Below are 72,089 nucleotides of genomic sequence, written 5' to 3'. Positions count from 1 at the left end.
AGGCTGAACCTACTAGTTAATCAGTTGCAGGTGGTATCGGGGGATGGACATTCTCATGAAAAATTAAAAAATCTGCAATTTTGCTGTGTTTTCCTGGAAAAGCTTTTTTTTAAATGTGCATATCTGCTAAAAGTACCCCCCCCCCCCCCCCACACACACACACACACACACTTTTAGGAGTGTACCACAAACAGTAGATGGCTTCTAACATAAAACTCAAATTTTGTCTTCATAGTGTTTTTTTAAATCCTTGTCAAAAACTCTTTTAACCCTATTATTATAAGATCATGCGTTCCAAAAATGCAATATGACTAATTAAATGTAACAACTATGTAGCACCACACACAACCACACTGCTTGTACTGTAGTCAAGTAACCACGTCCTCTTTCTCTTTTTCTGTGTCAGTTTTTTGTCACTGTCTGTCTGTCTGTCTGTCTCTCTCTCTCTCTCTCTCTCTCTCTCTCTCTCTCTCTCTCTCTCTCTCTCTCTCTCTCTCTCTCTCTTTCTTTCCCTCTCTGACTAACTCTCTTGAGGTTTGGCAGCTGAGCCCCAGAGTTAAGTGGCTTTTCTAGTTTATCCTGATAGGTCAGTGGGAGAAATGAAACTTCATCTCTGAGCCATGATCGCAACCCCCCGAACACGACAACCGGCTTAAAGTTGGATCACAAATTTGCTTTCTGTCAGTAGCTACATTTTTGTACACAACCAATTCTTGACGCTGCGTAAACAAACAAAGCAATCCTGTGTGTGTGTGTGTGTGCGTGTGCATGCGTATGAAAGCAGGCGCAGCTTAGCAGCATTGTCGGCGGTTTCAGTGGCGGGTGAATTACAGCCTGCTGTAGAGCTGTGGTTTAGTCTGCTCTCTCTCTCACACAGTAAAGCGCTCCACTCGTCTCTCATCAAGGGCTCTCGTTTCATAGGCCCCGATGCGCAACAGTGCTGTAGGCCTTGAACCCACACGCAAATGCACATACACAGGCACTTGGGTGGGCCACGAGTGCCAGTCCTGCTTGCCACAGGTGCTCCTCTGTTCTGTGTGTGTGGCTAATGAAGCTCATAAAGATGGTGGATCATTACTGAAGTGTCTTCATTGCAACCCTGTAGATTTGCTTATGCAGATTTGCAGGTTTCTGCCAGCTCCTCTGACACATGTCTGAGTGGTAGCGAGTATAAAATTAGCACTACAAAGATGGAGATTGGAATCTGTGGGCACACTTGCACTTACAATCTGTTTAAGTTTGTTTACAGGCACTTTAAAAGTTTCAGACTAAAACAGTAATTCATCTTTTTGAAATGTCATGTCAGGGTTTTAGTTCAACTAAAATCCGTGTTTTGTGAAGTCGGACTAACAGACCTAGATAATGCGATTGTAGCTGGGCTTTGTCCTACATGCTAATCGAATTGGCCTCACTGTTGGTTGCTTGCTCCGAAAGACATGGTCATGTTTATTTAATCCTTCATAGATTGGATTACGCGTCATGTCATGTACTTGGACAGACAGATGAAGACTTTAGAAGCATTTATCCTATAGATTTCAGCTATGTTGATCTGAGACTTTTGCAGTACACACACATTGTGATTGTGTGTGATTTACACTACACTAAGCTTGGCTAAAGCCTGTAAAAAACACTGAGTTAGGGACTATTAAAATAACAATAAATTAAATTACTGTAGTATAGATAAATAACTTTGAAAGTAAATCTGCACTAATGCTTGTTAACAGACGCTGTGGGATGTGTGTGTGTGGGTGTGTAAAAATGTGTTTCCAAGAGTCAATACTCTAACTTATGTCTGGTTCTCAGCTTGCTTAGCGTGCTAACGAGTGTAACAAATTATAGCTTACACTGCTTTTCTATGTGTTTATGTTTCTCTCTTTCTCTTCCTCTTTCTTTATCCAGAATTAGTGCGAGTTTCCATCCGCTGTCATCACGACTCAGACACTTGTTAATGAGGCTTCAGAATCGACCCGAACTGGTAGATTTTATCATGTACCGCACCCAAATACCCAATTTATGTCGAAAAGACTGAAAGCATTTTAAACTATCCCTCAATGTCTTTTAAATTTGGTAACCTCTAATGTAATACGTCAGTGTGACTGTATATGTACTGTATATACACTACTGTTCAAAAGTTTAGGAATATTTCTTTAATGTCTCTTATGCTCACCAAGGCTGCATTTATTTGAACAAATATATTTTAAAATTAAATTTATTCCTGTGATGGCGAAGCCTAATTTTTTCGGCAATTACTCGAGTCTTCAGTGTTGCATGATCCCTCAGAAATCATTCTAATATGCTGATTTGGTGCTCAAGAAACAGTTCTGCTGCTTAATAGTTTTCTGGAAACCATGACACATTTCTTTAGGATACTTTGATGAATAGATTTTTTTGTAACAATGTTAAAGTCTTTATTGCCACTTTTGATCAGTGTAATGCATCCTTGCTCAATGAAAGTATACATTTTTTTTGGACTGTAGTGTATATATGTATATGTTCACTCTGATGCTGATTCTTCTCTTTCTTAACTGCATTTTGATCATGTGATAATTGCAGGGTTTCAGAGCGCTGGGTGCAAGGATGTGTGACCTGTTTACATTCCTGTGTGAAGTACAGATGTGCTCAAACAGATAGACGTTCTAGAATGTGGTCAGTCTGCGGTGTTCCAAGACACAGTTCGGTCTGATCTGTGACGCACTTCCTTTGCTCTGCCATCTACTGCCACTGAAAAGCCTTGGCCTCAGCAGCCACATCCTGCCTGAGATGAGTGTCTTCGCTGTGGTTTTGATGGTGAGTGGAACATGTGGCTATTGAAGCATCCTTATATGAGAAAAACAAAAGCAAGAAGAATAGCAGATAGAACTGCTTTAAATATTAGATCCTATCATAACGTATTAACTTAGAAAACACAGTGTAGTTATTGGTCTGCTTTGACGGGATGAAAAAAAAAAGAGGTAATTGCAACTTTACATCTTACAATTGTGAATTTTGTTTCTTGTATGTCGTAACGCAACTTTAAATTGAGCAATTTTACCTTTATATCTCACACTGTGACACTATATCTAACAATATAACTTTATTTTTTAATTTTTTTACTCTGATGTGTAAATAATTGGCATAATTCCTTTGTGCAGTATGAATAAAAAAGAAAAAAAAGAAAGAAAAAAATCTCAGGGCATGTTACAAGAAGCATCTCATTGTAGTTATTATGTTCGATAAATGCAGTGCATACTTATTCTGCTCATTGCGTGTTCAGGTAGTCTGCTTCATACACGCCTCTTGGGCAAATGAAGCTGTTCTCTGCCAGAGCCCAATTAGTGAGGGTCATTGAGCGACTTTGACGTGGGTATGTGTGGTTACCCCATCAGTGGGCCAGATAGCTCATTAGTGCTAGCGCGCTGTGGACTCGGTGTCCTTTGCTGAGCATGCAATCTGTCTGTAGTAATCCACAGGAAGCTGGCATGGGAAGGGGGCGAAAAAGTCTGTACTAAAAAAGGTTGTCTAAAAAGCAGGCTTGAGGTGTAAGCGGCATGTTGCCAGAGCAATATAGATTTATTGGACTGTCCTAACAACAAGGTGGAGAGGCGGCGAGAGAGAGCAGCAAGGACAAGCATTTCTGCACCCTCACAGTCGATTGTTCAGTAGAGCCGAAAATGTGTTTTCAGATCTTGGCTGGACTTGCTGTCCTACGGGAGACAGAATAAGAGAGCACAAGAAAGAAATTCAATGTGTCTGTATGATGGTCGATGTTAGTGTACAGGATATGTGTGTGTGTGTTCATATGTTAAAAGCCATGTTCTCAGGACTTGTGGGAATGATCTGAAGACCAAAGACCACTCTTATCTGAGTTTGTGTGTATGTGCTTTTCGGATTGAGCACTCAGACTGACAGGGTTCATTTTGGGCTGAACTATTTTATTATAACGATGGAAGTTGCGTGTCCAAAACACCATAGTATTGTACAATACAATAAAATAACAATTCAACTTACAGCACCTACATAAATTTAATAAAGAACATAAAGCAAAACCACACACAAAGCGTGTTATTATACCATCATTTTGTTTCCCGGTGTACCTTGTTCATTAAATCATTAAGTGTCTGTGAGTGTTTCTCAATCAAAAGGCTGCATCCTAAAGCTGCATATTTCAGCTGCCATGTCATCAAGCGCCATTAAAGGCCATCTCAATTTGAAGAACCTCTGGAAGTCAGCCTTCATTTTGTGTCATCCTTTCAGCGTATTTTGAAGGATGCATCAAGTGTATCCTTTGCATCCTCCGGTCACCCACAACATTTCAGTCCACAAAAAAAAGTGGTGGAAAATGAGTAAGCACTGAGCTTGTCCGGGTGCATAATGAAATGCAAGACGGAAAATATTTTTTAGAAATGTACATTTTTATTGTGTTGGAAATGAATGACATAAAACTAAACTTCCCATGATGGCGGTTGTCGTTCAATGTATTGCATTCATAGAAAGTCAGAAAATACAACGATTTTTAATATAGGGTATTTTTTAAAATATATTTAGTATTAGTATTTATATGTTAGTATTTTCACTCCATGTCAGAAACCTTTATGATGTAGCCAGTGGACTTAGTAGATGATCTCATTCTAGCATTCTGTTTTGAAAAGGAGTCTAGCCCAGAAGCCTCAGAAGGACTGGACTAGGAAGGACAGAGTCTCACTAAAATGCAACCTTATGATTGGGAAACGTATAGTGTGTATATATCATGGGGTCAAGTTTTGGCTGTTAGCATGGGCCAGTTTGCCCATTTAGTTTTTTGTAAGTAACGAATCACTTTTCAGTTGTATTATGGGTTTGATGTTTTGCTTAAAAATATCCTTATGACTGTGTTATTATAACTGTATTTTATACAAGTATGTGATCATACAGTCTCTGCTTCTGCAATGATTGTTGTTGATGGTTTCCCCATAGTAAATGCTCATATTATATTCAATATGTTTACATTGGCCTGTATATCTTAACAGTTTACAGGAAGCAGATGGTATCTCAACTGTCTTTAGTCATTTGTTCAGCCATCATGTGAGCGCAGCACTCTCTCGGTCTCATGTGGCACAGTCGTCAGGGCACTAGACACCTACCTGCATGTTACCAGGACAACACCAGCTCTGAGACTATTAGGACTGCAGTCTTGACAACGGTGTGAGTAGCTCTTTGAGGAAAGATTTCATCATGTACAACAGAAAATCTACTGATTATTTTTCCCACACTCTTTCCGGAGTCTTTCAATCTACTTTAAACAGCACAATAAAATAACACGACCCGGACCTCCTAAAATTAATTCCTGGGATGCAACGTTTTAAAATCCCAAACATGTTATTGGATTGCTTAGTTTTGTGTCTGTATATAGAGAAATAAATTTCCCTCAAAGAAAACTGTGGATATAAATTATCTTGCTAGGCGTAGGTAATGTATTAATATTGGTCATATTAATATGGATTGTTTTAGATTTTTTTTTTTTTATTGATATTTTATTTGTAATATTTTGGGGGACATCATAATGTTTTGAAACAAAAAAAAGTTTAATGACCATCTGCAACGAGTTCTTGCTGAGGCGTCACTCTCTGCATACAGGTATGACGAAACAGAGAACAATAATACATTTTTAATGTGTGGCTCAAAATGCTGACAAAGATACGAGACTCCCTCTGCTGAAAATCTGTGTCTTGAATAAATAATCATCATAGACAGCTGTATTTTTTGTCAATTTCCAAAATTCTTTCCCTGTGAAGTGTCTGTTCATTTGGAGTGGTGTTTATTGCGCCAGAGATTTGTCGCTTTGCACACAGCTGTTTGGTTCGATATCTATTTGCAGTCTGTTCCTAAGGGGTCACGATTTGGCTGGTTAGCATGGCCCCATTAACCCTTGCTTATGGTAGTTGACTACACCAGCTGGTAGAGATGGTCACTGGTTCAAAAAAAAAAAAAAAAACATTTTGTTCGTTGATTGCATTTAAAAAACAGAATATTGTTTTTGCAAAAAACATATGCATCACTTATGTTTCATTATAGCATTGATTTACCAGTGACTTTCTTCTGTGAAAACAAAAAAACTAAAAGTAATTTCCTGTTTGTTGCCTTGGGTTGTTTGCATGACCTGTGCCATCAACCAAAAAGTGTTGTCATAGTGTCTATGTCACTATGTAAATGAACACCAGAAAAATACACATTCACCACCATGGTACCAAAAATCCTGTCTGGATACAAAGGTAAATGATCACTCATTAGACAGGAAGAACAGATGGTTCAAGACAGGAGTGAAAGGGGCAGAGTAACACCACATGTTAGTCATTTAGTCCATACAGTTCTTCCTGGGAAGTTTTGCCCTAATTCACTCAGAGGTCCGGATTCACACCATCAGGAAAGAAACTCACACGGCGACGTGCAAGCCTCATGACATTATGGTGTGTGACTCACAGAGCCGCTTGGCAAAAATATCCTAAATAAATAAAAAACGCATCCAACTGTTTCCTGATTCACCACATGAGAGAAATGTGAACTGAACACATAGGTGTAATAGATGCAATCTTTTTAAAGGGTAGCAATTAAACAAGACTGACCTTGAAGACTGCTGTGAAATACATTCTCTGTGATTGTTTTGAGTTTGAAGTGGATAAATACGAAGTAAGTTCACTGGCACCAAATTGTGCAGTAATTAAGTCATTAGCACCAGTTAAATATGCTATTTGTTTTTAGCTTGCCATCAGCCATACTCATAATAATTGCTTGAGAGCCGCAGCCTTGTTGGAGATACATTAACATGGAGCAGTCTGATAATTAGAGAATTAAAAGAAAGTCCATTTTTAATCTTCTTTGGAAAAGAAGACTAATGGATTTCTTACACACACACACACACACGGTTAGCGCATTAATCTCTGTTGATTTGTCTAATCGCTTTCTCTCTCTTGTGTGTCAGATCATAGAAAGATGATTACAAGGTTTTGGGTTCAGAGACATTTTCAGTCCGGAAGAAACAGCTGAGTGTTACGATCGATGAATCCTGTATCAGGCCCCGGCAGACTTCATGATCCGTGAGGAGGTTAATCAGTGTTAATCAGAGTAACTGACTGCTCTGAGCTAGCGCACACCTCTTGTGTGTGTGTGTGTTGAGCTTTTATGATTGTTAAATCAACATAACACGTTTGTGAGGTGTGTGTTCCTGTTTATTAGGATGCGTAAGAGAGGTTGTGGATGTTAATGTATGCATGATAACAGGGAGCCTGAGGTGCGTTTGATGTGTATCGCAACCCCTGCTCAGTGCCTTTTGATAACTCCATGTTTGAAGCGGTTTTTTTGTGCCTTCATCTCCCTCTTTCTCTCCATCTCACCATCTAGTCTAGTGAGTTCTGACAGGAAATAGAGCTCAACAGCAATCCATTGCTGGTGAAGGGGATATTTTTAGAGAGACTGTGTCATTCAGCGAGCATGGCAGTACTTGTGTGAAGTCAATTTCGCCTGGAGGGAGATTTAAGTTGCAGTGAGTACCAGAGGGAAAGCATTTTTTTTCCCACTTTTTTTTTCTGGGAAAGTCATGAAATTAGCATCTAGGAGGAGTGAGTCAGAAGAGGCCTGAGCTGTGACAGATAGCCTTTGTGTTCAACAGGAAAACACAGTGGTGTGTATTGTCAAGGCAAGCCCGCCTGCTCCCATCTCCTCTCCGCTCCTTCCAGAAAGTGTGTGAATTACATAGAGTGAACAGAACATTGAGACTCTGTGTTTGTATCAAAGGAAACAGGCATGATTTACAAGTCTAAATCCTAGAATCAATCATATTGCTGCATTGAAGATTTCATTTGATTTAGAATAAGAGATTTCTTTTGTTTCGCACACTGCAGTATTCAGCTTTTCTAGCCTCAAGCATTTGGTCCAAGGTCTTGGGAGGTGACAGTGGACACTGAACCCATTTAGCACTGAACTGATAAGTCACATCCGCACTGCTGACACTCTTGGCCTCTTAACAAGTGCTCTTAACTTCCTTTCTCACCCTTTGCTCTTCTCATTGTCCATAGCAAAGTTACAAAGAAACTCGAGTGTTTGTTTTGCTTTCTCCACATGAAACACCAGACTTTCAACATTTCTGGTTAGTGACATGCGCATGGGAGGATGATAAAGGAAGGAAGGTAGGAAAATAAAACATGCTCCTATCATTTTTGTTTTATTTACAATGACAAAAACATAAATATCTTATTTTGTGTCCTACCGAAGACCAGGCCGAGTTAATGATGACCGGATTTTCATTTTTATCCTTTTAAATGTTTTTGTACACATAAGTAAGATTAAATGGAGACGAGAAAGCTGTTACCGTATAAAACACCTCAGCTGTTACCGTATGCTGTTGATCACGTTTTGTCAGAAACTCATCTGCTCTGGATGGTTTCTGAAGAGGCCCCTGAGTGGGTCTGTCATTCACATGGAGCCTCTTGAACCTGCCCGCCCTCAGCCTCCCTACATCCCAATTAATGGGAAAAAAGGCTGAGAGGGGGTGCTTGACTCTGACAGATGCTCTTTAATTGTTATCCTCCATCCCTGCGGATACTCTAGTTTTCACATTTGCAGACACAGGCTGTCTGATTGCTCTGCGCCTCAGCATAAGCTGAACACCCTCTGCCTTGAAGGAACATGTGCTAAGAACACAAGTGCTTGTTCAACTTTAATATTCAAATAGAATTTTATCTTGTCTTATTTTGTGAGGATCAGGGTGCTGTCTGTCTGTCTATTGTTCTATCATTCTTTCGCTATATCGTTGGTTCTGTTGTTTTATCTCTCTGTCATTATCTTCAAAAAAAATTTGTCCAACCCTAACTTTTTTTCATGTTTCAAATGTCTTTAAAAAAAAGAAAAAAGTTTCACCTTTTTTTTACCTTGAATTTGACCTTCCTTACATTTTGATTCAAATTATAATTCTTATAAAAAAAGAATGTTTGCCACTTCAATTAAACTGGAATTTAAAAAGCATTCTCAAATCGATTTTAAATGGCACATAGCCCTGGTGGGAATATTGCAGTACATCCGTATTGTAACTGACATAACTCAAATCTATACAAACATTTTCCTCACACGTCAGTCCGCGTCAATACTTACATCAGCAGTGATGTGTGAATGTAATGGTCTCATTTTATTCCTCTGATCTTGTTCTTTGTTCTTTTGTCCTCAGATATTTGTGGCTAACTTTAGCAAATACCTGTTGTGTGATGACACCGGCTACGCCTATAATGTGATATTAATCACCCTTCTTTATATTGAAAGCAAGAGTGCAGCTCTAATCCATCAACTGCGGTTTACGCACAATGCCTGTGATGTTTACCTTTACTTGTTTTGACTGTTTGCTGGATCTGGTTGCCTGAACTCACCTTTGAAACCATTTCCTATTCTCTCTGCTTGTGATGGCACCCAGTCACTCCACCTCATTCTGTTGAGTTATTTGTGTGTGTGTGTGTGTGTGTGTAGTCAGGTTTGTGTATGTGTGCGTTTGAGAGAGAGCAGGAGAGAGAGATTTCACACCCTGTAGGTTGTAGGCTGTCAGTGACGCACAATCCAGACTGTCCGCCCAGGCCTCTGTCACAGTGCCATTAACACTAGTGCATGCTGGGATTTCCACTCTTCTCTGAGAGTGCATTAATGGAGCCTTTAAAAAGGAAGGTTAAAAGCAGCACATCCTGCTCAGATCAATTCTTTATTGTGGTAGTGAACCGTGGCTGCTGTGACTCTTTCCCCTTGTTAACATAATGCTTTAAAAAGCAACCGAAAGGATTTTACTGTATAAATAATGCAAATGGAAGGTAATCACTAAAAGCAACAGGTTATGGCACGCTCATCACTTTTCAGTGCTAGCGGCAAACTGTACACAGACTTAAAAGCTTTCTGCAGTGAGAGAAGGAAAGAAAGAGGAAAATGCAGAACTTTACGTGAGTTGAATAAAGCAGTAGCATTGACATAAAAGTACAGAGACAGGGTTTTGTAGCATATTCCCAGAAACACCATCACCTCACAGAAGAGGACAAACCTCTTAAGACTTGAGCATTAGATACAACACGGCTGCTTTATTCCAGCAGTGTTCATTAGGTCAAGATGGCAGGTTGAACTTTCTAAAAGCACTCAAGCAGAGTTTATGGTCATTTATGAAGCAGGTAATACAGGGCTGAAAAAAGATAGGCATGTTTTAAGGAACTGAAGATTTTGAAGATACTGCAAGAAATAAAAGAACATTGAGATGTATTAGTTTGTCAAGAATCCATTTTGTTTCAATCTCATTACCTTGTTCTAAACTTAACATAATTGTCTTTCTCACTGGTAAGAGGTCATGTTAATTCTCTGTAGCATAATTAGAATAGGATACGATAGAACTTCATTGATCCCTGAGGAAAATGTCTTGCTATAATAACAGATTCCCAGCACACAGCAGCAGGCCACAAGACGTCAGACCAGTCTAACATGATGAAACCGTGTATATCAAAGTGAAATGTAATGTAAAATCAAATGTAAATGCTTTCAATGTTTTGTAAACATTGATGAATGAACATTATGTTTTTGTGTATAGTCATTTTTTGATTAATGGAAGTGCTAGGAACAAATAACTGAATTTTGTGTTATTTTGTATTACGTATTAATAATGAGAAAAATATTCATACAATATATATATTTTTTTTTTGTGAATTAACAAATTTTACTTAATATATACACTGTAAAAAATGTCTAACCCTCCCAAATCAAAAATTTCAAGTGACCGATAACATCAAAATTTTTCAATTGGCCCAAGTGAAATTCTGTAAATTATAAAATTACATTTACAGATTTTCATTTGGGCCAATTGAAATTTACAGAATTTCACTTGGGCCAATTGAAAAATTTAGATGTTATCGGTCACTTGAAATTTTTGATTTGGGAGGGTTAGAAATTTTTTACAGTGTAATGATCTGTATAAACTATAATTGAAATAATAATTTGGTAAATTAAAATTTTGGTTTCAGCATGCAAACAAAGATATTTGATATATTGCTTCCAATGCAACAAAGTTGATTTAATCGGTATTTTAGAGTAGGTACAATAACTTAATGAGGAAGTAAAGACTTGTCACAAGTCCTCCGGCATCCAGAGTCCTCTGGCATCCCTCCACCAATAGTTTTATTATGTATTCAAAATCATATCAGCATCAAAATGATATAGCATTAATTATGGATTAAGAAGCTGCAGGCGAGTTTTGTGCTTAAGTCCTCCATCAAGGACAGCAAGACAAATATTTATTTTTTTCATCTCCCTCAAAGATTATATGAAAATATGAACTCATAAAATAAGGTCATCGATGTTAAAATAGTTTTTTTGTTTGTTAGATATTTAGTAAATCATGATTTGAATACATTTTTTATTTTACTCTGAAAACATATTAGAGGTCTAGCGTAGTATAATCCAAGGCCAAAAAGCACCCCCACCCCCTTTGAATGTAGTTAACAAAATAGTACCATCAACAAGAGTTATCGATCTATTTTTCACATATTCACCCATCCTCTGAGTCTTGAGGTTATGAATATCATTATGAAAAATGCCTGCAGAAATATGTGCCTGATGGTGGGTTGTGGGCCGTGACAGTGAGCTCTCTCCTTCTGCATAAGTGTCAAACTCACTCAATAATACTATCAAAGAGTACTTAACCTTATCTGAGTTTCACAGTGTGATTGGCTACACACTGATGGAGTTTGTCCAAGAGTTTGGGAAATGTGTTACTATCTGAGAGGTAGATAAAGAAAGAGAGAACTTTAGTGCTATGGCAGAATAGTCAGCAGTCTCTAGTGAGTTAGGTGGACCTTGGGAAGCTCCCTAACCCTTTCTCTAAGTGGACTACAGGGAGACGCTGATAACAAGGTAGCGGCACTCTGTGAAGTCAACAGAACGAGAGAGCAAGGGATTGTTGAAAGCATGATAGAGTTCCACAGGAGTTCCAGGTCAAGGATGTGATGATATCTTCTTCCATTTGTGTAGATTTGTAAGGAAGAGAGAGAGAGAGATGTTATACAGTACATGATAAGTCTGCACAAGACAGAACTGTTTGTATGATATATTTGATAGTGTGTGTGTGTCTGTCTGTCTATGTATACACATAGGTCTCTGCTTTTGTGTTTATTCAGTTCTGCACAGCTCTAAACTTACAGTGCTATATGTGCACCTTTTGCCATGTGAATTGGGGGTTTATCTTTGATCAAAATAATGACATGAGATAATGAGCAATAAGAAGGGAGAAGACAGCTGGATGTTAGAAAATTCTGAAAAAAAAGAAGTAGTCTGTGAAAGCTTCACAAATTAAAGCTTCACCTTTTAAGTGAAAAATCTGAAGCCTTTTCATTGGAATGACAGCTGGAAAAAGCAGATAAAAGTCCTTTCAACAAAATAATTATTGCTAAAATAATTTTCGAATAACCTGTGACTTAAACGTAAATTCCCATACAGATCTCTGGCCGTTGGGCAGAACAACTAAAAAAAGTGCTTGTTTCGTAAAAAAACATTTGTTCTTAATTGTCATTAAGAGTAAGTTATGTTTGACCAATGTGTAAATAAACTAATAAACAAATAAATAAATATATATATCATTTTATTTGTCCTTTGCAAATGAAGTGGTACCACACCTTGTCACTGACCCTATAATCGAAAATGTGACAATCCAGCTATTTAAATATATTTTTAATCAAAATATATAAAACTTAAAAAAAAAAAGCATCATTAATGAGAAAAGCAGGTTCCATTTAAGACTTATTTGCAGTAATGTTGTTGTGCGGGGTGGAGGGGGATAGCATGGGCATATTGGGTGTGCTAACTTGATCACAGCTGTGTCATGCTAATGAGACCCTCAGGGCTGGGCTGGACTACTGCTCTTTGTTGCGTGTCTCCCATAAGACTTGATCTGAGGTGATAACCTTTGTTTTACACTGGGCCTCCTACAGTATACTGCATTTGGACAGGTGTGTGTGTGTCAAAGGATACGGGAATAGTTACATGAAATCTTCCCAAAGAGAACAATATCCCACCCCCAGGGAAATTTTGAGTGTTTGTGATTTGTCAAATTGTTCACAAAATGTCTGAAAGGAGCTGAGAACAAAGGATAAATGTTTCCAACAAACAAAAAGCCTCACATTTACCATCATCAGCTTATAGATCAAGTTGTTGTTTTTTTATTAGGAAACACATAAATATATATAGTTTCTCATTAAACAGTTACTAGTTTTTAATGAGAGGTGCCATGTGCGAGAGTGTTCAGTAGACCCACTCCACAGCTAGTGAGCATGAACAAGTATATCTGTGGGCTTTTATGTGTGTGTAGGTGTAAAGCCAGCTATATTTCCTCTCATCCTCTGTTCTCTGTCAGATGATAGCTTGGTTGGCACTACAGATACTGGCGGTGTTGAGGAGGTGCTTGACTTTTCGTCCCCCCAAGCTTTCACACTCCGCCTGCAGCACCTGGCCACTTTGTTGACCTGCTTTTAAAGCCCTATCCACTTGTCTCAATCACCAAAAATAACTGCACCCCTCTGAAGAACTCTTTGCTTCTTTCTGTGTTTCTCTCGCTTGTTCTCTCAAAGTGTGAAAGCACTTATGTAATGCGTTTACTATTTTACTATAAAAATAATAATACATATTAATAAATGATCAAAGTCAAGATAATTTAATCTGAGTCTCATCGAGCAGCGATATAATAGTCCTCTGGTCATTTTTTGTCACTGATTCATTCATTCATTCATTCATTCAACTGATTCATTCAAACACACTGATTTATTCAGGAATGAAATTAGACATTGAATCAATCACTCAACTGAATCGTTCAAGAACACTGATTAATTCAATAATGCCACTTCTGCTGTGGCTTCTTTTGGAACATTGGAGGAGCAAAAACAATGTAACTGGCAATTGTGTCTAAAATGTAAGGGCCTAATTACACCTGGTCACTTCATGCATGTTCTCTGATGGGATAGCTATCCGATCCTGAAAAAAACAGGTGTAAATGCCCTCTGAAACGCTTTCGAGACGGATTTAAATCCGATCACTCGAATGACTTCAGGAGGTGGTCTGAGACGCATTCCAGATGAAACTGGAAAAGTCTAAATGCATCTGGTTGTTGAAATCACATATGTAAATTTTACTCTATAATAAACATGTGAGAGCGTGTTATGGACTATATGACATGTTATAGCCAGATATGACAGCGCCACTGCAACACACATGGCCACAGATGAGTAGCTGAAAGAAATGCTCATTTGTGATCTTCACACACATATCTTCATTTGGGGGATTCCTGCTTCTGTTTTTATTCCTTTACACATTATCCGCACACACATTTAGCCCAGCACACAGCATTGTTTTGGATGTGGTAAGTTCTATCATGAAATATTCGTATCAAGCCGACCAATCGGGTTGTGAACACATCCCTAGCTTTTTGTTTATTGACCTGTTGTATAAAAGCAATAGTCCTTCTCCCAATGAAACGTCAGGCTCTTATGGATCATAAAATGTTCTCCATTACACCATTTTTATGTAGAGTCTAACATACACAAAGAGGCCCCATAAATGTTTTAAGCCTTATAAAATAATCCAGATTCTCTTTAAATGTGTACTTAACCTGTCTCTGAACCTAAGAGTGGACACAGCTATTGATTCCTTAGACAACATGGAGAAAAACTCAGCTAAGTATTGCTGCCAAGTTTTTTCAAGAGAGCTCTCATGCCCCTGTGGCTTACCCCCGGAGCTTTTCAAATAGCTGTGATAGGCAGCTGTGTCCCAAACAGGCTTATGAACATATAACACCATCTCCTAACACACACACACACACACACACACACTCAGCTGCGCTCAAAACAGGCTTATACACACTCACACACTGTGACAGCCAGCTGAGTTCTCAACAGGCTTATGTGCCACAGGTTCCTGTGTGGAATCTCTTTCTTCTTTATGGTGAGATTATAGTGAATCCATCAGTACAGATGCAGATTGGATTGGGAGGCGAATCCCTAAAGAGAAGCTTTTCTTTACCCATCATCTCTGGCGGCTCCCAAATCAAAGTGTTGGATTAACGGTCACAGATCCACAAGCATTAAGTCCTTTTATATGGATATATATCATTCATTACCTGCACATTAGCATCTAATATATGCTATTTCTTTGAGCAGTGTGTGAGTCAGCACGGTTATGCCAAGGCTCCTGATTGGAAGATATTACTTTTACTGGAACAGAAGCAGAATTTCTAAGTGCTTATTGTCTCTCTCTCTCTCTCTCACTCACACTCACACACTCACACTCACACACTCACACACTCGCACACACACACACACACACACACACACACACACACGCACACTCCACATACAACAGGCTAGGGCCAACTGCCAAAACCTCCATCTTTCTTACTCTTGTTTTCATTTGGCGACAGTGCTCATGTCTGCATTTGTCTCTTTTGATAAGGCCTTTCATCCTGTTTGCATTGATTACAGCCTGACAAGTCACTCTGATACACCATGGCCCATTCAGCCGAGCACTGCACACTGAAGCTATTGTAAGCAGGAATGTCTCTTTTCAGGCCCCAATCCCACGTATGAAAGCACGTCAATAATCCAGAGACAGAGGCGCCCCACAATGCATGCACACCATCAGAGTCGAAACCTAGTTTTCTGCTCCACTACCAGGGAAATCAAGCAAAGAAGAGAGAGGTAGGTAGAGGAGGGTTGTGTGGATGAAAAAACAGGAAGGCAGAGAATGAGAAAGAAGCATTTCTCACATACTGAGGATAATCCTGCCAGCTATCATTTGGAGATACATTAGCATGAAAATACTAAGCGTGTTTGTCAGAACAAAGGTGCGAATGAACAGACACTTGGGTATGAATCAGTTGTGCGTCTCCATATTGCGGCTAAATAAGTTCGATCCTTTGGCAATGGTTATATAGCAACACATAAATACACAGTGAAATTAAACTGTTGCAGGTATACGACAAATACTTGGTTTTATAGCCAAGGCAGTAATTTGAAAAGAGGGGTGGGGTGCAGTCTGTCATCTTCAGCTGTTACTATGCTCATCAAAATAGACTTGACAGGACTTTGTTAGCCCTTGTCTGTGGGTTGAAAACTCATTGACTCTCACTTTTGTTGTATTATATAGACCTTTTTTAGGGGTCACTGAGCAAGCGGGAAATCTCCATTATCTCTGTGCACACCAATGGTACACAAGTGGCTTAAAGATAGCTTACTCGTCTTCATAGAAGGATGTCTGCCATTAACCCAGTTTAGCATTTTGAACATTTCTGTAATTCCAGGAAAAAAAAAAAAAAAAAAAGCAATCTTACATTTGTGCACTGACACAAATGTTGGTGTACAGTTCTCTTAAGTGTTAAAACAAGTAATGCATAAATTATGGCTCTCTTTGTGACTCCATGCTCCATCCCTGATTCCACTCCTGACATTTGTTCCAGCCAATAACCCTCCCAAATAGGATGGAGAAAAGTTTAGAGTTTAATCGAACAATGGTTGGCTTTTTCACGGATCTTTTGTATTGAAATGACCTTGAAGTCCCTGAGTGCAAACATCTTAAATGTGTCCAATTAGACAGAAGCTTCAGTTTAACAATGCATTCCATGATCAGATATCTCAGATTTGTGTTTTACACAGCAAATGTCTAATATTGTTATAATTTTTTTTAAATGACTAAAAATAAATAAATAACAATGGAGGATTATTAAACATATCAGATTATATCCCTATTTGGTGAAAACAAATAAAGCCAGAAACAGTTGGCTACGATGAACCAGCCTTTAAGTGGAATAAATGTTTTGTTTTGTGGTAATGCGCCTTGCATACATAGGGAAAAAAATCAAACTGATATTTAGCCCCTACTAGCTTTTCCCTCTTTTGTTTTACGCAGGGCTCTTTTTACCACATGGTAGTGACAGATTGTTTGAGCTGGAAGGAAAAGCCATTCGAAGCTAATTAAGCAGCCATTCCAAGCACTATTCGCAGGCGGGAGGCTGAGAGGCACAGGCATTTGTCAGCGCTCTACCCCTCGTGGGCTTGATTGACAACTTAGGTCTCGAACTGACAACCCGTGTCGCTCTAAGCCAATCAGATGCAGGCCAGCGCTCTGATTGGTCGGCGGGCGCAGAACAACGAGCCGCGCCCCACGTGGGTCTGAGCAACACATGATAGGTTGGGGTTTTTTTTCGGTCGCAGACGTGGGCATCATGGAGGGTGTTGCTGAGCAGACAGCGTGAATCAAGTAATGAGGGCTGATTTCACAGATTATGCTGTTAATTTGAGTTACATTCAGAATCGGTAGCATAACTATACATTGGCAATGAGGGTGCCCTCTCGCATCACTGTTATAGGCGTCCTTGGAAGGGATAAAACTGGACATTTGAAGGATGTTTAGGCTCATACCAGTCGCTCATTTTTTTAAAAATCAGTGACGAGTTCGCAGTTTATTGAAAATATGACATTAAACCATAATTCATGAAACGTCAAAGTAATTATAACCAGAATTAATGAAACTTACAACTGCTTTTCGTTGAAACAGCAGTAGCCAGCAGCAGTCATGGTCATAAGTCAGCGAATAAAAGCGCAACAGACAATTTCGCTTGTAAAATGTATTTCTTAGGCTACAATCTATCTCTTGAGATTTCAGTTTGTGGCTAGACTTCGAACAATCGTCGCTCATGTAAGTTGTTTGTCTACGGGGAAAGCAACCTATTTTAGAGCCAAAATGGCGAACATGAGGTCAGATTTTGATTGGCCAATCAGTACGCGCAGAACAGGCGTGACCCACGTGGGATCCCAGGTTTGATTGGTCGGTCATGGTGAAGTCCTTTTCGAGATTTGATTGGTCGCGTTCGGTTGTTCTCGCGGTAGTTGAGCCCGCGTGTCAGTGGGCAGTCTGTGTGTGGTACTGCGAGTGTTGGAGAAACTAGGCAAAGCGATTGAGAGCGGCTGGCTCGTACGAGGCAAACTTTTCACAACCAGACCTTTTTAAACAAACAAGCAAATAGGGATTGGGGGAATTTTCCAACAACCACAATTCTGCGAATTGTGTTCAAGCGAGACACGAGTCTCAACAGAGGAAACCATTCTCGAAGCGGTTGTAGGCGCTGCTTTTCTAGGGTTGGGATTGATTCCCAACCAGCGCCTAATACTGATCGTATAAGGTCACGAGTGGAGGACTTCGACGTTTCCGCGGAGAAAGGAATTAATGCTGTATTTACATTCGCGGAAAAGGATTTTATGGAGACTAAAGGTAACGCGGAAGATAACTTTCAAAAGAATCCACTTGTAATCTAGACTGTTTATTTAGCAAATGAGCGCTCTTCGTGCTTTATTTTCTCTGTTCCTGTTTTCCAATTTGCAGAGCTGCTATTTCGTATTCACTTCGAGGCTCGATTGTGATAAACGGAATAAATGTTTTTTTTTTGTTTTTTTATCTGTTTATCGAGGAATTGCTAGGTTGCTGTATGTCTTATCTCGCGTTTTTGACATTGTTCTGTAATCTTGTCGGGTTACATTCAAGCAAACAGCAGTCAGGTAATCTTGTTATTGCGAGAAGACTTGTAAGCAGCTTGTTAGTCGCAGCTCGCAGCGCAAATGACAAGCAGCGAATGTGTGTTTGACTCACTCTACACAACTATTCTGTGTTTACAGCACACGCGCAGCTGAATGCTTGACTCTTATTGGAGATAATGAGCCAACGCGATGTGTTTTTGTTTTGCTCATCGGCTCTGTGAAGGATAAAGGGGTTAAACCGGGGGAAAGGAGTGCGAGAAGCGCGTGGATCGGGTGGACCGACTGGGCTTTGTGTGTCCGCGAGTGCAGGGAGGGGTGACGGACGGGCTCTCGCTCATCTACTCGGATTACTGAAGAACGACACATCCCCTGGATCTTCACTTCAGAAAGGATACATTCAAGATGTATCCGCAGGGCCGGCATCCGGTGAGTAACATAAATTATAGTGATGCATTGTGTCCAGCGCCGCGCGAGCGCGTTACCTTTTCGACCGTTGAGCTCGTGATCCTCGCGCACTATTGTGTCGCGTGACGTTTCTCTCGCTCGGCGTGTCCTTTATTTCTGCTAAAACTTAACAATAATGTGCTCTTCTGGGTGTCCGTTAACTTGCTTCTGAACAGTGGTACGTTTTCATCTCACTTTAAAGTAGAAAAAAAAAAAAAACAATGAATGGAAAAAACTGGAAGGAGGGGAATCAGTTGCTAGTTTTTCTCCGGGGCTGTTTAGACGCAGTGACCCGTCTGTGTCGCGCCGACCGCTGCCGAGTGTTGGAGGCTGTTCCCACTAGAGTGTCCAAACCACCGACAGGCCGAGCTCGAGGGAGCGCCTGGGCACTTCTGACAAACCGCAATTCAGCTCCGATGAAATATAATTTCCTTGAAAATCGGGAAGCATGAAATGTGTTATTGACACCCGTGGTTATACCCATGACTTGTTCAAAAACACAGTGAAAGTAAAACCTGAGACCTATATGGACTGCTGTAAAAAAAATGGAGAAGGTCGATGTTTGTTTTGGTAATAGTGGTAGGAAGTCAAAGCTGCAGTGACACATTAAAAAACAGTTGGTATAATAGCATATTGCATCAGTGACTATATGAATAATGTGAGTTTTATGGTTTACAGCAGTTTACATAAATGAAGGCTATTATTTTTCAGGCACCTCACCAGCCTGGTCAGCCAGGCTTCAAATTCACTGTAGCAGAATCTTGTGACAGGATCAAAGATGAATTTCAGTTCCTTCAAGCTCAGTACCACAGGTAAATATTGCTGTTAATCACCTATTTGATGATACATTTCACACCTGTTACCTGTAGACTCAGAGACGGTTCTGATTCTGCTTTAAGTCTGTGTAAATCAAATGCAGCATCAGTGCCACCTTAAGCCTGGCAGTTTGTCATAACAGAGTTAATAAGTAACTATAACCATATTAAACTATGTATGATGTAATTTACCATTATATACAGTAGGCTAACTGTAATAGTGGTTTAATGTTTTATTTGTGATTTCATTTAAACGACTGTAAAAACAGCATTAGTATTTGTGTCAATAAATCCCATGTGTAACTCATTCCTTTTCTTTCTCTCTTCTTACAGTCTTAAAGTGGAGTATGACAAACTGGCAAATGAGAAGACAGAGATGCAGCGACATTATGTCATGGTAAGAGCAAGTTTGTTTTTAATCTGAGGTCTGCTATCTGTTCTTTTGTTCCATGAAAACATCAATAGGGCCACCAGCCAGCTATCTGAGCTAATGTTTAGTATCCACTACCTCTATTTATTGTGTAATAGCGTTTGCATTGATTGCACCGAAGGATCAGTGGTGAGATTATAAGAGTGTGGGTGTTTTTATTTGTTGTAAAACGCCTGGAGGGTGTTTTGGACAGGGAGTTACTTCTTGTTCCATCTTCCAGGTGCTGAGTGTCTCTTGACTCGACTAAGAAAAAAGGCTGGCTTGCTCAGTCTAATCAGGTTTAGATTTTTTTTGTTATGAACTGAACGGCATTTAAGGGTCCACTCTATTGTAAGTAATTTGTCAAGATTAAATAAGAATGTTACGATAATTGCGTTAAGTGAATGTAAAGGGCGAAGATTGTTGGGCTGTCATTGATCTTCTCAGGTAGCCACTTGAAAATCAATCAATCTATTCATTTATACAATTTAAGTGTGTATAGTTGTTTTTGACTTAAATTACTACCCAGCTGCAACATTATCAACCTTCAGGATGATTTCAGTCACTCAATGTTGGCTCTTGTGTGCAACTCATGAATCACCCTAATATTAGTGTGGCAGAACACCTTTTACTAGAAATCCAGTGAGTAGAAATTGAATTCCATCAGGATGTGATGTAACAGTACACAGGTTGAACAGTGTTAACTGAGCTCTACTCTCTCTTATCTTATTTGAACATGCAGTAGGTATTGACTCAACATGCTGGCACCTTTGTTAAATATTATTTTTCGGAGGAATGCCGTGTTGTAAAAAGGCCACTACCAGATAAACTAACTGAAATACACAGACATGCTCCAAGAAAAAATGTTTGCCTTAGTTGTTTGGATGAACATAGTCTGATCGACTATTTTTAGGGTCGAAAAAGGACTTTTATCTTGAGATGACACAGATGCCTGTGAGGGAAAATAAATGTTTCTTAGAGATGAAAAGGGTGTAGAAAGAGAGAGTGAAGCATAACCGATGAGATGCTTATTTGTCAATCTTTGCTTAGTTTGTTTTTAAGAGCTGTTTAGTAACTATTTTGAGAGAACTCTGCTTCCGTGAATGGTCGTGGTGCTGACTGAGTAAACAGTAAGTGGTCGCTAAATAAGTGTTAGCAGAGAGATTCATAAACATTGCTCTCTACTCCTATAATCAGGCAATGATCTGTGTCTTAGCTTTGTGTACTTAGCTTGTTTTTTTGTCTGTTAAACTAGGAAATAAATTGAGAGAGAGAGGTGCTACTGTAGGCCTAATCATAATACTATTACTTGTGTGCTGAATGCATTTCTCATTTTCTCTTGCAGTACTATGAGATGTCCTATGGGCTGAACATTGAAATGCATAAACAGGTATGTGATGTACTCTCTGACACTGTATTTTCGTTGTGCATTGTATTTGCTTCATTTGTGTTTTTTTTGTCTGTTGTTTATTTTATTTTATTTTTTGCACGTGTGCTCTGCCATGACAGTCAACGAGTTTGTCTGGTCAAAGAGACGACAGTAACACAGCAGGGTCTTTGCAGACATTCTTGGACAGTGTAGGGGTTTTGAAAAATGTTCTGCAGCTTAATAGCTATTTTTTTTTATCTGTCAGAGTCTGCAAAAGGCGCATGCACAAAAACATGCAAGTATATGGTTGAGTAGTGATGCATATGATTAAATTGATTACAGTGGTCAGAGGCATAGTGGTTAGTGCCTAGTTTGAATCTGGCTTGTGCAAGTTTGAATTTGTTTCCTGAATCTGTTCCCCTTTCTTGTTTTTGTTTCCTATGCTGCCCCTATAAATACAAGTAGCCAAAAGAGGTGTCTGCACATAACGGAACTAAAAAAAAAAAAACGAAAATCAAGACAAAGATGGAGGCACAGACAGAGGCCGGCCCAGTTAAAGGTCATTAGGTCAGCTTCATCTAGCAGGAATTGTTATTTAACCTTTTTTAGTAATTGATGTGAATGGTGGCCATTACAGGCTGCCCTAATTGTTGACAGCTTGTATGTTTTGTTTTTTTTCTTCCTGAAACTGATCGATTGGTTTTGTAACAAATGCATTTTATGCATTTTAAAGGAGAGAGAGAGAAAGAGAAATAGAGGAAATGGGGGTGTTGGTTGGTCTATGTCATTAGTAGTGGTATGATGTATAGTCATATGAGGAGGGCTCGGTTTGAAGAGGCCCTTTATGGTTCTCACCCTGAGGCCTCACAAGGTTAATGGTATCAGTGTGAGGGTGGTGAATTGGAACAGTATGCACGATCCATCAGCTACTCTGTGTGTGTGTGTGTGTGTGTGTCTGGGCCACATGTCTCTCTCTCACAGACACTGCATTTTCTGAAAGGTTTTGTCAGGCACTTATCTCCAGCTGTGAGAGAGACTGAGAGAAAATGAAAAGGGAGGGAAGGGTAGGTGCAGGGGCTTTGCGCAAACAGGTTAATCGACTGGTTTTTTTTTGTTTTTGTAGAGCCTCTCTTTTGTTTATCAATAGAGCTCTGACTGAGTGGACTCAAATGCATGAATTATTCATTGGAGCATGTACTCCCTGTTCTTTCTGGAGTTAGTGATGACAGCAGTCTAATAACACAGTCTACCCTTCATGTAGTGCTTTTGGCTGGAAAAGAACGGAAGGAGAATGCACATAGGTGCCAGATTTGCCATGTGCTTTCAGGATCCACTAGATTCAGAATACTATTAAATAACTTTTTTATTAATGCGCTTGTGAGTTTGTATTGGTGCTGATTTTGCGGTACGTTAGAGCCCCGGGCAGGATGGTGCGTGTGCGGCCATGAGGGGAGGGCTGGCCGTGTGGGGGCTAGAACTGGACGGCTGTGCTTGTCAATGTAGCCCTTAAATTACTGAGCCTCAGAGGCCCCTGAACTGTTGTCCCTCTGTGTTTAACACAGTTCCCTCTGTCTTCATTTTCTTCCTCATTTTGTCCTGAAGTACTCACTGCTGAATGCATGCAGAACTAGTGTGTGTGTGTGTGTGTGTGTTATCATTGGTGTGGCTGTATTTGGTCAGTTCTTTGTGTGCACACACACACTATAAGCCAGATTCATTAAGTGAAGCTCAGTCTGTGGCCTCAGAGGGTGAGAGAGAGCGAGGAGGGGGGTTGAGACAGGCAGCGGGGAGGGAACTTGTTCAGATGAATAATTTATTCAGGATTCCAGGAATTGTTTGCCAAGGTGATGATGGTCGATTTGATTCTGAGCCAAAGCAAACTGACTCAGAGCACACTGCAGTCTCTCTTCAGAAGTGTTTGTGTACATGTGAGTGAGATGTCTAGTGGTGACAGAGTGTACCCACATTATTATGGCAGGCCAGTGAGCGTCTTAAATCAAAAAGTGCAGACAGGGTTATATTATAATTGGTGGTTGACCGATATAGCTTATATATATATGATATTCTGCTTGTTTTTTTTTTTAAATATCGGATTTGCCCAATAAGTTTTTCTATTTGGCCAATGTGTTGGAAATGAGGAATTTTATTTTGACAGAGCTGAGAACAGTGCCTAAGCACACAGTGCTCTTATTCTCTCTTCATTAGTTTATGGTCTCTGTTCAAGTTATTAGAACTGTTAAAAAAAGAAAGTAAACTGTATACGAAAAAGTATCGTGATGTTTGCTTTTATATTATTAATAATAGAAAGGCAAACACTATAATACTTTATCATTTACCGTTAGCGTTCAGCAAATACACATTTATATAATTTAAACATCTTTGAATATCTAATAAACATTTAATTTCACAAACCTTGCAGACTTGGTCAAATGCATCTGTGAGATCTTCTGAAGTGTGCATTTCTGCAACTTTAAACTCTTAATTTCAACTATATTCAATTGTCCACTGTCATATTTATGTCATTTTCACTGTGTGCTGTATGTAAAATTAGTGTTACCTTGTCTTTGTTTGAAAGACATGATTCCCAGTACCCAAATTATATATATTGTTTTATTTCTAATTAAATAAGTGATATAAATTATAAATAGACAGCCACCCTGTTCTCTGAGATCTTGGCATTGGCCATCAAAAAATAATTGGTCAACTGCTAATTATAATTTTTTTTTTTTTTTTTTTTGGACCAGTTTGAAACACTTTTTTTAGCTTATTGGGATTAATCTGTGTGGGTAAAGCCGGGCGTACACAGTATGATTTTTGCAGTCGTACAAGCTTGCAGGTGATTTTTTATTTTTTTATTTATTTCTTATTTTTATTTTTTCTCTCGGGAGAAATCGCGTGAAAATCGTTGATGCTCGCATTGTTTTAGAGGAATGACGGGAAGAGCCGAGTAACTTACAAGCACTTCTCGATCATTTTCAAACATGTTAAATTTCACCAAATCATTTGCTCACTAGTATTTGTCTTTTCTTTCTTTTTTCTATCCGAACCTATAGCAGCAGCATTGAAAGTTACAGTCTCCGACGTGTTTAGCGTGAAAGCTCATGCGATTGCCATGCAGGACAGTCGTGCCGTGTACCAGCTGCTTTGCCGCGATTATCAGGTTAACTGACTTGTAACGTGTGTATTGACTCACGGCCTCCCGAGTGTCCAAACTCACACACTGTACGCCCACCTTTATAAGTTGGGACACAACTTATATTTTATCTAAACAAAAATAAATGATAAAATCAATTGGTTTAAATTAAAGAAGTAAATTGCGGTCACAGCAACATTATAATTTTCAGTGTGGAATTTGCATTTTTATTAAGTTATAATTAATTAGGGTAATTCCTTTAAGGACTAACTTTAAATGAGCACTTTTTTGTATCACTCGCAGTGAAAAATCTATTGAACGTTTAACCTATTATTATTATTATTATTATTATTATTTATTTACTCTCTCGAAATAGCTACACTGAATATGTTATGTTATTGGACAGTGCAATATGTAATACAAGCAGGAGATTTTTAAGCTGCTCGCCACATCGCATCCTTAGTCTTGAGTATAGATACTGTAGTGTTTGTGTGTAATTTTAGGCCACATCTGTCTCTCAGCTCTGTTCACTGAACCAGGTGGTCGTGTCTGTGTCCTTTGTGTCCGGCTTCAGCAGATGAATGCACAGAGAGACACAAACATCACTAAACAGTTCTAACAGGATTTGTGCTGCATATGCAGCAAGGGCAAGACAGAGACACCCTGTACAGACGACTGCTGCTCAATGCAGCCTTTCAGCCCGAGGGAAGCCAAGGGTTAGAGGAGTCTGTGTCAGGCGGGAAGGAATGAACTCAAATCTGTAAATGCCATTGAGTGCTTTCATTTATTTGTTAGCACGACTTATCTGTGAAGAATGTATATGTGGCTTTTTATGTTTGAGTGAGCATGTAAATGTAAGTTCAACCATCCAACTGACTCTTTACTTTCTCTGCCTGTCTCTTGTCTGTAATTGTTCTTTGAGTCACAGAGAGAGTGCAGCTGTATGTGTGTTCATTTGTCAGTGAGTGGCTCTCCTTCAGTGTGCAGTTGTTTTGCAGCATATTTAATCCTCATCAGTGTCTCCCTGCACTCAGCTCGTACCCACAGCAACAGGTAAATGGGTTCTGGCGTGCCATTGACATTGGGCTGTGTGTGAGAGCTCTTCACATACTGCTTGACAGCGCTGAGCACCTGGGATTGTGAAGCTGAGCAGAAAGCCTCTCTCTGCTGAAGGGCCTTGTTTTCACTCCCTGGCCCTATTTTTTGTATCAGCCTGTGTGGGAGTGTTCTGGTTCTGTTCAGCAGTTCCACACTTCCTGTTCTCTTCCTATGGTGCAGTGGTTTAGTCTGAGGTTAATGTATGTAGTATAGTTTGTGTGAAGTGATTCGGATTAAAATCCTTTTGGCTTGTTTTATGGACTCTATCAAGGGTGAATCACACAGAAACATGCCCAGGTCACATTTTGCCTCAGGAAAAAAAAAGAAAAGAAATTGTTTTGCATGAAGAAAATATCTCATTTTGCAAATCCATTAAGATTATTTGCATTGGTGCATTTGTTACAATCATGCTTTTCCTCTTAGTTTATCATTACTGTAATATGTCTGGGTCACTTTTCTGTTTACTTTTTTGCTTGTTCTTTGGTAATTCCCTTAGTCTTCCCTAAATTGTATCATTATTGTCTTTACTGTAATAGCAGTAAAGTATTTTTGTATCATCATCATAAGATTAGAGGATAAAATGTGATTTAATTGTCAATGTGTCACAATACAAAAAGTCTTAAGATAATTAAGCATAGATATAGGGCTCTTTTTTTCAATTCTGATTTTGGCATTTATGAAAACAAGATAATAGAGCTGGGTGATATGGCCTAAAAAAAAAAAATCCCCAATTTTTATTTTATTTTTTTTCCCCACAAAAAATCTGATTTACGATTTAAATCGATAATGTAGATGACAAATAAATTGTTCAAAACAAGTTTTAACTTAATTTTGTTTTGATTTTCCCTTCTGGGATTTGATCTGGATTTCCAGGTTTAAAGTGCAATCAGAAACAACAAGCCAAAAATACAGGATGGCAGGCCCTGCCTTTGTAAACAGTGAAAATGTAACATAACATAAAATGGGTGGATTGGGATTGGGGGTGATGTAAAAAACAAATACGTTTTTTAAATGTGTACTGTGATTGTCAAAACATTTGGTAACTAAACAGAATTTTATTAAGTTTAGTGACAACACAATGTTTACATGGTACAATGACTGGTATGCTACTGTTTTTATTATTGCTTGACACAAATTTCACAATTTCAATGAAATTCTTGTGATTTGATTCTGATCTTGATTCAATATCGATTCCTTTGGATAAATATTAGGTACAGTAGATACGTTAATGTGTTATGTAAATTTTTCTCCAAAAAAAAAAAAAAACTCACCTAATTCTGTAAACCTACAGAGCCCTGTCAGTTGGTATTATTATTAAAGGTTAAAAATAACATGCATCTCAAATCAAATATGCTTTTTTTTTTATATAATAACAACGTTATAATATTTTAATGATGTAGGCTAGGTAAAAATGTAATAAATATGTAATAGTTATCATATTTAGCAAAATACTCCTCTATAGCTATTTTCCTCTCTATAGTAAGTCTAACTAACATGCTATGGTCATTAAATGGTTTTCCTGAGGTAAATGTAACGTTACGTGACACATTGTTCTCCAGCTGTCTTATGGACCTCTTTCCGCGGTTGAAAAACTCTGATCTTTCGATTTGATTACATTTCGGTAAGTTTCAAATGACCTATATTCGTGTTTATTAACTAGTAGTAAAGAGTAACAGATGATCGGTTCATGTGCCGCTTGAACTGAGATCTGTCACGTCACATTTACAAGCACCAAAATGGTGTTTGTTGTTTGAATTTTGTAATTAAATTGACAGAATCTGAGAGCTGAGAATTTGTTTCATAGCAATAGTATCCTTTTCTGTCGCTGTCCTGTCAGCGTCCTCTTTGCTTCGCGATTTTTCTCTGCATGAGAAAATGGATGTGGCGTGATAGCGTGTAAAAAGTGACAATTGCGTGAGACTCACGGTGAATTCGTGAGAGTTGGCAGCCCTGCGGATTCAGTTTGTAAATGTTTTTGGTGGGTGAGCTTGTGCTGCCGTGGTCTTGTTCATTTGCCATGTTGTTTGTGTATCTCTATGCCAAACGCTGAGCCTGCTCGGAACTACGGGAGCCCAGAGGGGAGCGTCGGCGGATGTAAAAGAGAAAACAGATATTCAAACAAGTCGACGTAAACTACACATTCGAGTTAATCGATAAAATCGATTAATATATTATATAGACTCATTACATGCAAAGTGAGATATTTCAAGCCTTTATTTGTTATAATTTTGATGATTACAGCTTATGAAACCCACGAAATCAAAATCTCAGAAAATTAGAATATTACATGAAATCACACAGTAATTACACAGTAATCCCATGGTCATTGAACCAGGTTTTGGTTCTTTTGGCAGTGTGGGCAGGTGTAAATCCTGCTGGAAAATGAAGTCAGCATCTCCATAAAGCTTGTCTGCTGAAGGAAGCATGAAGTGCTCTGGAAATGTCCTGGTAGACGGCTGCGTTGAGTGGACAGCACAGTGGACCAACACCAGCCGATGACATGGCTCCCCAAACCAACACAGACTGTGGAAACTTCACACTGGACTTCAAGCATCTTGGATTGTGTGCCTCTCCATTCTTCCTCCAGACTCTGGGACCTTGGTTTCCAAATGAGATGCAAAATTTGCTCTCATCAGAAAAGAGGACTTTGGTCCACTGTGCTTTATTAAATCCAGAGTCAACGCAGCCGTCTACCAGGACATTTCCAGAGCACTTCATGCTTCCTTCATTTTCCAGCAGGATTTGCACCGGCCCACACTGCCAAAATAACCAAAACCTGGTTCAATGACCATGGTATCACTGTGTAATTACTGTGTGATTTCATGTAATATTCTAATTTTCTGGGATTTTGATTTCGTGGGTTTCATAAGCTGTAAACCATAATCATCAAAATTATAACAAACAAAGGCTTGAAATATCTCACTTTGCATGTAATGAGTCTATATAATATATTAGTTTCACCTGTTAAGTTGAATTCTTGAAATAAATCAACTTTCTGATGATATTCTAATTTTATGACCAGCACCTGTATACCCGCCTAAACAAGCACACACAAAAATTAAAAAAATGCCTTTTTGGAGAGTATTCACCTACACAGTGGGTTATGTCTCAAGTAAATGTACAGAGTTGAGAAAGATAATGCGTGTAACCGTATATTGGATTTGTGCATTAGCAAATGCAGAAGTAAAAGTAAATGCAGCCTAATATTCCTGCTGCATCTGTCATTAATGATAATCACACGACAAATGACAAAAGTAATTCAGTCAAGATCAGTGAGTGAATTTGCTTTAAGGATTAATCTACATTTAATGTACAGTAAGACTATGCAGTGTAATTTTCACATTTGCTTATTAAATTTGGTTGTTGTAACTTGTAGGCTATTACTTTGAATAGAGCACTGCTTATTTAATTTGTATTTTTGCTCTTGTATTTATTTGTCTGGTTTGATTGTAATTAGTTTCTTTGTTTTCTTTGTATCGCTGACTGTTTACTTGTATTCCATAATTTATTTTAGGACCTTATCTTACATTAGTAAAGCTAGTATTAGTTTTTGCTAAAGTATTGATAATTGAAATTTTACTGATATTTAAAATGACTCGTATTGTGAAATAAGACTTTCATCATATCATCGAGCTGTAATTGTGTTAAATAATTGTGATTTCAATATAGACCAAAAATAATCATGATTGATTTTTGTCATAATCGAGCAGCCCTACATAGACACTATTCCTATTATAAGATAGTATCCCTTGCATCATGTCTTGCTTAAAGGTGTGTTTTTTTTTTATGTAGATATTTGTACCACAATCCGCATTGCTTGATCCAAACCGGCATCACAACAGGAGCCTGTTAGCTAAAGCAGGTGCTCACTGCTCTCCTGTATTTGAATGTTGTGGTACATGGTGTGTTGTGTACTATCAAGTCTTGTATGCTGTTTATTAATGGAAAAGTCTCTTCTGATAATTACTGTGGAATATCTTCTCCTTTGGACAGTCACCAGGGTTTTTGGCTCAGATGTAGGGGTTGTGTTTCTCAATCTTCCCTTTCTTAACACACACACACGCGCACTTCACCCCACCCATGAAAGACAAGCCGTTACTCCCCCCTCCCCCTTCTGCTCCCTTTCATCCCACATTAATTTGCTGAGTTGATCTGATCGACAGGCCGAAAATTCAATTTAATGACCTGCCCCTGTGCGCGTAATATGATTTTACTGCCTGTTATGGTCAAGCAGAGCTCCAATTTACATAATGATCTGAGGGAGAGATAGGGGTGGGCCGGTTGCTGTGGCAACCTGAGAGTGGCATACAGGAATGGAAGCCAAGGGGAGGGTGTGAAATGATAGAGTGAGCGAGGAAAAAGAACCTCAGCGTATGGCTTGTGTATGAGGGCAGGCAGCGTTTTTATGCTCTAATATTTCTTTTTTAGTTAGATGCCAACAGATTGTTGTTGTATGCGTTTGTTTTGTGAAGGAGTGTGTGTTTGTGTAGCAAAGCTCAGCTGAAAAAACGTTAATAGCTCAATGACTCTGAAGGGGTGTGGAGAGGGCTTAGATCCTTTGTTCACATCCCTAGAGACAGTTCATCACAGGTCAGAACACATCCACTCTCACCCGCTCTAAAGAGAGACCGAATCCATCAGAGTGCCAGGGTCAGCACCCTCCCACAGGCACAGAGGTCACACTGCCAAAAAATGAACGGAATGTGGTTCTCAGTGAAAGAAAGAGAAATTTATCTCCTCCCTCACCTGCTGGGCCATCTGCTCCAACCTATAATCAATTTGTTCACCGCCCCATACTTCCTCTCCCCCCTCCCTCGTGCTCTCCTTTCCCTTCTCTCCCTTTCATCCTGAAGCGTTAGCATTGCTCATGATGAAATATAGCTCTTGGGGACTTCAGGTAACTGTGAGTAATGCAGGAGAACCAGAGCATGTTGGCTGATTACCCTGTCCGTCTCTCCATATCAATAAAAGTCATTTTGAATATTGCTGTAGGGCTCCGGTTCCTCGCCTCCTGCGCTGCTGGAATGGGAGCATGGGGAAAAATGGTAATTGCTCAGTATTGCCATCGTTAATCTCCCAGCACCAAATCAGCATTAGCATATTTCAGCATCTTAATGAAATAATCTGTCTGGGTAATGAGGGGGTGGTGGGGGGGGGGATGAGGCCAGACAACCCCCCCCCCCCCCCCTCCTTTATATCTCCTTCTCTCTCCATCTCTTGGCCAGATGGGCAACCCAGGCCTTCTGCCCATCTTGGCCTGGCAAAGCTGTGGATTTGGCCAGATCTGTTTCAGTAGCAGTGTGCTGGAGCGCCGTTTGGCTTTGCGAGCGCCACACACCATATCAGCCCTCAAAGAGCCTCTTGTTCATTATGCGCCGAATCAGACACATGGCAACGTTAGCGAAAACAGACGTTTTTGAAGTTTTTACTTCATTAATCAGGAGTTCTGGAGGTATCCCATCATGCCTCGTTTAGATCCGCGGAGGCTTGATTAGAGCATTCAGCAACGTGAAAGTAATGTAAGGGTGTTTGAGTGCATGCTGTCGGAAATTAAGCACATTTGAGTGATTAGAGAAGAGCTGACAACATTCAATAACGTACTGTTTGTATGTCTCTTTTTTTCCCCCTCTCTTTCAGACTGAGATTGCCAAACGGCTAAATGCAATTCTTGCTCAAATAATGCCTTTTTTGTCACAAGAGGTAAATATTCTCCATCTTTCTTCATAAAATGAGCTGTTTGCCATTATTTCTGTTAGCCCAACCATGCTAATTTTCTGTGTATTGATTTGTCTTTTCTCTTTCCTCAGCACCAACAGCAGGTCGCACAGGCTGTTGAACGTGCTAAGCAAGTGACAATGACCGAGTTGAATGCCATCATCGGGGTACGTGGACTTCCCAATCTGCCTCTCACCGTGTGTATACCCCTCTTTCTCCTTCATTTGACCAGGGCCAGGGACAAACCTGCACACAAGCAGCTCTGTGTACTAATGCATTCATGCCTGGCTCCTAAATGACAATTGGATTTATAGTCTGGTAATAAAGATCAAATTTGCTCTCTAAGAAGCAGTTAAATTAGCCTACTCCCACAGGTGGGGTCAAAGGTGATGCATCAGTTGTAATCCTCCAGTGTAAAACCTTCAATCCAACACGCATCACCTCAGCAGCTCCTAAACAGTCCAAGGACAAATCCGTGATTGCTAGAGCCATTTATACTAGTGTTCTGGGAGGAGATCAGGATTGTTGGTGTGTCTTAGTCCCATCAATCTCCTGCTGCAGATTTGCTCCTGCCCTTCATGGTCTTATTTTTTACTTTGTTTTAATTTGTAATGTGATGTTTACACCATTTTGTTTGCCTTTTTATGCCATTGTTTTTGTCTTATCAATACGTGCTGATCTGTGTGTCTGTCACATTTGAGAGGCATGTGGAGAGAGACATGTTTGGGCTTGTGTAGTTAAGCTCTTGTTTTGATCACACAAAGGGGAGAAGTCTAATTCTGTTAGGGTTGTCTGTGATTAGCCATGTTAAATACTTTAAAGAGCTTGTGTTAAGGAGCATTGAGAAGCTTCCTACTCACTCGGGCAACACAAACATTACTTGAATTACAATCTTTGATTGTAATCCAGAGATAACTCTATGAATTTAAAAAATATATATAAATGATGTATTTCTGTAGGTCAGTAGACTAGAAACTGAAGTACTCTTACATGCGCAGTCAAGCAAACTACGGCAGGTTTTTGCATAGTCGAGCAGCTACAGTCTTCATCTTTCTGTCCAAATATACATGACACAGTGTGTAATTGAATATTTGAAGATGCGTGTTGTCTTTGTCGTTCAGAGCAAGCGCAGTTGTATTCTGACCGTGTATACATGCTTGACAGTCTAGGTCGGTCTAGTCTGAGTTTTCAAAAACCCAACTAATACGATTCTGCCAGAATAAAGGACCATTCACATCAAAAACAAACTATAAAGATAACTATAATGTAATATTAGTGTCCTCACCAACTAAAGATAATGCTCTGTTTATTATAAAAGTGCACACAGTTATACTGCCATCTGATTTAAACGCTCAAGCTCTTTAAATTCCAGTGGATTCTGTTTGGCTGTCAACGTTTTTGTTTATCAGATGGAAAAAAAAAAATATCTAAAAGTGATTCCAACAATATAATTTATTTGTGTCATCATTGTAACTCTGGTAAGGACTTGCCACATTTTGAACCTTATAGTTTAGTTTACATTACCCACCTTATTTATAATTTAAGCTGATGCTGCCATTTTGTTACTTGAATGTGCGAGGCTTCTGGTGTCATTCACATCCTGTTATTTCAGCTGTACTAAAACAATCCGTTATGCTGCTTGATATTTCAAACTGGTATTTATCATATTGTGTTAATGTATTATTTAATCAAACACACTGGTTTGTAGCAAATAGTTTACTGTTTACTTCACTTTGTTATTCTTCTAGTATTTTTCTATAGTGGCAAATGAATCAAGTCTCGCACATTCACACAAAAAAAATATTACTTCCGCATTGAAAAATAAGGTGGATAATTATCGTCCTTGTGTGAGCAGGCCTTACAGCGTTTGCATTTCATTTAAAAAGACAAATTATTGTTTTAGTTCAATAAAACCTTGAATGTGCATGTAAAAGTTCTTGGTTTGTCTCCTGTGGTGAGTGTGGTTACCCAGCTTTGATTAGCCTTGGCTGGCCTAGTGGGTAGGAGGTCCTGAGCTGGGTCAGGACAGCCAAAGCCAGATATTGGAATTCAATTAAGGCAAATGAGCCAAGACTCTGACCCCTGTTTTCAAGGTAATTGCTTCCTCGAATCTGCCTGAATGCAACTGTCGACGGGGCTCCATCATTTAACAGCTAGCCATTCAGCAGAGCAGCTTGGCAAGAGGTGGGGGAGGCATGGGGGCAGGGCTTGTTGCTTCTGCTCACACATACACACACTTAGCAGTCACATGGTCATCATGATAGTGGATAAATAGATGTAGTCAGGCAGACACTTGCCACACTGTTGCAGGAATTAACACACATCCTTATAGGCTTGGGGAAAAAACAAGCTTTTATTTGTTGGCTAGTGAAGATGGCAGGAGATCAATCTGTGAACCCTGGTAGAGAGGGGAGGGGGGGGGGGTCATTAAAGATTCACTGTTAATCAGGAGCCAGCAGCGTTTGGCACGGAGAGAGAGGATAAGGAAGATTGTGAAAGGAGAGAGAGACATTGTGAGAGGGAGTGATATCCACAGGGAGGGGCAGAGGCAAATAAGTGGGTTAGCAAGAGGATAGAGACGCCCATGAAAGCTTTAGTCTGCGGTACGACTGACCTGTTAAATTGGTAGTGCTGTACATGTATGTGGCTTTGCTAGTAAGTTACTGCCGTTATGTTGATGCTGTAGAAACAGTATGAATAACACGCGCACACACATACACTTGCATGTTACACACATTAGGGCTGCACGATTATTCAAAATAGAGTTGGAAACGAGAAATGTACGGGCTGCGATATAATTAAATGGGCGCTGTGTTGAGCATGGCACTTCTTTTTGTTCAGTGTTTTTAGTGTGGCTTGGTTCAGGACTAATACACTGTAGTAACCTCCTGTTTTGTTTTTCAATTCAATTAGTTGTAGTAATAAAAATACATTTTAAAATTATTATTATTATTTTAGTCATATTGATATATAATCACAAAATATTTGACCAAATTGTGCAGTCTTGCAGACAGGCAAAGCAAACCTGGAGCTTTTATGTTGCATGTTAAATTGCAATCACAATTTTTATTAAATAAATTGCAATTTGTTAACTTGGTCTCCTCTTGAAATTGATATTAATACAGGTGTGATAAAGCCAAACTGGACCTTCATTTCATAAGTCAATGTGAATGTTAATGCTTTTCATGTTAAACAGTAGTGGCTGACTCTGAGGTTTGCTGCTGGTTTGCTCTGTTTTGATACAGAACAGCAGATTCACTTTGCATACTGTTTCTGTTCATTTGCATTTCAGATTTCACACTAGCAGCATAAATGGCCTCAGTCTGTCTCAAAACATGTCTTTTAACAATAAAGCCGAATGTTTAGCCAGTTATTTGCCACTTTTAAAATATTAGCGGATTACTAATGGGGATCAGGGTGTTTTTCTAGGAAGGTTAAGGGTGTTCAGCGATGTGTTGAGGTTAGAAAAACACACATTTAAATAAAAGCACCCCTTTATTTCTAAAATAGTATTGGTCAGAATGGTATGCCTGGGTAGATTTGTGAAGTAGTGATGTGTTATTCATGAGTGAGCGTGTAATGACATGCTCGTCTCTTTTCTCTCATCAGCAGCAGCCTCATGCTGTCTACCCTGCTCTGATGGTCAGTGCTAAAGAAGCTGAGACCCCAACCTTCTTTAGATCCTAACACCTTTGTGTTATTTAGTGTGTTTATGTTCTGCATTGTGCTTCTTTTAGTCAAAGCAATGGCTTTTTACTGCGAGAATAGTAGTGCTTGCTCGCACATTTTATAAATATATATTATATATTTATGAGTGCTGTTTACATTGAGAATGCAGGACTGCTGAGACATCAATAAAATGTATTTGATACATGTTTTGTTTGCTTAAAAGAAGAACTGAATTCATTACATTTTGCATGAGAAAAATATTTTTGTATTTAGAGCCTCAATTCTGCATAACTGAAATTACTATTAGTTGTCTATTCACATGTCTAATATGTATGTACACTACTGTTCAAAAGTTATTTTTTTTTGTTGTGAGCAAAATACTTCCTTTTACAAAGGCTGATCAAAATTGTTTGATCAAAAAACTAGTAAAAATGCTAATACTTTGAAACATCATTATAATTTAAAAATAACTTTTTTTAAAAAATATATTTTAAAATGTGATTGCAAAGCTGTATTTCCAGTAACTATTTCTCCAGTCTTCAGTGTCACGTGATTTCTAATACGATTTCTTATCACATTTGAAAATTAACAGCATTTATTTTTTATATATATATTTTTTTGTAACATTATAAATGCCTTTTCTGTCAATTTTGATCAGTTTAATGCATTATTTCTGAGCGAAAATAATATTTTGAAGCTTTTGAATTGTAGTGTATTTCAGCTTTTTATCTGACAATAAATGTCAGTATTTTTGTTAACACTATATGGACTAAATTAGTTTGATTTACAGTTATTAGTTAAGAACTGATTTGAACTGAATTGGGTTTTTTGCAGTTATTACTTATGTGGGTGTGTCTGTCTTTTGTAGATGTGGGAAGCTCATGTGCAATGTATGTATGTGTCACAGAACCGTTAATAAAGCAAATTTATATTGGTTATAAATTATATAATTGTAACACTGTACAATTAAGGGAATTAAGATGAATGAAGAATGACAGCAGTGCAATGAGATCTGTAGCTTTATTTGTATTATTAGATGAAGACACAATTTTATTTCAGACATTAAGCAAGGAACAACATGTTTGATTCGGATGATATTAAAATCACACAATGAAACAAATTTACCTGATCTATTCTCTTGCATAATTACATCTTCCTCTCTCAGCTGTAAACAGCCACTGCTTTGACACCACGTGTTACTTACTATTAACTTAACACAAACAGAGAATGGCATATATCATTGGCTGTTAAGTAGGCGTGGAGGACTGGCATAGCCTATGTAATGATAACCATGGGTCTTTGTGTAAACTCTCAGATATATTATGGGTTGTGAGGTGACTGCAGTGTTTACCAGCTTTTCACTAAACTCACTTGACTTTGTGTGTGTGTGGATTAATGTTTGTGTACATATTGATTCAGTGAACAAATATCTGAAAATCATGCACACTCATTTTCATTTTGTCGCATGTATGATGGGAGTGTGTATAAATCAAACCTGTTTGAATCTCATGCAATTAGTAATAGTTTTGTGCATATCCTGGTTTGCTGCAAAAAGATGCATGTTAAGTAGTGTGGTTTTTCAAAGGCAGTGTGTACGTTTAAAAATCAGTAGTATGTGTTGGAGTGAGCTGTTCCCGCTGAGCTCAAGGAGGACATGTCCTTGTGAAGAGTGTCCTGCTTTGATCCAGCCACTAATGGAGGTGTTAGGGTGCCAATGTTCCTCTCTGTGCATCCTGTGAGAGAAGGGCTTAACCAGTCACCTTTATTCAGTGCTTGCTGTCCATAAGCCCTTTCCCTCCGACCCACTTGATGTAAATGTGTGTGTTGACAGCAGCAGCAGCTCCAGGCTCAGCACCTTTCTCATGCTGCCCACGGACCCCCGGTCCAGCTGCCCCCTCACCCCTCGGGGCTGCAGCCCCCAGGCATCCCTCCAGTCACAGGCTCAGGATCAGGTCTGCTGGCGCTGGGGGCTCTGGGCAGCCAGGCACACCTGCCAGTCAAAGATGAGAAGAACCACCATGACCTGGAGCACAGAGGTAACTCGCGCATGCACTGAAGAGAAAACCACAACAAATGTCCTGAAGTAGTACGCTCATGCTTTGGTAAGAAAATAAATGTGAATGCTGACTTGATGTTTTTCTTTCTCTGTTTCTTTTATCTCCTTCATCGTTCTCCCTTGGATAAAGAGCGGGAGTCTAGCACGGTGAGTTCTGTCAGTTTCTGAATCTCTGTCTACTTGACTTTTTTTTTTCATGAATAACTTATATTGTAATTTGTTCCTCACACAAGTGCAGAAGACTTTACAAAATGAATCATTTTACTTTAGTGGTACTTTTGTGTCCATTTTAAATGTGCATTCAGTTGCTTTTTGCTAGCGTTTGCATTGCTGTTCATGTCCGTTAAAGGAGAACTCCGGTCAATTTTAACATTGAGCTCATTTTTTTGTACATTTGGAGTGCTGTCAATACAGAGAACAACGACAAAAATTATCCTCTTTTTAAAATATGCACCCTGTTGACTTCAATGGGGCAAGTTTTAAACCTGCTTTTAGCCTCTTAACATCCTTGATGTGTCATTACAAGTGCCCAGCTAATGTGAGTGATTCCTTCAGAGTGAACACGGGTGAATCTGATTGCAGTAGATGTGAAAGATATTAATAAAAGTGATGTTAATTCAGCCAGCGCTCATACCTGTATTTACATCCTGTTTTCGGTCGAAGTCCAAAGTAGTCGATTGTCGAGTTCACGCGCGTGATAATAGGTAACCAAACCTATGCGCGTGTACTCGACAATCGACTACTTTGGACTTCGACCGAAAACAGGATGTAAATACAGGTATGAGTACTGTACTGACAGCACTCCAAATTTACAAAAAAATGAGCTCAATGTTAAAATTGACCGGAGTTCTCCTTTAAGTACCGATGCCACAATTGTGTTAGACACTGCACTGCCATCTGTCGAAGCAGATCAGCATAATCATCTTTGAATTTGATGTAAATTACGGTAGCTATATTTACTCAATTGGAATAAATTCATTCCGATTGATGAATCCGAACATAGTGTTTATTTGAACGCTATATAAAGTGATATGGGCTTATGGGTTTATGTCACAAGGTTTTTTTTTTTTTGTTGTTGTTTTTTTTGTTTTTTGAAACATGCGCACACTGCTCAAATATACAGTTTCCTGCTGTTTCCACATATTATTTTCCTACATTGCTTTCTTTGTTTTAAAGAGCAGACTTGATATGTATCCATTTCGGGTCCAAATTAGGAGTCGGTGAGCACATGAACCGTTGTGCCATGCTGCTTATATTAATCAAGCAGTAAAAACACCTGTTCCTGCACCCAAAACAAGGCCTCTTTGGATGAAAGTCTGAAACAAGGACTGATAGGACATTGTCCTGCTCCACTTCACAGATGATGAGTGGAAGGAAAACTTTAGAAAGATATGATAGTCATTTGTCACTTCGTTCATTTAACAACAACAGCAGCAGCTCGTTCCTCGTATCGTTACGTCATTGCACATGTGCACTCCTTTCCAGTTTCGGTTTTCAATCCGATCAACTGTTTACATGTCCTCTTGATTGGATTAGAAAAAGTTTAAGCCACCTCTTACAATCCAAATGAGATTTGAAACTGATTTGGCAAATTTTTTCCGAAGGACATGGTTACATGTGACTTTATTCTGACTGTGCTAGATGTCCGATTTCCCGCTGTTTATGCTGGTCAAGCATAATACGTGCAAATTTTAATGCAAATGAGACTAGTTTTCACTCTTCGCAACACCAAACAACAACACTATGCTGCTAGCGTATCTACATAGATGGCAGCCAGTGTGCGTGAGGATTCTCTTTGAAGTTTAGTGAAACACCTGCACAATACAAAATTAAAATGCTTTTTATAGAAAACTATTATGAGTACAGTCTTCATTTCATGAGTGTATACCATTCAGATGACTCTTTACAAAAACGTGATTTATTACTTAAATAAGTAATATTTGTGTAAAAAAAAAGGCTAGTACATTCTTTAACATTTACTCATTTTGTGTTCCACAAAAATAATGTGGTTTGGAATAAGGATGAAGTATGTCATGGCAGAACTTTTAATTTTCATTGAACTATTCTTTTAAGTCCTGGCGTTTGATAAAGAGGGAAGTCAGTGGTACGTTAACAGCGTGTAGAGAGCCAAGCTGGCAGCATTAGGGCACACTAAGCTTTAAAAAAAAAAAAAAAAAAAAAAGAGAGGGGAGCCTGCTGTATAATCCTGCTTTTAATCCAGGTAAAAAATGCGCAAAAGCACAGGCCAGAGATTAGCAGCGCTATAATTTCATCACAATTAAAAAAGACTTTGACTCTCTATCTTAAAGGATTTGTCCTCACCCACTCTTCATGTCTGCAGCTCTTGGCTCAGATAAACCTTACTCATTCAACCATATATCATAGCCTCCTCCTTTGTTTCTTCTTGTGCCTCTTTTCTACAGTTTTGTTAACTGCTCTTTCATTCGTTACTTTGGCCCTTTGTCTCCACAGCTCTGGTTCTGTCCCTCTGTGCATACCTCTTGCTGTGTTTATTTGAGGTTTTCATGTAACCACTTAAATTCTCCCTATCTCCCAAATGCTGGATTGCCCCATTTCACCTCTTAAACTGGATATGCAGAAAGGTTTGACTTGGCAATAGTGTATTGTGTGTGTGTGTGTGTGTGTGTGTGTGTGAATGAGTGCAGTCATGCCTGCAGAAATCAGACTCTGCTGCTGATTAGCGCTTAGTGCAGCAGTGGCCATCCTGCTCTCTGCCCGCCAGGACTTCCTGTTGTCACGGGTCATCTGATAGCACCGCTCTGACTTTGCTTATTGAGTCACGTTAAGCCTGTCTTAAAAGGTCAGCCTATTAAACCCGCAGCTGAGATGCACACATACACGCTCAGTTGCTCACTTTCTCCCTGTCAGGCGGAGAGAGCAGTCTAGGTCTATTTATTACTTTTGGATTAGCAGAAGAAGGGGGTGGGGAGAGAAATGGGCTGCTTAATGCTGACAAAAGCAACACTGAGATTGTTGTAGAGTGTTTGTGAGTGGGGTTTAAGCTCCTGGGATTCCTTTGTGTCGTCTCCAGGAGAGCATGGAGTTCCTTCTGCCTTCGAGATCACTTCCTTTGGCCCAGCCACATCCTCCTTTTCATCTATCTCCCCTTCGCTCTCTGCATGAATAGAGGTTTGTCATTCAGACTGAGAGTGTGGGCTTGGCACTGAGATCATGCCCTGGCAGGGCCACACTCTGGCCCAGAGATGGTGCCCGTCTGCCCAGCTGTGCTCACAGAGGGAGCGCCACTCAGCCGCTTCCATTCTCAGTGCATTCTGGGCAATGAAACTCCAGCTGCTCTCCCTTTCTCCTTTCCTGTCCTTTCTGCTTTCACTTTCTCCTGCTTTACTGTATCTGCACACACTTTCTCAGTTTAAGTACACTCTTATTTTTTTGTGGTGAAAACACAGGTTTGCTGCACATGCTTATTTCGAGAGCTCCACAATTTGGTCAAAAATTGTGATTTTATATATCAATATGACTATAATAAGAATAATAATTTATTATTAATATTGTGAATATTAGTAGTTTGTTGTTGTTGTTGTTACCATTTAAAAATGTTCAAATAAAAAATGACTATTGTAAAATTTCACTGTAAAATATGAGCATTTAAGAAAATAACAATAATAATAATTCTATTTTACAGAACAATTGTAAAATTACAATTACTTTTACTTAAAATTATGGCTGTCTATTTCTTAATTTTCAAATGTTATACAATTAAGTTTTTTAGTGGAAAACTGAAGGGAGCCCTTAATTCTCTTTTGTTGGCCGATTTAGAAGTCCTTTACAAGTTTAAGTAGACGGTTGACGTGTTGCGTTTTGAAATGCAGAAACTCAAAGCTTATGCAGAGATGGTTTTCGTAAGGAGCAGCATTTACTGCGAACCAAGCTGCTCTGAGACACTGAAAGCCGCACTGGTGTTTTGCTGAGACACCAGGTCATGTGCCACGCTTCACTCTGAAACACACAGGGCATATATTTAATTAAATGGCAGCATTTGCACTTTGCAGTTTGATAATCACACTAAGCCGTATTGCGTCTTCGTGCAACCCTACAATAAAGATAGTGAGTGGTCTTGGCAGAGGGCCATGCATGGACTCGCTCTCTCTGCTTCGGCCTCATTTAAGGTCCACTAGTTGTGGTGAAAGGGTGGCTGTTTGCTGTGTTTTAGTTGGGATGGGCATGTGCGGGAGGGTAGGAAAACAAGCTGTCGTCTGGCTTGTTAACTCTCAGGATGAGGGTCCGTTTATTCTGGTTTAGTGTGTGCGTTTCACCATGTTATTCTCTCTCTCCCCATTTCTGTGCTGCGGGGATCAGTTTTCGCTTGACCCTGCTGTCCAGTTTGGCACATTTGCGTTATGTAATGCTTGGTGCAGGTTGCCCAGGGCTGCGGGGTTAGGCCAGAATGTTTGAAGTGTGGTGTGGTCAGGCTGGTTTAGAGGCCTCACTCTTCAGGGATAGTTTGCTCAGCTGTCCCGCCTGCTTTGCTTCATGGGGCCTGGGCTGGCTTGCTTGGCAGGCCCCAAGCTCTCTCCCTTCCTCATTGCCAGGGAGTACGGGGTGATCTAACAGGGCCTGGGGCTTAACCCCCTCGCTTTTCCGTGTTTACCTTGTACGAGGGAGGAATTTACACACATGGCTCGCTCAAAGCCACCAGTGGCCCCATGACGCCTCTGATATTTGTATTTGTGCTGCTGAGTGCCTGGGCCATTCTGAGCATAGCTGACTGTCTACAGCTAATGAGCTGAACCTAAAGTGCCTGTTACATTATACTGAGAAAGAAGTTCTTTACTTGGAGTCTTTGTATATACAGTAGTCAACATTTGAAGTGGATAAAAAAAAGTTAATCGAAGTTGTCCTAAGACAAGAATGGGGTAGTGTTCAAAATTCATGTATAACTTTGATGAAAGGTTTTGATCCACTTCAAATTTTGACTACTGTATATATCTCAATTTGAGTTTCTCAAGATGACACCTTTAAAGGAACACGCCGACATTTTGGGACTTTAGCTTATTCACTGTATCCCCCAGAGTTAGATAAGTCCTTACAAACCATTTTCATCTCTGTGCGTGCCGAAACTGTCTGACGCACCCACCGCTAGCCTAGCTTAGCACAAAGACTGGAGGTAAACGGCTCCAGCTCGCACACTGCTCCCAATAAGTGACAAAATAATGGCAACATTTTCCTATTTACAGGTGCAAATCACTCCGCTGAAATAGCAGTGCTTCAACTTCTGAGAATATAGTTCCCAGTATGTATACGGTTAGAAGATGGCTGTGTCTCATGTGACCTTGTTATTTGTACATGATACAAATCACAACATGTAAATAGGAAAATGTTGGTGTTATTTTGTCACTTATTGGGAGCAAGTATGCCAGCTGGAGCCATTTACCTCCAGTCTTTGTGCTAAGCTAGGCTAGCGGTGGGTGTGTCAGACAGAGTTATGGCACGCATGGAGATGAAAAGGGTATGTATGGACTTATCTAACTCTGGGGGATACAGTGAATAAACTAAAGTCCCAAAAAGTCGGCGTGTTCCTTTAAGGGAGGATCCGGAAATATTGATTATGCGCTAGTGGGAAATGTACATATTCTTTAAATGTAATGCTATTTCAAGGGAACATTTAAGAGTTTTTGTCAGCAAGTGCACAGGGATAAGCTGTTATTTGTGATTTGTTCAACTTCTGATCAAATTGTTTTTCTTTCTGTCTCAATAGAATAATTCAGTATCACCATCAGACAGTCTGAGAGCCAGTGAGAAACATAGAGGCTCGTCTGAATACAGTTTGGACTCAAAGAAACGCAGAGTGGAGGAGAAGGACAACATGAGCCGATATGTAAGTGTTTGTCTTTTACAGCCCCAGTTGTACAGTATAAAAAAGAAATATTCCTTTTGATGCAGATTACATTCAGCAGTGTTAAATTAGTGTTTTAAAGATTCATTTTACCTGATTGCAAATGTAATCTACAATCTATAATCTACCAATAAATTATGTCTGATGAACAATGATACTAATATATTGTGCACCCCAATTCAGTTTCTTACAAAAACCTATAATACTATTCAAAAGTTTGATGTCAGTTTTTTCATTAAAGAAATTAACACTTCAGCAAGGATGTATTCAATTGATCAAAAGTGACAGTAAAGACATTTACATTGTTACAAAAGATTTTTTGTTTCAAATACATGCTGTTCTTTTGAACTTTCTATCAATCAAACAGTCCAGAAAATATGCATCACAATTTCCACAACAATATTAAGCAGAACAACTGTTTCCAACATTGACAATATTAATACGTTTCTTGAACACCAATTAGATCTTAGATTAGCATATTAGAACGATTTCTGAACTGAAGATTGAAGAACTTGAAAATTCAGCTTTGCTGGAATAAATGATTGAAAATGGTTATTTTAATTTATAATAATAATATTTCAGAATTCTACAGTTTTTACTGTATTTTGGTCAAATAAATGAAGACTTGAAGAGCATAAGAAACTTCTTTCAAAAACATATAAAATATCTCACCAACTCCAAACTTTTAAACTGTAGTGTACGTTTTATTTTATAAATTTCTGTTATAAATTTATTATCGAACCCCACAAAATTCTTAACTGTCTTAAATGTGTCTGCTGTTTATTCACACTATAGGACAGTGATGGCGACAAAAGTGATGATCTAGTCGTGGATGTGTCTAACGAGGTAAAAGCTAACAGTCTTTCCCTTTTTTGTTTGGAGAACATCATCTCTTTCGTATGTGACTGACTTTTCTCTTTCCCACTGTAGGATCCAGCCACTCCAAGGGTCAGCCCGTCTCACTCTCCTCCTGAGAATGGACTCGATAAGGCCAGAGCACTGAAGAAAGATGCCCCCAACAGCCCGGCTTCTGTGGCCTCCTCTGGGAGCACCCCCTCTTCTAAAGTGAAGGACCACCCACATGTAAGTGTTAGGGACTAGAGGATGGGTGTTTGTGCTGTCAAGTCTCTGCACATTTGCAAACCCTTTTCCTCTCAGCAGTTTTATAGCTGCAGCATAAATGTCAGTTTGAAGCGTAACATGAATACATCAGCTACTGTCAGACAAACAGTGGCTTAGCTGCTAGTCTTGGCTAATATCTCAATGCGCTTAGCTAGCCTCAGAGGGGAAGAGGAGAAAAGAGAGTAGAGAGAGTGATTAAAGATGAGTGAGAGGATGAGGTCTCGGGGAAGGGTTCGGTCTGAAGTTTAGCTTTATCCTCCTCAGCAATAATGAGCTGTCAGTGTTTGACTGGATTAGTGCGTGAGAGCTCTCTGGATTTGAGAATTTGTGGTATGTAGCTTTAGCTTCGATAATTCCATCTCTGTTCCTTCATCTTGCAGAACGACAAGTCCTCCACCCCAGGTTTAAAGTCCAACACCCCCACCCCACGCAATGACGCTCCCACCCCAGGAACCAGCAACACCCCTGGGCTCAGGCCCATACCCGGAAAACCACCTGGTATGGAAGCGCTGGGTAAGTAGTAAATGCGCACGTTATTAAGCTATTCTTTCATCAAGCATTCCCATTCATCTAAATCTAAAGATTGTGACCATATTTTTAATCATGGGACAACTTTTTGAGCCAATAGAGCTAATCTATGCTAACCAGCCAAACTTGTAAGTGTGAGAGTGTGTTTATGGCTTTTCAACTTTGGCTTTTCTTCTCTCCATATATTCCCATCAGCACCTGCCCTACGTACGCCATTATCGATTGCGGCGCCGTATGGGGCTCCGTTTGCCATGATGGGACACCACCCAGAGATGAACGGCTCATTGACCAGTCCAGGTGTTTACCCTGGTCTTCACATCTCGCCTCAGATGAGCGCCGCAGCCGCTGCTGCCTATGGACGCTCACCGATGGTTAGACTCCCATGTCATTATTTTCTGACTACATAAACCTTTCTAAATGGTCGCAGAAGTTTTTAGTCCTTTTTCAGTTGTTTTTTTCTCCAACTCCAGTTCTTCTGATCATCTAGGAGTTCTCCAGTCGTTGGGACCCACCTCCCTGTATGTTTTGGATGTCTCTCTAATCAACATACTAGGAAGCTGATATGTTGAATTAGGTGCTTTAATTAGTGAGACATCTAAAACATTCTGGTAGGTGGGTCCCTAGGTTCTAGAGTCTAACTTAGCATGCATACCCTGTTAGGATAGCATTCTGGGTAAATATTGCCTTTTGCGTTTGTAATGATTTGTTCTGCATCTCTGTTTGCGCTGATGGCATGGGAAGTAAAACAGTTGTCTGGGGGTCTCTAATAAAGGCTTGAGGGGAGAGATAAAGTGCAAACAAGTGCTCAACTAGAATATTAAAAATGTATTACAAAAGAGCTGATGCAGGAGAAATTAGACTGTCAAATCAGTTTCAGTTTGTTTTGTGGCTTATGTTTTACATTTTACTTTTTTTATGCTAAGATGTCTGTGTTGCAGGCGGGCTTTGATCCTCATCCGCACATGCGTCCTCCCGGTCTGCCAGCAAGTCTGACCTCTATACCTGGAGGGAAACCGTAAGTGCTGTTATTGAGCCATCTATAACTATGTATAACACACTACTGTTAGGTCAGTTTTTTTTAGAAACTAATACATTTATTCAGCAAGGATGCATTAAATTGCTTGTGACAATGTTAGAAAAGATTTAAATTTAAAAATAAATGCTCTTCTTTTGAACTTTTTATTCATCAAAGAATCCTGAATAAAGTTAGCCTGGAAATCCAGACCCAAATCCGAAAGATTAAGTGTCTGGCATTGAGGAATGAAAATTGCCCAACTTGAGGGGCGTTACCAAGCATGCATTTCGAAAATCTCACTACACACAATTGGATAACACTACGACCAATCACTGTCGTGATTGCGCTGTCGTTATCTGTTTAGCCCGCCTCTTGCCCACCTATATCAGATACCCCGATGTGATTGGTACAGCTTGGCTACAAGGGCATAGTTAATGAGCATCATTACTCAATGCCAGAGTAACTCGCTGAGCAAATTCAAATTGTGCTCTCGCGAGAACTCCAGGGTAGAATAAAGTATCAGTTTCCACAAAAATATTAAGCAGCACAACTGTTTTTAGCATTAATAACAAGATCTGCATATTAGAATGATTTCTGAAAGATATATTAAAAAATAAGTTTTTTTTTTTAGTTACATTGTTATAATATTTCACAATATTAATGTTTTACAGTATTTTTAATCAAATGAATGCAGCCTGGCAGAGTTTAACAGACTTTTAAAAACATTAAAAATCTAAGTTTTTAGCATTAGTGTAAGAGAATTTCTTATACATTTTTGATCATTCTTATTATTTTATCTCATTCTTTCATGTCCTGGTAAATAGGGCCTACTCCTTCCACGTTAGTGCGGATGGCCAGATGCAACCAGTACCTTTTCCTCCAGACGCTCTTATTGGACCAGGCATTCCCCGTCATGCCCGCCAGATCAACACACTCAGCCATGGTGAGGTGGTGTGTGCCGTAACTATCAGCAATCCCACGCGGCACGTCTACACTGGCGGCAAGGGCTGTGTGAAGATCTGGGACATCAGTCAGCCTGGCAGCAAGAGCCCCGTCTCGCAACTCGACTGTCTGGTAAAAAATTTGTCTAATCAGTCCACACAAATTACCAGGCTTATTTTTGAATGATCCTTTTGAAGTACAAATCCACTCTTTAATTTTTTTTTTTTTTTACATTATCTTTTTTTTTTTTTTTTTTACAATCATTATCCTCCCTTTAATCCCCCTGCCAAATAAGAACCAAATCTATAAGGCTATGTGTAGTTATTTAAGGCAAAATACCATGATGGTTCTCCGTTATCCCCCTCAGTCAGAGTAACTTGCTTTTTGTGTGTGTGTGCATCTCCTTGCGCTTGCTCCATAGTGCAGAAAGCTGTGTATTTGATGAGCTGTTTGGCCATTATAAAGTGATTTAATTTGTCTGAAAGCCTGGAGTTATTGATCTCCCTCAGGAACAGATCTAGAATTCTCCTGCTAATTTGAAAATGTGCTTCATCCTGGTGCTGCAACTAAAAACCCTTAAAAGCTTTTCCCTACCCACTTACCATTCTGGGCCCTCTTATCGGCCGCCTCTTCTCCTCTATTAACCTTCATAAACACAGGTTAGACAAGATTTAGTGAGCCAGAGCAAATAACAGGGAGCTGAACGACTGCTTTTTAGCTCTGCCATTTTGATTGGTTGACCTCTTCAGCCTGATTATTGAGGGGCTAGAGAGTGATATTTGTACGTATTCTTGTGAAATACAAAAAAGAAATAGACATTTTTGAAATGCTGCCTTAAATTTTTGAAAATAAATAGTTCAAAATTCAGTCTCTCAACTTGAGTTGCCCTCTTCTCTCTCTGTCTCTCTCTCTTCAGAACAGGGATAACTACATCCGTTCCTGTAAGCTACTTCCGGATGGCCGTACTCTGATTGTTGGAGGAGAAGCCAGCACTCTTACCATATGGGATTTAGCCTCTCAGACTCCCCGTATCAAAGCTGAGCTCACCTCTTCTGCCCCAGCCTGCTATGCGCTGGCGATCAGCCCCGACGCCAAGGTCTGCTTCTCCTGCTGCAGTGATGGAAATATTGCTGTCTGGGACCTTCATAACCAAACCCTTGTCAGGTAGGAAGCACACCAGGGGATGCCACATTAAATGGTGTCTCTTTGTGGATAGAGATGTGTACACTGTACTGATGCATTTAAAGATAAAGCGTATATGTCTATGTATGTAGGCAGTTCCAGGGCCACACAGATGGGGCAAGTTGTATAGACATTTCCCATGATGGCACCAAACTGTGGACAGGTGGACTGGACAACACAGTACGATCCTGGGACCTGAGAGAGGGACGACAGCTCCAGCAGCATGACTTCACTTCACAGGTAAAATTCACACACACTCACATGAATACGTTGCCCTGTGATACATGAGCTCATGTAACGTCAAATGTTACCCAAGTTCTTTTATGTAATAAATAGAGAAGAATAACTAGGCAAGTACTCAAATGTTGTAGGTTTGAACACTAGAAGAACTGATTCATGTTGTGTGCTAATTGTATAATAATTAAATACAATAATATAAAGGTGATATTTCTGTGGCAATGTATCCCCCCCCCCCCCCCCATACACCCTAGCATCATGTCACAACGTTTTAACATTTATTTTCTTGACTTACTTTAAAGATTAGGACTAATGGTCTGAATGCTAAATGCTCTGTCTGATGCAGATCTTCTCTTTGGGCTACTGTCCGACGGGCGAGTGGCTGGCTGTGGGAATGGAGAGTAGTAATGTGGAGGTGCTTCATCATACCAAGCCTGACAAGTATCAGCTGCATCTGCACGAGAGCTGTGTCCTCTCCCTCAAATTTGCCTACTGTGGTAAGACACTGTTACTTTACTTTATATGTATATATGTAGTACAGAAGTGGGAAACTTGGGAAAACAATGTAGTTTAGCATTCAGTGGTGTTTTTTCCATTTTAGTGGGGCCAGGTTGCACTTTGTACCCCTCTCTCTCTCTCTCTCTCTCTCTCTCTCTCTCTCTCTCTCTCTCTCTCTCTCTCTCTCTCTCTCTCTCTCTCTCTCTCTCTCCTTTCTCTTAATGGCCCACCACTCTACTTCCAAATAAGTCGAGCTGTAGTGAATCAAGTCATTTAGATCAACCTTGACTCTGTACCCATTAGTCCATGTGTATTTGTTCCATTTCCTAAAGGTAAATGGTTTGTGAGCACTGGGAAGGACAATCTCTTGAATGCCTGGAGGACTCCCTATGGTGCCAGCATTTTCCAGGTATGTCAGTCAATACCTTATTCCCTCCCTCTTGCTACAGAGGTGATCCAAATGTCCATACTACATTGGAAATGAATGTTTGTTTGTGTGAGTTGTAGTGAGAGTTTGATTGATTTCTCTCTTCAGGCTTTCATTGGGACTTTAATCCCTGTTGTAATAGTCATTGAGTGATGGCTTTTATTTTTGCTGTGGAATTGTTGCTGTACAGAAAATGCCTGCTCAGCTTACTCTGAACAACCTTGTCAAATAATGCACATCAAAATCAATCAGAATGTAAAAACTGAAATCAAATCAAATATAAATTTTAGGTGGAAAAATGAAAACCAGTATACAGCACGTACGGATAATTCTTTATATTTGAAAGCCAATAACCACTATATTGTCTGATAAATCTAAATCAAAGTTCTGATATAATTTTTTTTTAAAGCCTGATTACAAAATCAAAAGTCTCACCATTAAAAGTCATGTCCCAAGCACTTTAACATAAATCAAACATATACATACAGTAGCCTATAGTGAACCAGTGTAAGATTCCTTAACTTTTAAAATTAATTTTACACTCAAATGGCCAAATTTATGTATCCCAAAAAAAAGCCTTACAAAGCCTTACTTGTCCACAGTCATTGGACAACTTATAAAAAAAATTGTAACCATATTATGCATTTAAGTGCTTTGTTTGTGGGTTAATTAATTGAACCAAATCTATATGAGATTAATCAGATATTTATGCAAGATAAACATATTACAACTTGTATCTTCGCAAAATGACGTGAATGCACAAGTAATCTTGAACTAATTACGTGATAGTCAGAATGTGTAAAGGGGCGGTCACACTGCACTTTTTGTTCCATTGACTTCCATTCAAACGCATCGTCAAACCGGAAATGCAAGCTCATGCAAAAAAGTTTTGCATTTCGCTGCGTTTCAAGTTGAACTGCGAATTTGCATCACGTGAAGACGTATGACCAGCAGAAGATCGACCTCTTGGCTGAATTAAAAGAACAATATTTTTTGCAGGAAAGTCGAGTAGTTTGCTTTTAGTATTTTTTACATTTTGAGTGTATTATTATTTGTTATGTTGAATTCATGTTTATAAAAAAGATGCTGCAGAGTGTGACATAATATCACGACTGTTGCAGTGTCCAAAGAAATTTCGCGTTCTCAAAGTCTAAGTGTGACCGCGGCATTACTAATGTTGTGGATGCGCTCTTCCCATAACAATGCGCTATATATAACAACATATATATATATATATATATATATACACACACACAAAAAAATAAACATAATATTTAATATTACAACTTACAATGCATAAGCTAACTTTGCTAGTCATGAAGGTGTTGGATGAGCACTTCCCATAACAGTGTGCTAAAACACGGGTGAACAGACTTCAAAACTTTTTTACAATACTTTTATGTAGCCTACTATTGGTTGTTGCACTTAACTGTATTTTCCTTTTCAAAGTGATTCCAATAATATTTCAAGCAATTCAAAACCATCATGGCAAACAGTGCGCATCTGAAGCGTCTCAGCTGAAGGAATTAATACATTATCTATAGGCTTTAATATATCAGCCAAATTGACATATTGGGTCGATAACATTAAAAATATATTTTACATATATTCAATACCGATATGGTGGCTGACATATCGTACATCCCTAGAAAAATGTATATAATAGGCCTTGGCAGCTAACTGAAGTTTGTTGAAGTACTAAAATGACTTAAACTGAAGTAAAAATAAATGAATGCCACTGTAAATAGAAATAAAAAACAACTAATAGAAATGGCAAAAGCACATACAAAATGCCAAAAAACTTGGACAAAATATAAAAATAAAAGCTAATTCAAAATATTAATATAATATTAAAGTGTTTTAAGGCTCCCTGCTCCAGGCAAAAATCACGCAACTCCGCACCGCTAACATATATGTTGCCACTTGTCTATTAAACTTGAAACTATTAATAACACACCGATTTGCCTCTTAGAGTGGTGTAGTTTCTTCAGTTAATATTTAGAAGGGAGTGATGTTGACACTTCTCTGTGGTTTATGATGGCACTGAGTCTCTGTTTGATTATGTCAGGCTAATGGTTTTTCTGCTGTCCTCCCTCCACAGTCCAAGGAGTCTTCCTCTGTCCTGAGCTGTGACATCTCGGCTGATGATAAGTACATCGTGACGGGATCTGGAGACAAGAAGGCCACCGTGTATGAAGTGATCTACTAAATTCACTGGTTCACCACATGTAAAGACCTATGGATGGAGCTTTGGGCCTGAGTTTGAACAGATTCAAGGGATCACTCCTCCACTTTTTCCTCCTTTTATAGTTGGAACCCAGGTTAGGAATTGGTTGGTCCACTGGGATCGGATTCCCAGATGTTTTAATTTTTAACACACCTGGATTGTTACAGAAGTGGAGCGGCCCTTTACAGATCCAGGCAGAAACGTGTTAAACTGTCCCAAGGACTCCCTGACGGCACTAATGTAGTAAATATTGTCTTGCCTTTGCTTTCGGTCTGCTCATGGGATTATGTGTGCCTATTCCTTCCTTAGTATTTTTTTTCCCTCGCCTACCTTCCTTCAAACAAAAAGTGAACAATCTGTGATGTAATATGAAGCAGTGCTTCAAATTTAGCCTCCTGCTCCCTGGACAATTTGTTAAAAAGTGTATATATGGAGTAATAAAGACGTTTTATAAATATATATAATTATATATATTTCCATGTCCTGATATACTTGTGATGGGTTTCTTTGTCCTCGTGTCCTTAATGCTTGATGAATGTAGATTAGGACACTTTTTAATTTGTAAGCACACTCTCTGGGCTGGCCATTTGCTAAAAGGCTCACTTGGAAAATCCCTTCCAGAATAATCTTAGTATTTTTTTGGTTTTGTTATTTTTTTTGTTGCTTTTTGAGCCTGTGCGCTGTTCGTGGAAACTGGATCAGACTGGAATCCTGTGGAAGTTGGAATGTGACGGAAACAGCCCAGAGGAGAAGGAAGAGTCGTTTGTAAATTGAAAGCGATATTAAACTTGGAGAATGACTAACTGTACTACTTTTGTGCCCTTTGCATTGTGTGGCATCTTGTTGGAAAGAGGAAATCAGATGATGAAGTGTGATTGTAACATGCTGACTCGGAATGGATTGCACGCTGCGATGAGTAACTTGCCAACTGATCTCATAAGCGGCCCCACTATAGTTCACTGTTGTTGAAACGGGATATGACTCACTCCAGTGATTGACAGCTTACTTCTGCTGTAGAGCCCCACCCTAATGAGCCTGCAGCCCTGTTTTCGCTCAGATTGATGTAAACCTTCTTTGTGAGTGATCAGAGTCATTTGGGGATTTTCTTCTGTACCAGTTGAGCCAGTTTTCTAATGAATAAATTCATTGCCTGCACTTGACTTTGGTGGAAGCTTCAGTGTGAAAGTGCGTGCGCACGAGAGAGAAGAGCAGCTCTTTTAAACCTTTTTGTCTAAATGTGGACAGTTTTAACTGTTGGAACTGGAGTCCGCTTCATGGGGCCGCAGCAGAACCGGTCGCTGCGAACTCCGTCTTTAGTACAATTACAAACCCTGAACCCGCCTGCCTTTCACAACCTCTCAACTTCACACCAAAGTATGTAGCAAACTGTGTCAGCACTGATCATGTACAGTTGTGAATAATTCAATAAACTTTTTTTTTGTAAAATGTGTTATTAATGCTGGTTTATTATAAGTGCCATTGTCTGATTTGAATCACAGGCTGGGTGTCTGTCACGCTAAAGTATGGAGATTAATGACAGGCCAGCAACACTGGATATGTCATCTAGTTGTTCCCACATGGTGTCAAGCTGAGTTGAGACATGTAGTTGTGTGTGTGCATGTGTGTGCGTGTGTGTGTAAAAGAGACATAGTTTCTGCTGTCTCAGCTATCTGTTGTAACCACAGACCAGGCTGACTCAAATATGCCCTGCGGTCCCCCAACCACAGCTGGTGACATACACAACACACCTTTTTGATTACTTCACCTCAAGTGGATTATCGGCCAGGAAGCGTGTTCGTGTCAATTGATTTATTCTGGTGGTTTGAACTGGTTTCATTAAGGGTGTGTTTTCAGCATACAGTATGTCTCTGTCTCACCTGTTCCTGCACTCTGATACTCTTCCTCTGCCCGTGAGCTTAGCTATTAATGTTTGCCCATGGTAACTCTAGTAAATGTGTAATGTTATTGTTTTGCTTATGCCTATTGCCAACTGGTAGAATAACCAAAATTAGGCTGAATATATATTCAAATAACTTGCAAGTATGAAAGATTGTTGTAATTCTGTGGACATGTGTGGCGCTTTCTATGGTCACAGAATTCACGTGTATCTATGTTCTGGTCAGTGCATGTGCTCCAAAACAATTCGTGGTGATGCTCATTTGGGCAATGCGAGTTTAACTCTTCCCTCTGTTGATCCTCTCTTAATGTCCATGCACACCAAGAACGATAACTACATTAGCATCCACACCAGCGTACGATAACATTGTTTATAAGTGCATGCTGCAGTTATGTCGTCTGCTGCTTTAAATAAGTCTGAGCTGGATTCTGATTGGCTGTCAATGTTTGTTTGTTTTTTGTTCATCTGGGAAAAAATTATTCTAAAAGTGATTCCAATGATATCATTACCATGTGTCGTTATCGTTATAACTTTACATCAAAAGAGAAAAATAAACTTTAAATAAAGAGTAGCATAGGTGTCAGAGAAGTGTTAAGGCTCCCGTTATGCTTTCCTTACACCTTGTGTTCTCTCACAGGCAGCTTTTGAACTGCTTTTTTGAACATGAGCTGCTAATACGGGCTCTCTTGTCTGAATAAACCATGCTGGATGATGAACTTGGTCTTGCTGTTGGCAAAGGAGTGTCAGCAGCAGATTTCGTGATTCAGCTCTGGACTGATGTACCAGCCTGTTAAATGAGCCGCCGGCTTTGTGCATTATGGCAGTAAATCAAATGAGAGTTATTGATTTGCACTAATCTCAGCAGATTTCTGTAGTCTTCCTCAGACGATGACGGACTGACCTGCTCTATTTCCCTGTTCGGAGAGTCGGGCGTCTGCATTATCCACACTGTCCAAAAGCCCTTTTAGAATTTCCAAAACCCAGAGCTAATTCAGTTCCCGTGAACGCTGTCTAAACTTGACTGACGGAGTGCCTTTTAGCATTTTTGAAGCCAGTTCTTTTCTTTTCTCTCTTGGTTGCTTGTTCGGTTTCCTCCTTGGGTCTCTCTAAACCGTACTTTTCTTAGCTGGCAGCCCTGAGTTTGATGTTCTCATCAGAAAGAGTGCTTCAGAGGATGAAGGAGAGGGAGTGATGCACTCCAAATCCCAACATACTGATTTTCCTGCAGGCTCTCGTTCTGCTCTCGCTCATCTCTTTCATTTATTTTGCTCTGATGTGAAAAAGCTGTACATAGACAAGGTGTGTTTTTATTTTCTCTTATTCTTTTTGTTTCTTCCTAGGTTCACTCTTAATAAGGGAGCAGCTGAATAGGTGGAGATTAAAGGGTTGTCCTGTTGAGTGGCACTGCTGAAGAGGAAGAGAGAGAGAGAAAAGAGGCTCTGTGTAGAGAGAGAGAGAGAGAGAGAGAGATAGAGAAGGACTCCTCTATGAGAGCGATCAGCGATTTGATACAATCCTCCACTCTTTTCTCTCCTCTGAAGAGCTTTCATCAGGCCTGCACACAAGTGCCCTCTCCACTCAGGCCTCAAATTAGTCCAGGCTTACTGAGCCACATGAAACGGTAACCTCGCTCATCCTCCGCTGCAGTCTCTCTCTCCTGCGTGACGAGCGTGCTCAGGAATCTTTCCTGCGGCTCTTCAGGAGACTCCTACTGAACTGGAGGAGAACTGTGTGTGAGAAGATTAGTTTCATCCGTCTGATTAGACACTGAGAGGGCAGTTTAGTGTGTATGTGATGTTCACTTATGTGAGTTTCTTGCTGACATCTGCAGTTGGAGGCTGAAGTAGTTAATGCGTGACGAAAACTTAAACATGGCAATCTCACCACATCTCTTTTCAGTTCAGTGTTACGTTTATTCAGTCCGAGACATTATAATAGAAACGGACCACTTCATTAAGATTCATGAAGTCTTTGTTCACCAAGGCTGCATTTATATGGTCAAACACACAGCAAAAACTATCAAAGTGGGAAATAAAATGTGATTACTTTTCACATCACAATTTTGTTTCTACCCATTTCATCGATGGATCGTGTGCACAAAACCTATTGTACCCTACAGTTACATCCATCATGGAGATCTAACAGACCGGACAGAAGAGGTAACAGAAGCAGGAAGTGATTATTATGAGGTTAATCATCAGGTATGTTCATAATGGTCATTAACTTTGAACCTGTTGGAAGTGGAAATGTATAACGTTAGCAATCAGACAGGATTAAGGGAACACTTCCTGCAGTGGTCATTAGAAGTGTGAGAGCTCAGTCTTTCTGCTAAGGTCATTTAGCAGCAGTGCCAACAAACCGTTCATTCTTGAACGGCCTGCCCTGAACAATTTTGTGGCTCATCTCTCTGACAAAATCAGATGTAATAACCACAGGAGGCCAGTGCACGCTGTTCTGCACAGATGGACCGATAAAGTTGGGAAGGTTTCCCCTTAATCCTCATTCAGACAATGTTTTTTGAAGTGGTTTTGTGCTACGCTATGACATTAATCTTCTTTTCTTTAGTTTTTAACACTGCGGAGCTTACGCTATCATCACACATTTGGCCAATGATTTATCATTGCTGCACATGCAGTTCATATCTTCATTCTTACAATGATAAATGTCTATCATGTACCAACATTTTAGGGTGTTGAGAAATGATGATGTATTGGTGCTGCTTTAATTGTTAATATCCTGTTTTGGCAGAGCGAGCGGGGCAGGCATCTTCAGAATGATTCACAGCAGATATGAAAGATTTGCACCATGCTAAGAAGCTGACTGTTTGAGAAAATATTTTATTTGCACATAAATTACATTACATATGCAGTGATACATCACACAAAGAGTGGAACATGAGCATTGGATGATGATTTATATTCTGTGATGAGTGTGTGTGTGTGTGTGTTGTGTAGGAGAGTGTGACAGCTACAGATCATCTCAGCACAGTTGGGTTCTTCCTCTGAAACGCCACCTGAAGTGACGTTAATGCTGGTTTTCATCAGAAGAGCGTGAGAGCTTCCTCTAATGTGTGTGCGTGCTCTAATGAAGAGGACTTCACACTGGCATGATTGCAGCTGCTACTGGTTAATTCTGAGGTGAGAAGGGCCGTTAATGGGCTCAGTAAAGCAAATAATTGGGACAAATAAGTAATTAAGAGATTGGAAAGGGTGAGATTAAATCTAAAGGACCTTTAATTTAACATGATTATGAAGTTCTCCTCTAGCTCCTCAATCAGACGGAGCAGGACTGAAATGAGCTCTTACTGCTAATGATTTCCTGTGGTTACTGGTGCACTGAGGGCGGTTGCCAATGCTGCCTCAAAAATGCCATTAAATCCTTCATGAGCATCTTCTTTTCATTATTTTCAGTTGCAGTGTTGTTCTTGAAGACCTCAGCCTCAGTAGTCCAAATAAAGAATGACCTGTTTGTCTCACGCTAGCTCTGATTGATGAACGTCAGAGCCGTCGGACATCAGTGGTCCTGCTCTTGAAGTATAATGTTGTGAATGACGCTGCTATGTGAGACAGACTACTGTGACTAAATAAATAGTCGTAATGAGAATAATTAGAGTTGATGATAATGACATTGAGAGAGTGATAACAGATGGGGCTGGTTGTTATTCATACCTCTTGACACCATAAGTCTTTTTCTTCCTAATCTGATGAGATGTTTTTTGCCGCCTCTGTCCCTGATCTCTGCCGTGACTGAGCTGACCCACCTACACACACATTTCACAATGCTAATATGTTCTCACGTCGGGCTAACAGCGCACACAGGAGCAGATGGTGATGTTTGTGTGTGCGAGACACAGTTGGTGGTTGGTGCACAACTGCTTCTGTCTGTAAATACTCTCCACCTTCACGCCATTCATAAGCTCGACTGTGTATTATTTTTAATTTCCCAGGTTTACATGCAGATGAATGCATTTTGTTTTGTCTAACATAATGTAAAGTTGGTTTTGATGTGCGCAATTTAGTATTGGATTATTCTGCTTCACTAACAACACTGTAAACAAAGAGCAAAGCCTAAATGACATGCTCCATACAGTAAGTTGAGTAAAATGTTTATATTTATATGTTGCATACATTTTATATAGAAAGGTCAGAGCAGGGGTTTTCAAACTGGGGTCTAGGGTCCCCAAAGGGCCCCAAGAGAGTTCAAATTAAAGAAAAAAACAATGTTTTTGCACTAAACGTACCGTTGCACTACAGTAAAACCTACTGTAAAATTGAAACTGTAAAATCTGTCATATTTATTGAGAGAAGTGCTATATAAGTAATTTTGAATTGAAATGAAAATGTTCAGGCTTAGATATAACATTATTTTAATAATTTGCCTTCTGTTACAGCAACAATATAAAAGCCAATAATTGAATCTTTTTCTCACATAGTATAAATAGGTCTTTATACGCCTTTATATTTTTGTAAGATAGTCCCTCCCAATGGGAATATCTTATCTGGGGGTACAGTCTTTACAAGAGAATTCTCAAATATATCATTCGCCTTCTGTCAAAAACCTTGACTTATTCACCTTATCCATGAAAGCTATGAAAAAGAAATCCATCCCTCTTCTGCTGATTTGAATAGCATATTGATGGACTGGTACATACAGAAATTATACCTATTGCTAAAACATAGACCCTCCCTTTTATGAAACCATACGTGTCGGATACAACATGCCTCTATACAGTCAGCTTGCCCTTTTTCCCTGTTTAATCAAGCCTGTGTGTTCAGTGAAATCTATCACCTTGGAGATTCCTACCTTCGGCACCTAAAACATAGTAAGACAAGCCAAGGAAACTCATGCAATATGTTTAGCTTTAATATCCCATTGCTTGACTTGACGTGCCTATTGCACAGTATGACATCTTTCCATCCCTATAACACCATTACCAACAGGAGAGGGAGGAGACGGCAGAGAGAGGAATGAAATAGAGAGATTGAAAGAGTGAACGAGGCAGAAAGAGAATAAACTGATCATTGGCAACCCGCTGGGATAAGTGCTCCTCTTTTCTGAGTGAGTAGAGAAAAGGAGATTGTTGATTGTGTTCTGGTTGAACTTTTGCTCTGTCAGGTGAGGATGCAAATGAAGATTTGATACTTGGGTAATTGCTTATCTTCAGTACTACTGCTTTACATCTGAAATTTGGCTGCAAGGGCAGAGACTTGTTTTTGTGTATCCAGCACTTTAGCTTTATGCAAACATGAATAGTATGTATGATGATAGTATACTGTACAGGCCAAGACAAATGTCATACAAATAAAATATTTTCCTTTTTAAAAAGAAAAAAGAAAAATCATTTTCGTTATTATTAAAAAAAAATGCTTATTAAAATAAAAAAGAATATTCAGCAAATACCTGCACACAAACAAAGAAATAATATCCAAATATTCTGAAAAAAAATTCTATGCTCTGATGTTTTACCTATCTAATTTAAGTGTTGAAACAAGGCAGCGATTTGTAATGGACCACAAAATGAACCACTATAAATGTTTAACTGCATAGTTTAATTGCTTAATTTCAATAATGGAAAACAGATGGGAGACTGTTCTTTAGTTCTGATGACAGCAGTTAAGCCCACCAAACGTAATTATGTGGAGAATAAAATAACTGTTTCCATAACTTTGGCAGAGTTGAATGCAAGCCAAATGTCAATTTAAATACGGGTAGTTTTAAATGTTTAATGTTATTATACTGTACTTCATTATTGATTTTATGGTATAACATTAATAATTACCAATTTTTTACTTTTATTGTTAAAGTTTCAAAATTTTCGCTGACTTTATTGTATCGTAAGTAGTGTTAAGGAGTGTGCAGATACAGAGTGTATGTAAATAAAGCCAGGTAGAACAAGTGAGAAATATGTGTTCCAGAAAGTGAGGGATGGATATTTCTGTTTCTGCTCTGTTGACACTCTGTTAGCAGGCCGAAGTTGTTTCTTGCTAATGCTAGCAGTGTGTAAGTGTGTGCTTTTTGCTTCATGCATGTGTGTTAACAGGATATCCCAGGAAGAGATAATGAGCGTGAAGCTGCAGTGGTCAGGGCACAGAACCTGTGCCAGCCCCAGACTGCATGTCCTCTATGGGTTGGCAGAGGCGAGTGAGTGGGTTCTGTCAGTCCATGGCACAGCAGGATGTCTGCTTTGCCACCATGTTGGGCATATTGTCTGTCTCATTTGATCAGTGTAATCCACTGATCAGTGGTGGAGATAGAGAATGGGAGAGAAGGGTGTCTGGATGTGAGAATGCTTGTGCTAGAGATTATTTAGTTGCGGGCTTTGTTTTGCTTTCAGCAGCTAGCTTCCATTTATTTTCAGATAGTCTTCCATAAAACTCCAAGAAACTTCTACAAAAAAATAAATAAAATAAATTTATATACACACAGAGAAATAGGCCTTTTGTGTACATAGTTGACGAATGCGCATGCGTCGCGTCTGAACGCGTTGTTGTCTTTGGAGCTCCATCGATTGATTTATAATTCTTGATTTTCTCTTTAAACTCACTTACAACGAACATTTTCTACTTTTCCTCACCTCATAGTTGCAACGCGGACTGTTGAGCAGACGCGTCTCAAGCCTATTAGTGATCCAATGCCGGATACTCTTAAAGGTTACTCCCTTGGATCATGGCTGAACGCGTCTTCTCCACACTCACTTACAAACAAACATTTTTTCGCCTATCGTGCGTCTACTCTACACCCGTACCACTAAAAAGACGGATTATATCCAAGACTTCAGCCATAAATTAGTATTAATATTGAAAGCATCACTGGTAGCGTCGTTGCTAACTTAACTTTACTGTCCATCTGTTAAAATGGCGAATATATCAGATGTAAGTAGTCTACCTTTTGGTGCAGGTGAAGACACATTTGAACTTCACACACTGCAGTCTGAGCTGGAAGCTGTTGAGAAACAGATCCACGACTTTTTAGTGAGACAGGCCGAGCTGATAGACCGGCGTTTGGCTCTTGAAACATCACGCGCCGATGCACACAAATCAGTGATTAACGTTACTAACCCGCTGACTCCGACCTCATCTACTCCGTGCGTTTCTCAACATCGGTCCCGAGCGTCGAGGTCGCGATCAGCCATGGTCTCATTCACTCCGGCTCCAACACGCCACCACGAAGTCTGGATGGTTCCGCAGCGGAAGACGCGAGTCAGGTCTAGACCAAGAAAACTCTCTCCGACCCTCACGGTTTTCGAGATATCCACACAAAACCGCTTCTCACCTCTTCGCGAAACAGAACGCGATGCTGTGATCATCGCCGATTCCATCGTTCGACACGTACACGCTACGTTAAGTAAAAGTAAGGTGCATAGTCACTGCTTTCCTGGTGCTCGTGTTTCTGAAATCGCTGCTCACGTTCCCGAGATTCTGAGCGCGTCGGAACTGTGGTCCTGCACGCGGGAGTGAACGACATCAGGCTGCGCCAGACGGAGGTTCTGAAGAAAGACTTCAGGAATCTGATCGATACGGCACATCGCCTGAAATAACGATCATTGTGTCAGGGCCGCTTCCCACGTACCGACTAGGTCATGAAAAGTTTAGTAGATTATTCGCGCTAAATGAATGGTTAATGTCATGGTGCAATGAGCAGAAACTGCTCTTTGTAAATAATTGGAATCTGTTTTGGGAGTGTCCTAGGCTTTACCGTGCTGATGGCTTACACCCAAGCAGGTTCGGATCGGATCTTCTGTCAGATAACATCTCCAAAATGTTAAATACCTTTTGACTAGTAACCAAAAGTCCAAATCATAGTCTCTGCTGCACCAATTTAACTGATATAAATACTAGTGTTGAACATTGCATAGAAACTGTGTCTATTCCTCGTTTAGTGAGATCAAATAACAAATCTACTGCAGGATCTAGAAAAAATCTAATTGTTATTAAACCAGAAAATGTTGCTATTAGTAATCAAAAACAATTTCTAAAGCTAGGTCTTCTAAACATTAGATCACTCACACCTAAGGCAGTTATTGTAAATGAAATAGTCACAGATAATAGCTTCGATGTACTTTGCCTTACTGAAACCTGGCTTAAACCAAATGATTATTTCGGTCTAAATGAGTCTACTCCATCAGGATACTGTTATAAGCATGAGCCCCGTCTGATTGGTCGTGGCGGCGGTGTTGCAACAATCTATAGAGATATTCTCAATGTTACTCAGAAAACGGGCTATAAGTTTATTTCGTTTGAAGTACTTGTACTAAATGTTACGCTCTTAGATGTTCGAAAAACATCCCTATTATCTCTAGCCTTGGCTACCGTATATAGACCGCCTGGGCCTTACGCTGATTTCCTAAAAGAGTTTGCAGATTTTCTCTCAGACGTATTAGTTAATGTCGATAAAGCATTAATTGTTGGAGACTTTAATATCCACGTAGATAATTCAAATGATGCGTTAGGGGCTGCGTTTACAGATTTATTAAACTCCTTTGGGGTCAAGCAAAACGTTACCGGACCAACTCATCGTTTTAATCATACACTCGATTTAATTATATCACATGGAACCGATCCAACCGATATAGATATCATTCCACAAAGTGACGATGTCACTGACCATTACATGGTAACTTGCATATTACGTACTCCTGTAATATATCATGCTGCGCCGCGTTATCGATTAGGCAGAACAATCCTTCCATCCACCATAGATAATTTTTCAAATTGCTTATTTGATCTGTCTCAGCTGCTCAGTGAACCCAAACAAACAGATGAACTTGAGGAATTAACTAGCACTATGAGCACCATTCTCTCTGGAACATTGGATATTGTTGCACCCATTAGATTAAAAAAGGTCAGAGAGAAAAGTAAAGCACCATGGTACAACAATACTACACATGTTCTAAAGAGAGAAACCCGTAATTTAGAGCGTAAATGGAAAAAAACTAACTTAGAGGTCTTTAGAATCGCATGGAAAGACAGTATGTCACGTTATAAAAAGGCCCTAAAAGCGGCCAGGGCTGAGCACCTCCGCAAACTAATAGAAAACAACCAAAACAATCCTAGGTTCTTATTTAACACCGTGGCTAGACTAACAAATAAACAGATGTCACCTGAACAAAATATTCTGTTACAGTTTAGTAGTAATGATTTCATGAAGTTCTTCACTGAGAAAATAGAAAACATTAGAACCACAATTGTAAACGTTCAATCCTCAATCGCGCCTTATAATTCAGCCTCAATTATCACCCCGCAAGAACAATTACAGTGCTTTACAACTATAGAACAAAAAGAGTTAAATAAACTTATCACTTCATCTAAAACAACAACATGTTTATTAGATCCTATACCAACTAAACTACTGAAAGAAGTGTTACCTGTAGTGGAAGAGCCTCTCCTCAATATTATTAACTCATCTTTATCTTTAGGTCATGTTCCAAGAACATTTAAACTGGCAGTTATAAAACCTCTCATTAAGAAACCACAATTAGATCCACATAATCTAGCAAATTATAGACCCATTTCAAATCTACCTTTTATGTCTAAAATACTAGAAAAAGTTGTGTCCGCCCAACTGGGCTCTTTCTTGCATGAAAATGACATCTATGAAAAGTTTCAGTCAGGATTCAGGCCGTATCATAGCACTGAAACTGCGCTCGTTAAAATCACAAATGATTTACTTTTAGCTTCTGACCAAGGCTGTATCTCAATATTAGTTTTACTTGATCTTAGTGCTGCGTTCGATACTATAGATCACACAATACTCTTAGATCGACTACAAAATTATACTGGTGTTCAAGGACAAGTATTAAGCTGGTTTAGATCGTATTTATCTGACCGCTACCATTTTGTCTATTTAAATGGAGAAAAATCGATCATAACTCCAGTAAACTATGGAGTGCCGCAGGGATCTGTGTTAGGCCCTCTGTTATTTTCAATATATATGCTGCCACTTGGAAATATTATAAGGAAACATGGACTTAGTTTCCATTGTTATGCTGATGACACTCAAATCTAAATTTCATCACGGCCAGATGAAAACGCTAAATTATCCAAATTGACAGAGTGTGTTAAAGATATAAAAGATTGGATGACGCGCAATTTTCTTTTATTAAATCCAGACAATACAGAGGTACTAATCATCGGTTCAAAAAAACCACCCACAAAACCTCTCACAATACAACTTTAACATAGTAGGATGTCCTGTTACTTTATCCTCTACAGTAAAAGACCTGGGTGTTATATTAGACTGCAACCTGTCTTTTGAAAATCATATTTCATATGTTACAAGAACAGCCTTTTTCCACCTTAGAAACATTGCTAAGCTACGTAATATGCTATCAGTTTCTGACGCAGAAAAGTTAGTTCATGCATTCATGACCTCGAGACTAGATTACTGTAATGCTTTATTAGCTGGTTGTCCTGCAACCTCAATAAACAAGCTACAGTTAGTCCAAAATGCCGCCGCTAGAGTTCTAACTAGATCAAGAAAATATGATCACATAACACCAATTTTATCATCACTACATTGGTTACCTATAAAGTTCCGTATTAATTACAAGGTATTGCTACTGACTTATAAAGCCCTAAACGGCTTAACTCCAGGCTATTTAACCGATCTTCTATCGCCCTATAATCCATCACGCTCTTTAAGATCACTAAATTCGAGGCTTTTGGTCATACCTATATATCCAGATCCACCAAAGGAGGGAGAGCATTTTCACATTTAGCTCCAAAACTCTGGAATAGTCTTCCTGATACTGTTCGTTGCTCAGACTCGCTCTCCCAGTTTAAAACTAGATTAAAGACGCATCTCTTCAGCCAGGCATTCATATAATACTTTTAATCTTACAGTTAAATCCGACCTCTAGTTCATAAACGCCAGAGGAGAACTGGCCCCCGACTGAGCCTGGGTTCTCCCAAGGATTTTTTTTTCTCCATTAGGTCACCTGATGGAGTTTTTCGGTTCCTTGCCACTGTTGCCTTTGGCTTGCTCAGTTGGGGATATTTGGGGATATTTAATTGAATTAATCAATCAACGATACTATTGATCAGCATTACCAAACGTGGATGTTCCACTAGAAACAAACATTGATGTATTGTTTTAAGTTAATACTGTGAAGCTGCTTTGATACAACCTACGTTGTGAAAAGCGCTATATAAATAAACTTGACTTGACTTGACTTGACATAGAAAAAGTTTTAGATCTTTGAGTTCAGCTCTTGAAAAATGGGGCAAAAACAAGTGTTGCGTTTATAATTTTGTTCAGTGTAGTTTAAATGTGGTAAAGTATGTGTTAGCCTATACATTAATAATTTGTCTCTATTTTCCTTGTATTATTTTCTTAAAGGTTTATTTCTCCCATAAGCAGAAAATTCTGTCATTTGCTCACCCTCATGTGTTCCAAATCTGACTTTTTTTTAAATATATTTTTTGTCCATACCATGAAAAATTTGCGTCCAGAACAATTGGATCCCAATATTGTACAAACATAAAACACTGAGACGTTTTTTAAACTATCTTCTTTTGGTTCCACAGAAGAAAATCAGTCATACAGGTTTGGAATGACATAAGGGTGAGTAAATTATGACGAAATTGTCTTATTTTCGGTGAACTATCTCTTTAATAATTGCCAAAGCATTAATTAACATTGCATTGATCTCTCACACACTTACACACATCGTCTCGCTTACAGCTGCATGTTTTTTTCTTTCCTTAAATCCTTTATTTGATTTCCAATGCAAGCTTCTGTACTGGCATAAGCTTGTTCTGTTTCTGTTTTAAAGCTTCCTCTCTCACAGTAAGTCTCTCTCTGTGGAGTGCTTTGGAGGGGTTTAATGATACAGCAGTTTGATATGTAAACAGCAACAGCTGCTTAGTGACACGAAGCCTCACTCACTTCTGCCTCATTAATGTCTCCAATAGTATCAAATGAGGCCAGTGAGGAGATGCATTGACACTATATTGACACGTGGTATCAAAGCAGATTTACTCCATATGTTTTTAGGTGACATTTTTTGTTGGCATATATTGGTAAGAATAAATTCAATGAATGAATGGATGGATTTATAGTGCTTTACTACGTACACCCAAAGCGCTCTACAATCATATCAGGGGTCTCTCCTCAATTACCCCCTAATGGGGTGTTAATAGGTGCGATATAAAGCTGTATTTTTGTGAGCTGGTCCAGTTAATGTGTAAAAACAGCCGCCATTTTGAACGTTATGGTTTCTCCCATAATGTTTTCTTTTATAAGTAGCCCGTCGTCTTCTCGTGTTCTGTGTGTGACTGTGTGTGTCAAAGCGGTCAATATACTGGAAAGATTGATACAGGCATTTTGGCTGGTGCTTTCTATATGCAGTATTATGTATATAGCTATAAAATGCCATGCAAGGCTATGTAATATTTTACAGCGTTGATGTCAAGAACATGGTTTAGGAATGTTGTATTAGATGAGAGCAGATTACGAATGAGATTTCGTACGAATGAGTTAAAATTCTGCAGTGTATTGTGTGCGTGCATGCACACACACACACGCGCATTCACCACTGCCTTCGTTCTTAGAGGTCCAAGAAATGCTCTAAAAATGTATGAACTCTCTCTCTTTTGATCTCTCACTCTCTCTCTCTCTCCCTCAGACTCAAATGAAAAGTTGATGACTGTTCTCAGTACTTCAGAAGTTGGGCTGACCAAAGTTCATTAAGGTCATCTTGAAAATGCAAGGTTCAAAAACCTTTCAGATGGATCTCTTTGAAAACTGAATCACAACATAATCATATTTTCCCGTAAAAGCCCCGATAGGAGCGCTCGCAGAAAGTATCTCTCTCTATTCCCTGGCCGGAACAAAAACAGCCATTCTTTCTTAATGGACCGAAGGGTGAAGCGTGGTTCTCCCCCTCACTCAATCTAAGAGCCTTGTGTTTCAAAAAAGCCACTCTTTGCTAATAATGGGACCGTAGTTGAGAGTTTCTCAACGCAGAGATGAGTGCTGCGGTGCACAACTATTCTCATAGACAAACAAACTACACAAACCATCTATTTTTTCTCTAAAACCATGTCTACGTATAATGTTGTGTGTATCTATGTGTCTATGTGTGCAAACGTATAAAGTTATGGTGTTATTGCTTAGGTCTTCGCAATTAGGGCATTGTTAGTCTGTCCAACTGTTGCCATGGGAGATCGTGACCTCATGTCCTGAGGGGCTATGAGTGGTGTCTGAGTGTTGGTGGAGTTTGGAGAGGAGCTAATGAGAGATCCTGTCTGCCTGCTGTTCCACTGAGCTCCCAATTAATCAACAACTCCCTCTCTCGCTCTCTTTTCCCGTCTGTAGGGGTGTACTACTGATACTTTTCCCCTATTGTTGTGTAAGCCTGTGTCCGTGTGTGTGTGTGTAGCTCTGTTTGGGAGGCAGCCATTACCGAGAACAAAAGACATTAATTGGCAGTTAGAGCTTAATGAGGCGGGAGAGGAAATTAACAGAGCTCGTCAACAGAAACAAATCAAATCCTCCACTGAATTGACGCGGAGAGTCGCTGCCACTAAGCATCCAATGCTACAATAAAGAACGGCTCATCTTAGACTCCAACTTTTTCCATTCTCATCGCCCTGCTTTGCAATTCATGGCAAAACTGAGAAGGTAAGAGAATTACGGAGAGGAAAAAAATGAAATAACAATGAGGAAATGGTTCCCTATTACATCTCCTTGTTCCTGGATTTCAGCTGGATTGTGATTAAGGAATCAAGCCTGTCTGCATTAGCATGTGAATAGCCCGGGTCCTGAGAGCTCAGCCAGAGCCAGGAAGGAGATTGGGAGGATATTTAGCGTCTATTCAGGGAGCAACAAAGGCAAGGCACCCAGGCGGACAGACAGCACAGGCCTCGGGTTGATTAGGTGGTGGGAAGCTATTCTTACAGATCAGACTCAAGTAGTATTTTGTCTAATGCGAGCTTAAATCTCGAACAATCCCTCTCAGAAGACATGTACATGTAAAATCCACTGAGAATGGAGGTTTTTAGGGCAAAGAAAAGTTTTTAAAATATTTTTTAAGTGGTCATTTTCCCCCCACAATTTCTGTATTCTGTAGATACCGGGTGTGTCGTTTGTCTTTATACAATTGAACTGCCTCAGTTTGATGAGGAGTAAACCAAATAAATATTGAAAGGTCATTTAATCTGATTGTGTCTGTTTAAGTGGGAGCAGTTGTAATTATTTAGAGGGATTTAGGTGGTTGTGGTTAAAAACCAGTGGGGTGTGTGTGTGTGTGTGTGTGTCCAGAAATAAAGTGGTGACTTTAGACTTTCTTAGCAATCTATTATATTATCAATCATTTTATTTTATTATTTTATTTTATTTGCTTAGCCAACAACAAGTGGAATTGCTTTTGGCCTTTTTATGGATTAACTCATTATCACACATTTTGGCCTTTCACCGTCCATGTTACCAGTCCAGATCTTTAAGCACTCTGCCCACAATATTGGTCTGTAAATAATTTAGTTTTCCTTTCCATAATGTTTCCAGTCTTGTTATCCAAGCCGTTTTCCTGCCATATGCCTCAATTGACTAAGTATTGATCAGTTGCTTGCTACATAATTAAAAATGTCTGTTCTAAAATGACCTCAAGTAGCCTACTACATAATCTCACCGTTTTTAAATTTGCCTAAATATGTGATTTATTACAAAAACAAAAAAAGAACTAAACATATTGTACTATCTTCAGTGGCCCATTGGTCTAAAATGCTTTTCAAAAGCTGAGCTGGATCCTCAAAAGTTTGATCTTAGCTGGACTAAAACAGTAGTAGTGTAGTAATGTGTAGTAATACATCAAATATTTGATTATGCATTGTGTCATGACTGTAGCTTGACCACACAAAAACCCGTTGAAAAAATTTGAAAAAAAATTCAATTATGCATGTTAAAATACTGACAGCTTTAAATTCAACAAAGCAGTGTGAACTTTGCTGTTAGCTGAATCTGAATGTTGAGCCTGAGAAGCAGGACCTCTAGGGAGCCCAGTGGGTCCTGTAAGTGCACTTCTTGTTCTAACAAGTGTTCCATCTGTTGGGATCTACAGCTACATCTCTGCTTTTACCCCCTAGAGACCTGAGAGAGTGAGAGACCAAAACACAGCGAGAAGAAAGGAAAGAAAGAACAGTCACTTTGAGTGTAAACAAGAGCCCTTTGTTCAAAATAGCGTGTCTAGTATATCCTTGTACACATGGTTTCAGTGTCATACATACAAACATATGTGTTGGCAAGGTGTTGCTGGGATTCTAATTGCCGTGTTTGTGGCAGAAAACATGAGGATAATTATTAGGTGCTTTCAGTTCCCTCTCAGGGTTTGTCAGTTATTGCTCTCGCCATCTGCTCAATGTGGTTGCACAAACACGCATAAAAGCAGTCATACGCACACACCTGCTCCCCGCAGTCCCAGAATGCCAGCGTGTGTGACCCAGGTGTGACTGAGATGAAATGCCTTTGAGAATCTTGATGACCTATAGCATGCCTATCTGACACCTCCCCTACTCGTCTCTTTGTCCTTCGCCTTTTGTCTTCCTCGCATTCACAGGTGGAAAAGAAAGAGTGTTTATCTAAAAGTGAAGCTATTTTTTGGGTGGGGTGTTAGGTGACCACATGCATTGTGGGTATGTGTTGTGTTCATCTATGCCAATGTGTGCACCGGGAACTCCCTGGGTGCAACTGTTTCAAATGCTCAAGACAGACAGTACCACACACCTTTTTCTTCTTTCTCACTTGATTCAAACCCCTAAGTGCAAGGGGAGCGGAGGTGTGAGACGACAAGAGACTAAAGATAATTACATTTCGTCCCCCATTTACAGGCGACTCTAAATTTCTGTTGAGGATGCTACTGCTTTGCATTAAAAAATAGCATGTTATAGATCACTTTAAAGCAAGAAGCTTCACAGTAGTAAACATGAACAAACAGTGTCAGTGTCTCTTTCAATTAAAATTACAACTTCAGTTTCTACTGAGCTGAACACAAGAAATGAACCCAAGATTTCCAAGTCAAAGAAGGTGGAGTCTCAGAGCCACACCTACCCATTACATCATCGCCATAGACCAATGGTAGTTCGATCGTGTCTACCAGCCAGAGCAAACTTTTCCGGAAAGTTGGCTTTGTCAAGCTGTTTCAACCTCCCGAAACGAACACAAAACTAACTTTGTTTTGGCTTGATTTTGTTTGAAATTACATCACACCAGTCTGTTCAATTTGGCTTGAAGTATATTCGGGCCTCAAGGGTATAGGCCTAATGTTCTTCCTCTTTCACCTCAAGACAATAACTTGCTCGACATCTTAACAAAAAATGACAAAATAAAGCCTTCCTTTAGGCTACTGGAGCACAAACACACTCTAAATACAATATAAATACAAACCAATGTGGACTAGACAAAACCTGTCCCAATTTCTAGCAAATCTAGCCAAATAAATGCTGATACTTGCTTAAAAATATTTAAAGGGGTCATCGGATGCACATTTTCAACAAGTTGGTATTGATTCTTCATGTAAAGTTTGTAACATACATTGGTTAAAATTCCTTAATGGTTCTGTAAAACAACACCCTTTTTACCTCCTCAAAAACAGCTCTTTTCACAGCGACCCATTTCGGTGCATTAGAATAGATGTCGCCTTAAAGACATTCGTTCCAATGAACTGCCGTAGCCAAGGCGACATCTAGTGTATATATATCTATGCACCAGTCTGCGTACACGTCCCACACCAGGATACGCGCGCGCCCTCAGATCACTTGGACGTGGCTGTGTACAAAAGGTAAAAACGATATAAATACTGTTCGTTTTCTCACACAAACCGCTCGTTTCGTGTCTGTCAGTGGTCGTGGGCGGAGCATGAGCAATATGACATCATATTGCTCAGAAAATCCAAACGGCTTGATTATTGAGTGTGTTTAGGCTTTTTGAGAATAAAAAAAAAGAAAAAAAAAAGGAGTGAATGGATTTTTTTCATTGTATGGTGGTTGTGTCCACACACTGCGAAGACACATTTATATGCAAACACCATATAAAAGTGAATTTTGCGTCCGATGACCGATTTAACACTCTTAAAGGGGTTAAACCAAAGAATGCATAGAGACGGCTGCTCCAGCATTACTGCACTTCAGATTACTAATCAAATTTTCAAACCTGCATGTGATGATTTTCTCATGGCTCTTTGCTTAGTGTTGAATTGAATATGTTAACTTATTTCAACTTCATCTGCAAGTTTTAATTCCTGCGTATACCAGAATGAAGAATGATATGACAAGATTTATTGCTTTCATCCTAATCTGTGTGGAGATGTAATTCACATGGTATGTCTTCTGACTTGGATTAGCACGTTCTATCCTCTTAGCAAACAGCTCAGTGGAAGTTATCAGTGACATAGAGGTCCCCAAGAGCCACGGCGAATCCACCCAGCTAATTCTCATTCGCTCTATCTTCCCAAATCGCAACCTCTGAGTATCTCTTAAAAGACATCACAAAGAGTGCTCTGAAGATTATTCTGGGGTCACAAATTGCCTCCGCTATTGTTCCTGAATGCGTGTCAATGAGATATAAAGTCTCAAAGAATAACTGAGTGATCCCATAATCAGTGGCAAGAAAATTAGCCATTTAAATGAGTCTCTGTAATTCAGCACATCCCTGTGCTTTCACTTTGAAATCTGAGTTTATTTCATAAACATAGACTTTCATTAATAAATCTTAGATTCCTGTGTTATGTTCGATTATAAATAGCCTGCAGAATTCTGATTTGATTATTGCTATTTTTCGTTCTGTTTGTTTTATAGGCCGTCAGTACTCCATCAATCATGCTGTTCTAGGATCTGCCTCTCTCTGTGTGAGAGTGAGTGAATTATTCCCTTTAATACTTCATGAATTTGGAACAAATAAACGCCTGCGTCTGATCCTGTCGGTTGTGCTCTGTTTCTCGAGCGATTTATCCCAGTTCACGTCTGCTGTCACACACTCACAAAGCTCCCCTACTTCACTACAATCCCATTTCATCAAATAACTCCGCAAAAAAAAATCCACAAATCGCTTAAATCCTTGACTTTCTATTCCTGATCCTCACGGATTCTTTATAATTTAATAAACAGGATTAAAGTCATCTGTTGAAGCAGTGTAGCCTTGTTTCATTTTTCTGTTTTAACTTCTGCTCTCTCTCTATCTATCTCTCTCTCTCTCTCTCTCTCTCTCTCTCTCTTATTAAACCCTGTAAGATTAGAATAGCATAATCTTCATGAACACATGTTGAGAAGAATACAAGCAGTTTTATTTGGGGAAACTGTTGTCCAAGTTTAGCATGTAAACACCACCTCTCTCTCGCTCTCTCTCTCAAATAAAATGGAAAATGTACATTTGTGGATGTACAGATCTATTTCTGGCCTATAGCTCTATTTTTAAAAACATAATTTCTGAAAAATGTCCCCACAAGAAAAAGAAAAAAAAAAAAAAACTCTGGACATCCTTTAAAGAAGATATTAGGTTAATAAAAAACCTCATAAAGGGAATCTTTTTTCTTCTTCTTCAATTTTAGAACGTTTTTATTGTTAGTGTTTGGGTTTGGATTATAGTAATTATACTTCACTTGATTTAAGAACAATAGAGGTTAATGGAAAGTCCAGAAGGCTTGTTAAATGTGTGTCTGATTTATGTTTTTTCAATGCTGGGAAAAATGTGAGCAATCATTTCTGAGGTTATATATATATGTATATATGTGAGGTTATATATCTTTGATCCAGGCAAATAAATCCACCTGTTCAAATGGAGATTTCACAAGTATATTCATTTCTCTTTTCCCCTTCTCTCCCTCTCCCGCATATGAGGTGCAGGGATTTGTGTTGGTGTTGGCTGTTCTTAGAAAGACGAGGGTGGAAATATGAAGCTTAGCTGTAAA

At 39.4% G+C, this 72,089-nt stretch overlaps 1 protein-coding gene across 26 annotated transcripts; it reads left to right on the top strand.

Moving 5' to 3' along the window:
* The first annotated feature begins 17,183 nt into the window (after positions 1–17,183).
* tle3b (TLE family member 3, transcriptional corepressor b) lies at positions 17,184–52,740 on the top strand. Of its 26 annotated transcripts, none has more exons than XM_079866951.1 (22): positions 17,184–17,259; positions 18,757–18,959; positions 19,674–19,789; positions 20,126–20,189; positions 21,547–21,591; positions 31,439–31,501; positions 31,609–31,713; positions 35,126–35,158; positions 37,017–37,221; positions 37,372–37,388; positions 42,979–43,098; positions 43,912–43,962; positions 44,047–44,199; positions 44,619–44,751; positions 44,962–45,137; positions 45,690–45,781; positions 46,606–46,855; positions 47,640–47,887; positions 47,998–48,145; positions 48,489–48,639; positions 48,973–49,049; positions 51,169–52,740. In XM_079866951.1, exons 2-22 carry the CDS (start codon positions 18,936–18,938, stop codon positions 51,274–51,276), a joined length of 2,379 nt encoding a protein of 792 aa, XP_079723077.1. In that variant the 5' UTR covers positions 17,184–17,259; positions 18,757–18,935; the 3' UTR covers positions 51,277–52,740. The 26 variants fall into 26 exon arrangements, with proteins under 26 accessions (XP_079723077.1, XP_079723069.1, XP_079723064.1 ...); XM_079866943.1 differs by lacking the exon at positions 17,184–17,259 and adding an exon at positions 17,887–18,270; XM_079866938.1 differs by lacking the exon at positions 17,184–17,259 and adding an exon at positions 17,887–18,270 and having other exon boundaries at positions 18,672–18,959; positions 31,609–31,683; positions 35,129–35,158.
* The last annotated feature ends 19,349 nt before the right edge of the window (positions 52,741–72,089 follow it).

This window comes from Squalius cephalus (assembly GCF_949319135.1).
Source record: "Squalius cephalus genome assembly, chromosome: 3".
Lineage (NCBI taxonomy): Eukaryota > Metazoa > Chordata > Actinopteri > Cypriniformes > Leuciscidae > Squalius > Squalius cephalus.
Note: the sequence above shows the minus strand (reverse complement) of the source record. Positions and strands in the feature narration are given on the sequence as shown.

What these genes read in the sequence shown, in the direction of transcription:
- tle3b (XM_079866951.1), top strand. Translation starts at nt 18,936, where the DNA reads ATGTATCCGCAGGGCCGGCATCCG. An exon ending in CATAACCAAACCCTTGTCAG is followed by an intron (nt 47,888 to 47,997) that starts GTAGGAAGCACA and finishes CTATGTATGTAG; the next exon opens with GCAGTTCCAGGGCCACACAG. An exon ending in ATGGTGCCAGCATTTTCCAG is followed by an intron (nt 49,050 to 51,168) that starts GTATGTCAGTCA and finishes CTCCCTCCACAG; the next exon opens with TCCAAGGAGTCTTCCTCTGT.